Below are 72089 nucleotides of genomic sequence, written 5' to 3' on the forward strand. Positions count from 1 at the left end.
TTGTGTGTGTGGGGTGGGGGTGGGATTTGTTTGCCAGGCAAGTAGACGCCGCTTGTCTCCCCCCCCTTTCTTTTCACAGCCTCTTCACTTTATGCTACTCCTCTCCACGCCAAATTTAATGCCCTGGTAAAAAACTTCCTTTGTTTTGTCTTGTTTGAATTCCGATTTATGTTGTTTATAGTTTTGAGTCTGCTTGGAGTGCTCATTTAGTTCAAATCTTTATCAGATGGGAACGAAAGGGGGAGGGGAGGTTATGGCCGAGGTGTCGCCATCTTGGGAACTCACCCTCCAACGCTGCTTTCTTCTTCGCCAGCCTCCGTTGGCACGGATTGCTGGCATTTGGACCCCCGATTTCATCAGGGGGGGCTTTACGGAGCCGACTGCTCCTCCATAGCCCGCTCCCCCAGTCCTGGGGGGCTTCCTCAAAAGTAGCAGGGATCCCGCAAAACAGATCGTGGCTGGCAGACCGGAACCTCGGCCGGAAGTCTAATCTGGGTTTTCATTGCAAACACCCAAGGACAAGGGGAAAGCTGCAATTTATTTTATCAACAAAGCAACATAAACAAACAGCTGTTACCTAAGCTCATCCAAAATATACAGCTCGTGGCACACAAAATAGTGATGTACTTATTTTAAAGCATATATTGGCAAGAATTAGTTTGTTCATACATATATTTCTTTCAGTTAAACAGCACTATGTTTCTTCAATACATTTTCTATATACCTTAACTTTTTCCAAAAATCAGTCACGTAATATCTTATATACAGTATAATTTGTTTTACAGCTCAAAAATTAAATACAAATGATAAGCATTTGAATCTCTCATTATAATCTCTCCCACTGGGTAGAACAGGCTCCCGGTGAAAGACCCTGTTTCACTGTCTTCATCAGCCACCCAATACAGTTGCGGAGAAGGGTTTTTTTTTTGTTATTTGAGCTGAATTCTTCTGATGCTTGTCAATTATGCTGCCAGTTTCTCTGCAAACCATATATAGAAAAACTAATAAACCATATTATACACCCAAATAAAATATAAAGTCAGCATTACCTTGCCTTAGTCTTTCATACTTATTTTAAAGAATCCTTACTCTCTGCGGTATCCTCAACAAAACCCAACCGTCATTTCTATTATCTTGGCATTTCAGCGTGATACTAACCCACCTCTCTCTGTGTGTAAAGTGCTGTCAAGTCGCAGCCGACTTATGGCGACCCCTTTTTGGGGTTTTCATGTCAAGAGACTAACAGAGGTGGTTTGCCAGTGCCTTCCTCTGCACAGCAACCCTGGTATTTCTTGGTGGTCTCCCATCCAAATACTAACCAGGGCTGACCCTGCTTAGCTTCTGAGATCTGACAAGATCAGGCTAGCCTGGGCCACCCAGGTCAGGGCAACCCGCCTCTAGTCTGGTTAAATATCTTAATGATCCAAATTCTAGAACCTTCAGGAACTTTTAGAAGCTGATCATGTAAATTATGTATATTTATCCTGTTATGACTTGTGTTATAAGAAGCAGGATAAGTCATATGTCGCATTCAATCCGTTTGGAGCTAGGGAATTAAACAAGTGGATAAAGTGTGCCTCCTGCTGGCAAAGAATTTTATCCACATTCAGTTTTTCATGCTTCCTTGTTTTTAGCTGCCATATAGCAAAGTATCTAATGTCTTCATCTGAATGTATCATCATTTTAAAATACTCGACCACCAGGGCATCTAAGACGTTATTCCTTATCTGGTGTAGTGCAATGTGCAAATATGCTTTACCGGTTAAAAACTTTACATGTCAAAAGACGGGCTTCCATTTTAAATTAAAATCTTTTACAAATTGCAATTCGGTTAATATTGTTTATGTCTTGATTTGCCCTTGCAATTTTATTTATATTGGCAAGACCATTCGACCACTTAAAATTAGAATTGGCGAGTTAGTATCATGCTGAAATGCCAAGATCATACAGATGACGGTTAGGTTTCGTTGAGGATACCACAGAGAGTAAGGATCCTTTAAAATAGGTATGAAAGACTATGGCAAGGTAATGCTGACTTTATATTTTATTTAGGTGTATGATATGGTTTATTAGTTTTCCTATATATGGTTTGCAGAGAAACTGGCAGCGTAATTGACAATCAGCATAAGAATTCAGCTCAAATAACAAAAAAAAATACTTCTCTTCTCCGCAGCTGTACTGGGTGGCTGATGAAGACAGTGAAACAGGGACTTTCACCGACAGCCTGTTCTACCCAGCGGGAGAGATTATAATGAAAGAGTCAAACACTTAAAATTTGTATTTAATTTTTTAGCAGTAAAAGAAATTGAACTGTATATAAGATATTATGTGGCTGATTTTTGGGGAAAGTTAATGTATATAGAAAATGTATTGAAGAAACATAGTGCTGTTTAATTGAAAGAAATATATGTATGAACAAACTAATCCTTGCCAGTATATGCTTTAAAATAAGTACATCACTATTTTGTGTGCCACAAGCTGTATATTTTGGATGAGCAATTTATTTTATAGCATCTTGTTAGTTCAGCTGTTACAGAAAGCTGTTATAGACAGGAGCATGACATTGCACCACTGCTACTTGGAGCTCTGTAAACCAAGTTTTAAGTATTTGTGATTAATGGGAATGCTGCAATATCATGACAGCACTAGAAGAATGTATCATTTTCCATACGTACAACATTGTTTGAGCTACCCATTCCAGCAGTCTACCCTCATGACATTTTAAACTTAGAAGCAAGTTACATTCAAGGCTTTTCCACATGGGATTTTTCATTGGGTCTGACCCCGTACTGCATTAGTTTATCCCGTTTTCCACACTCATTTGTGTCTTTAGTTTTTGTTTTTTGTTTTGGCTCCCCATCCCTTTTTTCCTTTTTTTTTGAGACCACTTTTACTGTGAGCTTTTTCTGGAAGCTCATTTTGAATGGCCCTTTTTCTTGTGCATAATGTCACTTTTCTTTTTCCCACCCACTCTCACACACCTCCAGCCCACTTTTCAATGACTGGTCTGTCTTTATCATCAAACCACTCCCTCCCCCCACCTTAAAGACGTGATTTCATTTTTTTGATTTTTTAAAAAAGGCACTAAAATATTAATATATCAATATACTGCTGTAACAATAGGTCAAGCAGGTTCTCTGAATTTCCAGCTTTCGTTTTTTTTTTTAAAGTAAGTCTCTAGTGCTTTCAGAGAGATTCCTCTTTTCTTATATTTCCAGGGGATAAGGAGATAGACACTTAACTTTTTAAAAAAAATAAGTTGGGAATTCAGAGAACCTGCTTGATCTATCATTACAACAGTATATCAATACATGAATATTTTAGTTCCATTAAAAAACTGCAGTCATGTTATCAATATTAAAAAAGGTAAAGGTAAAGGTCCCCTGTGCAAGCACCAGGTCATTCTTGACCCATGGGGTGATGTCACATCCTGACGTTTAATAGGCAGACTGTTTACTGGGTGGTTTTCCAGTGCCTCCTCCAGTCACCTTTCCTTTACCCCCAGCAAGCTGGGTACTCATTTTACCGACCTCAGATGATGGAAGGCTGAGTCAACCTCAAGCCGGCTACCTTAAAAAACTGACTTCCGTCGGGATCGAACTCAGGTCGTGAGCAGAGCTTTTGACTGCAGTACTGCAGCTTACCACTCTGCGCCACGGGGCTCTTATATCAATATTAGCATGCACAAAAAATAAAAAGGTGGGGTGCTGTGACATCACTGATGATACCAATGATGACAGCAGCCTCCCTTGAAAATCCTGATTATTTAAGGCACATGCAGAAGAAAATTAACTAATTCCACAACTGTGAAAATGCAAAGAGAGAGCAGATATCTGGAGAAACCATGCCCAAACTGATTCCAGTGCTTGTGAATCGACTGCCAAGAAAATCAGGAGCAAGTCAAGCATGCAGAAAAGCCTTCAGTCTGACATCTGAGGAAAGATGGACTAGTTCAGTTTGACTGGCAGATAAGGCAGTACAGTGTTGTGTAGAGTTGTTCCAGTCTAAGCCCATTGAAATTAGGAACCTTGCAATGGAGTGATTCAGCATAGGATTGCACTGGAAATCAACAAGGACCATCTGTATTTGAATTATTCAACATGTACTGTTATTTTTTAAAGTGCTTTGGGTCCCCATTGTAGAGAAAAGTGAAGTAAAATATATTGCTAATAATTATCAGTATTATCTATGTATCTGGTGCATTTTTATCTCACTCTTCCTTCAGGGAGTTCAGGGCAGCATACATGGTTCTCCATTCCTGATTTTATCTTTACAACAAACCTATGATGCAAACGAGGCTGAGAGAGTTTGACTGGCTCAAGGTCATCCTCTGAGTGAGAATCCTAGTGTGACACTCTAACCACAACACCACATTGGATCTCTAAGTACTTTGCTGAGGCATTGCATGAAAGCAAAGAACGTAAAAGTGAGGTCAGCTAAATCACACATTTGCAAAAGGCTCTTCGTTCTTAGTTTAGTATCCACAGTTACTGAGCCATCTGCTCAGTTAAGCCACACGGCCAATTGAAGGAACGCCAGTATGACACATTGGCATCTTTGAGTCCTGTGGGTTGCTCTTATCCTTTCTAACAAACCTGTTTTCCCTGGGATATTCACTTCTTCATAATTCTTTAAAGGGTGTCTGCAGTGAGCACTGTTTTCCCCCTCGCGTAATCCAACAGTAGTGGTGAACCACTTTGGTGTAATCCTTTTATAATAGTCAGTAGCCTTTTCCCCTCTATGTTGTATATCTGCTTCAGAGAAGCCAAAATTGTTCTTCCAATTACTGTGCTTGTAAAAAGCAGGAATAAAACCCTTGATGAAATAGGATACTTTTAGTACAGGGAAAAAAACACTTTATAGCATAATGAAACATATCAAGTAAGATAAACTAGCAGAACTGATGCAGGCAAAATTCAATTAGTGCTTCCCATCAGTACAGGCTAGGGCCTACAATCTAATTAAGGAATTTAGCAGGCTTTTATCAGGTACCACCAATTTTTAAGAGTACTTAATGCTTGCCTAGGGGTTCTACTCTTTCCTTTATAGAATCATAGAATCATAGAGTTGGAAGGGACCACCAGAGTCAGCTAGTCCAACCCCCTGCACAATGCAGGAAATTCACAATTACCTCCCCCTCCACAGCCCCAGTGACCCCTACTCCATGCCCAGAAGATGGCCAAGATACTCATCATCTGCTTAAGGTCATAGAATCAGCATTGCTAGGGTTGCCAACCTCCAGGTATTTCAAGCTCTTTGCAGTGAAAGCTCTTTGCAGCGAAAGCATTCACACATGCTCCTTTGACTTGAGGAAGGCTGACACAATGAAGCAGCTACCAAAAGAAAGAAGGCATTTTTAAAGTTGCCTGTGGAAGTCATTTAGCTGAAGAAGCCACAAACGTGGTGAAAACACTGACACATTCCGGAAGGCGCTTTTCTTCCCTCCCCCTGCTTGGTAGTTGGACTGTTATTTTGTCAGCAAAATAATTTATGAGTTACCTTTGCAACCCTGATAAAATGCTAGTTGTTCAAGTTTATTGAAACAGAGGATCTGTATGGACTTATTTCTTTTGTTTTGTATCGTTGTAGGAGTAGGTTTTCTTATGCGTATAGTATGTTTATAGGTTGTATGTTGTAAGTGTTTGCACATTGTAATTGAAAATATACAATACATGTTGAGAGGTTTAGTCTAGTGCTGGTTTATTTTTGTTGCATAACCTCCAGGTACTAGCTGGAGATCTCCTGCTATTACAACTGATCTCCAGCCAATAGAGATCAGTTCACCTGGAAAAAATGGCCACTTTGGCCATTGGGCTCTATGGCATTGAAATCCCTCCCCTCTGCCCAAAAAACCTCCTGCCAGTAGCAAAGAGGGACCTGGCAACCCTAAGCATTGCTGACAGATGGCCATTTAACCTCTCTTAAAAACCTCCAGGGAAGGAGCGCTTACCACCTCCCGAGGAAGCCTGTTTCACCGAGGAACCACTCTAACTGTTAGAAAATTCTTCCTAATGTCAATCAATCAATTACTTTAACACAGTCCAAGACCAGCAGATTTCCTAATGTCTAGACGGAAACTCTTTTGATTTAATTTCAACCCGTTGGTTCTGTTCTGACCTTCTGGAGAAACAGAAAACAACTCGGCACCCTCCTCTATAAGACAGCCCTTCAAATACTTGAACATGGTTATCATATCCCCTCTCAGTTTTCTCCTCTTCAGGTTAAACATACCCAGCTCCTTCAACTTTTTCTCATAGAACTTGGTCTCCAGACCCCTCACCATCTTCGTTGCCCTCCTTTGGACATGTTCCAGCCTGTCTACATCTTTCTTAAACTGAGGTGCCCAAAATTTAGCACAATACTCTAGGTGAGGTCTAACCAGAGCAGAGTAAAGCGATACCATCACTTCGTGTAATCTGGACACTATACTTTTGTTGATACAGCCCAAGATTGCATTTGCCTTTTTAGTTACCACATCACACATCTGACTCATGTTCAGCGTTTGGTCTACTAAAACCCCAAGATCCTTCTCTCACACACTACTGCTAAGACAAGTCTCCCCCATCCTATAATTATGCATTTGATTTTTCCTACCTAAATGCAGAACTTTACATTTATCTTTGGTGAAGTGCATTTTATTGGTTTTAGCCCAATTCTCCAGCCTGTCAAGATCATCCTGTATTCTGGCTCTGTCTTCTACTGTATTTGCTACCCCTCCCAACTTAGTATCATCTGCAAATTTAATGAGCATCCCCTCTATTCCTTCATCCATATCATTTATAAAGATGTTGAACAACACAGGGCCCAGGACAGATCCCTGAGGAACTCCACTAGTCACTTCTCTCCAAGTGGACGAGGAACCATTAACAAGCACTCTTTGGGTGCAATCTGTCAACCAGTTACAGATCCACCTAACAGTAATAGGATCTAAACCACATTTTCCCAATTTGTCAAAGAGAATACTATGTGGAAACTTATCAAAAGCCTTACTGAAATCAAGATAAACAATGTCTACAGCATTCCCCTGATCCAGCAAGGAAGTAACTTTCTCAAAAAAGGAGATAAGATTAGTCTGACATGACTTGTTCTTGAGAAACCCATGCTGGCTCTTAGTGATCAGATCCATCCTCTCTAAATGCTCAAGGACTGACTGTTTGATGATTAGTTCAAAAACGTTTCCTGGTATAGAAGTCAAGCTGATGGGTTGGTAGTTACCCAGATCCTCCTTTTTCCCCTTCTTGAAGATGGGGACAACATTTGCCTGCTTTTAATCTTCCAATCTTCTGGCACCTTACCTGTTCTCCACTTGTGTTTTGGTTTTCCACAAAACCAGTCCAAAGCAGGTCTGCTCAGAAGTAAGTCTAATTTTGTTTAATGGGCTTACTTCCAGGACAGTATTTTTAGGATTGCAGCCTAAACCAACATTTTCCATTGAGCCTGGAGCAGAGGATTGACAAGATTCCTTATTAGGATAGCCAACTCCAGGTTGGGAAATATCTGGACATTTTGGAAGTAGAGCCTGAAGAGGGTGGGGTTTGTTTGGAGATTTTTTGTAATAGCTGGAGATCTCCAGCCACCACCTGGAGGTTGGCATACCTATTTCTTATGTTTTAAAGTCTGAGACAGTGGGCACATCCTGGGAGATCAGGAAGTGGGGCTTGCTTGCCCAGGGATTAGGTAAGGAGGCTGGCCAGAATGGATGTGGAGTTATACAGTTCAGTGTTTGAGCCAAAAACACAAGCTCAAGCTGAGGTAGTCTACACAATGCTTACTTCATCATTCAGATTGGGGCAGGCAACCATCCTTTTAGATCCTGTACAGTGGCATGGCAGACTATTTTGCTCAGCACGCTGGACCAGTTCTCTACCCAATAGACCAAGCTGAGCTGTTGAGGTCCTAACAGCACCTCTAGGACTAAGATTGCCTAAATAAAGCTCTTAGCTTCCTTCTTACTTTTCATTTGCCAGCACAACAACATTATAGATTATTATTTTTTTGCACTTGGGCACAAGTTGTCTGTTTCAGGCTGAGATGGTAAAGAAGCACAGGGATCAGGAAAAATAGCCCACCCCTTGCCGGTTGGTTCTGGATTCTCATTCTCAGATGTTATTTGAGATCTTAACAAAGAGACTAATGACCAAACTTTATGAGATGTGGGAAATCTGTTATAAGAAGGATCACCTGTGTCATTTTTCCTAAAGGTAAAAGCAGTCATGAATGTGCCCTAGTCCAACAAAGTTTGTGTATACCTCCTTTCCCCCTTTTTTCCTCTGGGACAAATAACCAGCTATTTAGATAGGAAATTTATAGATACAATTCCTGGGTTTTGTGTAAGCCCTGAGATAGCTCAGAAACAAGTGGGGACCTTCAATATTCATGGGAGAGATCCCATCCTCTCTCCCCTGCCCTGCTTGCCTGCTGGGCAAACCACTTTCTGGGCAGTCTATCTACCAGCAAATATGCTGGCAATACTGTTACCCCCTCCCATCTCCTAGCTGCCCACCTATCTGGCTTATGCACTCACTGGTTCCCGGTGGTGGTGGTGGGGGTGTTAGCAGCTCCTTCCTCCCTCCCTGCATTGCCATCCCTCCACAGCTTACACACTGGTGGTAAGGGAGCAGCTGTGGTGGCTCCTGCTCCTCTTCCTGCCTGTCCATCCATCCTTCTCTCCCACTCCACGTTGGTGATGTAGAGGAGGCAATGGCTACTGGCCTCTCTCCCCTGGCTGATTGCTGCTTTGCCACCTCATTAATGCAGGGCTGTGCTGGCTCTTAATCCCCCACCTATCTTTCTGCCCGGCTGAAGGTGTGGGGGTAGGGGCCACAGTTCCTTCCTCACCCACCCACATTGTGCCCCACCATGGGAACTGGTGAATGGGTGGGTGACCCAAGCTGGCAGGTGGCTTACACTGAGGCAGTTGGGATGGGCACAGGTGGAAGTGCTTTCCCACCCATCCATCTGCCTGCCCACTGCTTTGTAGTGGTGAGTGAGTGGCAGCTCCTGGTCTCCCTCTCCTGCCTGCCCATCTATCTGGCTGAATGGGGGGGGGGGGGGACAACAGCAGCTCCTGTTCCTCCCAACCCTACCAAAGCATTGTCACCTTGTTGTTGTTGTTGTCTCTCACTGCTCCTCCTGGTCTGTTGTTCTCTAGAGGAGAAGTGGGGGTGGACTACATCAGAGTGTGCAGGGTTACCTGGGTCCTCCTCCTCTCCCCATGGATGGTAAGTCCTCTGTTTTGGAGAGAGTTGTATACCCCCATCATATTATTAAACTTTTTAGATTTTTTCTGGAAACTTGGGAGATCCCCCAAGTTTGTAAAAAAATCTCATTTTCCTCTACATGGCCCCAATCCACATATTTAAGTATTTGCAGATGGGGCTATGTTGACTAAAAGATTTATTGATATCATACTAAAATTCTATAGCTGTAGCAGTGAATAAACTCACTGTAACAGCAGAAAAGTAGAGGAAGGAGATGAATCTGTATTTTCCAAAGAACATTAACGTTTGGAGCCAGAAACCTGAAAACAAATCACACTCCTTTAATAATCTGGGCAAGCTGAGTAGTTAGTGTTTGGTTTTAGCAGTACTTCACCCTACTCCTTGGCCAGGTACTTCCCTCATCAATATAGCCCCTAACCTCCCCTTCCTGATTTCCCACTGGCAATGAGTCTTCAGTAACGGTTTCAAGTTTTTTTTTTACTGTCACATCATCTGTATTTCTCTTTTGGGTCTGAATATGTTATCTAGTTGACTTGGAGATTTTTATGCTGATTAGTGGATTTCTTGTGCATTGATAGATTTTCCCCCATCTCTTCAAATCGATATGTGGCAGAGGCTTAACACATATCTATTGCGTTAGATAGATGGGCACAGTTCTCCAATGTGCTCTAATTGCCTCACATAACTCAAATGGTGAGATATGAAAGGGTGTTTAGATGACAGGTAGGTCAAGTGCAGAAACTACATATGTTGCTAATGTATTATGGTTCACTGACACATTTCTCAAAGTTGTGTTGTACCTCAATGATTACATTTGATAAAATGCATGTTTTGTTACAAACAGTTTATGGACAAATGGTTTAGGAACCATTATGAATCAACATAACCCAAAATCCTCATTAGCTGAGCCAAAAGAAGAACTGCAGATAATATGTTAAATTCAAAATGAGTAGCATGTTTAATAATTTTTTTCACTTATCCAGTTACTCAGAGAACATTAGCCACTCACAGAAAGGTGGAGTTTCTCCTCTGTTTAAATCTCAAATTGTTGTCAACAAGCCTCCAACAAGTGAATCTATGGTAAAAAGAAATTAAGTTCATAGAATGTTAAGAGAGAATTGGTATAAAATGTGTTTTAGATGATATATAACACCTAATGACATAGCAAAGGCTAACAAAGATTTTAATGTTGGACATGCCAAAATACAGATGCAACCTTTTATCATATACAGTGGACTTGCAGAAAGTCAAGAAAAAATTGAATAAGGATACATGATGCAAAGCAAAAAATATTGAAAATTAAGTTTGTGCTAGATTCAAAAAGCATGTTATTAAACATTTTACCAAACAATATGCCAAAAATATATAATGAATTATATAGGTATATGGTGACAATGGCAAGAGTAGTCTATGCAAGAAAGTGTAAAACAGAGGAATACCCAGATGTAACTGAATGGGCAAACAAGTTAGCAGAATATGCAACTGTGGCTAAATTAACATCTTTAGTGCACATCGACATAGAAAGGGGCTGCGAAGGAAAGCAGTGAGGTAGGCAGTGTGAGGAAAGATGTTTAACTCCCTGTGACAGAAAACCTAAAACCCTACTAGAGCATTTGGGGTCTTGGACCCCTGGGGTTTCTTTTCTAAAAGGAAAAGCTCACATTGACCGGTTGAAATGTGGAAAGGCCCCCGGTATTGATGGTATCCCTCTGGAGTTTATTAAGGAAAACACTGAGTGGTGGATTCCTTTTTTGGCCTCCCTGTTCACCTTTATAGATAGGAATGGACAGATCCCGGAGGACTGGGGAACAGTGATAGTAGTGCCCTTTTTTAAAAAAGGCAGTAGAAAACAGCCAGCAAACTATAGACCTATCAGCTTAATAAATATTATAGCCAAATTGTATGCGAGGCACCTGTTAGATAAGCTCAAAACCTGGCTTGATTTAGAGTACATTTTAGCAGTAGAACAGGCTGGGTTTAGAGAAGGTAGGTCTACCTTGGACCATTGTATGACCCTTCAGCACCTGATAGGAAAATATAGCTCCAAGGAAACATCCTCTTTGTACGCTGCATTTATTGATCTGAAAGCCGCATTCGATTCCATTTCATGCCCAAAAATGTGGGCTAAATTGGAAAATTTGACCATCGATAGAAGGCTATATCTGCTCATTCATGCCCTTCACAAAAGTACATCACTCATGGTCAGGTGCAATAGGAAGGGCCAATTAACAGAGAACATCAGTACTTCCAAAGGGGTGAGACAGGGTTGTTTATTTAGCACCAACATTATTCTCCTTTTATATAAATGATATGGTTAATGAACTAAAGGAGTTGAATTTCCATCCTCCTAAAATAGCACATCTACATGTCCTGGTATTATTATATGCAGACAATGTTGTTATTCTTTCATGAACACGGGTGGGGCTCAGAAGGGCACTAACCAGATTTGCAGAGTACTGCAAAAACCAAGAACTCTCTATTAACTACCAGAAAACGAAAATAATGTCGTTTGGCAGGGGACGAGTCGCTAGGAAATGGGCAATCAATGGACACAGAGTAGAGCAGGTAACAAACTTCAAGTATCTTGGCAAGATGCTACAATCAAATGGTTTGAGCCATGCTCATAATAACTATGTTGCTGAAGTAGGCAAACAGATCAGCATCAATAGCATGCCTATTATTTTGGGTGCAGTGGAACACAGGGAGGATGGTGCTGCTGCACTCGTCTTGTTAGTGGCTTCCTAGAGGCACCTGGTTGGCCACTGTGTGAACAGACTGCTGGACTTGATGGGCCTTGGTCTGATCCAGCAGGGCCTTTCTTATGTTTTTATGTTCTTATCAAGTATTTTGAAGTTTTATCGCACTAAGGGGGGATTTAATGTTTCCGCTGCTCTTAAACTGTATCAGGCAAAAACAGTGGCACAGCTGCTATATGGGTCCTTTCTGGGGCCAGCATCTTCCTGCTTTGCCCCTTTAGAGCGTATGCAATCCAAATTTTTAAGGGCTCTTTTACAGGTACCTAATTGTGTTTCCAACTCCATGGTGAGGCTGGAGACTGGACAAATAAGGATTGAGGCCAGTATTGCACTAACCTCAATATACTCTTGGCTTAAAATGAACCTCTTACCCTGTGGTTTGCTCCCACTGATTTTAGTGGACAAGTTCACATCAAGTTGGCTTAGTGCCATTAGAAGCAGATTAAAAGTTCTTGGCTTTTCACCACAAATTTGTTGGCATTGGGCTATGAAACAGCTAGACAAGCAGTTAAACAAAGAATAATAGATACAGAAAGACAAATGGATTTAGGTTGTGTGCCTCTATTTAGAGCTCCAGTTAACACGAAATATAGAGCCTGCCCCGCAGAATATCTGTCGAGACTAGAAGCAATCGACATCAGGAGTGCCTTCACTGTAGCACGCTGTTTGGCCCTGCCCTCGGCTCTCTTGGAGGGGAAGTTTCTAAAGATCCCCTATTTACACAGGCTCTTTCCAGGTGGCTCTGGTGAAGTGGAGACAGTGGAACACATCCTTTTCAGGTGTAGCTTTTATAATGGGGTGCGTGGATTGATTTTGGGCCCATTTCTCGAGAAAAGTACAGGTTATTCTGAGGCAGATACAGCAAATTTACTTCTTAGCGATGAATCCCCAGACATAACGTATCAGGTGGCCAGGTTCTGTAGACTGGTATGTAATATAACGAAGGCCAAAGTAATACATACTTCTGTTTTAGCTCTTAATGGGTAAACATGATCTTACTAATTATTATATTAGAGACCAACAATTGTATCCGTTTATTACTATTGAATTTTAACCATATGCATTTGTCTTTCATCTTGTTATTCTCTGGCTACCAGAACTATGGCCATTGTTGTACTTTGAATTCTCTTGGGAGTGATCAATTGACTGTAATAAAGCACCAAGGACCCCTGGGGTTTACATTAGAATAATTTCCATTCCACATTGGGTCATCCTCACAAACCTTTTTAGATGATAAGAGAACTGACTAGAACAAGATCCACTGTTTGTCTTGGAAGTCAGAATCACTAACAACCACTGTGTGGGGTTGGGGCTATCATTTTAGTAATTTTCTAATTGGTATGATTTCAGAGAAGGGGATTTGCATTGGATTGGCTCAACCAGATAGATTATCAATCACAGAGGGAGGTGGCTTAGGTCAGATTCCATTTACCGCAAATACCTGGACATTTGAGATTTCCCCTTGTCTTCAGTGGAAACTGGAGTTCATAGGAGGTTGGGTAGGAGCTAAGGACTCCTCCATCTCATTGCAGCTTACCATAGAGGCATTACCCAATCTCTATTTTTATCTGTGAAATATTGAAGGGTATGTCAATTCAAGTCATGCTAATGTTCTTTGGAGCCCCGTGGCGCTGAGTGGTAAGCTGCAGTACTGCAGTCCAAGCTCTGCTCACGACCTGAGTTTGATCCCGACGGAAGTCGGTTTCAGGTAGCCGGCTCAAGGTTGACTCAGGCTTCCATCCTTCTGAGGTCGGTAAAATGAGGACCCAGCTTGCTGGGGGTAAAGGGAAGATGACTGGGGAAGGCACTGGCAAACCACCCCATAAAACAAAGTCTGCCTAGGAAACGTCGGGATGTGATGTCACCCCATGGGTCAGGAATGATCCAGTGCTTGGACAGGGGAACTTTACCTTTACCTTTTAATGTTCTTTGGAATGAAAAACTTGGGACTTCCTAGCCATTACACATACTGACTAGATTAGTGCAACCAGAAAACACTCTCTATATTTTTGATGATTAGATTTCAGTGTTAATTACATTTCACCCTGTACTTCCTCCATCTCATGTTTTCTCAAGCGGTAATATGGGAGAAGGGAAAAAGAGGCAGCAGAGTATGAATGGAGCATTTCAAACTGTTTGTAGAAGGTTTGAAATTTTGGATCCAAGTCTGACTTGAATCAGCTCAATTTGTTTTAGTCCAATTGAGATACTAAGTAAAGCTTCATGTATAGCCTTAACTAAGATATTTTTATGAAAATGCCCTTGTACTGTGGAGACCATTTCTGTTTGCCAAGCAAATATGCACTGGCTGTTTCTTACTGTAAGTATTAGTTACAATGTGTTGTAGTATTTTGCTTAATTATAAGTCCTTTAGCAAGGCTTATTTAAGATTAGTTTCTTCTGTATTTTGAACATTTAATAGCATTTATGCAGATATTATATCTGGGACATAGGGGATTGTTATGTTGATTTTTCCCTTCCTTTCTTCTTTTCCTGTGGCTGTTTGTAATATAATTAATTATGAGGTTTTAACTCACATAGGCTTGTAAATGCTTTATAAAACATTTGATACCCAAATGACTCAATTCAGAAATATCTGAACTGAGGACAGTATTCTGCCTCTCCAAAGATATGTATCTGAATTAGTTCCTTACTAAAGAAGAAAGTAGGAATTATCCCAAAGTCCAGCCAATCTCCATCAGTGACCAGCCAGGGACTTGGAGAAGCTTGAGAATGGAGCAAGACAGAAAAAGCCATGCTTCTGTTGCCCTGAATATGCCTTTGATTCTCTTTCACATCATGATAAATCATTTTTAATGTCTGGAGATGCGTTCATTCTTACAGGTGTGTTAATGGTCACAGAATTCAAATTAGTAATTGAATACAGAATTGGAGTGAGGACATGTGGGAGCAAACTGTGACCACCATCAATCTCTGGCTGAAAATCTGGCCAACTGTACATGAGCATATGTTATGCAGCACTGAACACCTGTCTAAAGAGAAGTCAAGATTGGACTTGCACACAAGTCTGAAAATTGAGTTGTAAATAAAGGGTGAGTTCCGGTTCCAGTCGAACTGAGAGCAACCATCCAACTATCCCAGTTCTTATGGCTGTGACTTTAATGCACGAATAGGGCTGGAGGACAATATTCTCTTTCAAAATCTTATAGGGAATTTTGATGAATCCTTTCTGAGCTCCCTATGGTACACTAGAACTTCTAGGGACTCGGTAATTAACTCTGCCAGCTTAAGCCTGGCTCAGTTTGCTATCCAGAGAAACCTAATAATAGTAAATGGGCAATTGCGAGTCAACCCTAATGGAGACTTTACTTTTTTTTACCCAAAATGGTGCCAGTGTTATCAATTATTTTCTGGTTTCACTAGATCTCCTACCTTTAATCAGTTATATGGAAGCCTGTGATTACATGGGCAGTGACCATCTCCCTATTTCTCTTTCAGCCAACCTAACATGTGTTCAACAACTGACATCGTCCCACCATCAAACATTGCATCAATCCCAAAAAGCCCTAGCACATGTTTACTGGAGTCCTGATCTTGACTCCTTGGTGTGTTGCAGAATGCAACTTTTGGAGGTGACTTCGTTGAGAGTTGCCCTCCTTGGGCAAGAGTCTGCAGCTACTGTCCTAAATGTTTTCTTTAGATTAATTGATTTATTTAAACACTTATTTACTAAGAAAATTACTTCAAACCCACATGCCTTATCCAAACAAAATTCTTGGTTTAACCATGAGTGCAGACTCCTCAAATGAGCAATATCCAGGAAAGACAGAGAATTCAAAAGGAATAATACTATTTCAGTATTGAAGGAGCTGCTAACCATTAAAAAGAACTACAAGGATTTGGTAAATCGGAGGAAAAAAGAGGCCTTATATAAAAATTGGAGGAGCTTGATTACAGCTATAAACAACAACGATAATTCAACCTTCTGGCGGACCATGAATTCTCTAAGTAATGGCTATGTCTGAGTCCCTGCATGTATCCCGTCATCGGTCTGGGTAGCTTACTTCAACAGACTTTTCTCCTATTGTCTGGACAACCAAGGACTTATACCTGTAGCACCTCCTATTTTGCTGAATTCCTGGCTGGATGTGTCTCCTAATGAAATTAAACCGCCCATTGACCACTTACGCTCAGGGAAAGCCCCAGGTCCTGATCTAATCCCCTATGAACTCTTTAAAGTTAATAGTAAATGGTGGGCCGACATTCTTGCTCCTGTATTTACACAAATTAATGCATCAGGAGCCATTCCAAAATCTTGGAGACATACTATTATCATTCCAATCTTCAAAAAGGGTCAGCGCTCTGACCCAAGCTGTTATCGCCCAATCAGCCTTTTGTCTTGCTTTGGCAAATTGTATTCCTCCTACTTATTAAAGAGGCTGTTGGATTGGGTTGAGAGTAATGACATCCTTGGCTGGGAGCAGATTGGCTTCAGAAGGGGTTGGTCTGTTACAGACCATTGTTTAGTGCTCTCTCACTTAGCCAAGAAATATTCCTCCCCTCAAAATGGCACCCTTTATGCGGGTTTTATGGATTTTAAGGGAGCCTGTGATGCCATCCCAAGGGAGAGGCTATGTTTGAAACTATCAAATTTGAGCATGGATAGGAGGTTACTATGGCTCGTTCAATAATTTTATACTGACCTCACAGCTCAGGTTTGCTGTGGCAACCAAGAAGAACTAACTGAGCCCTTTGAACTGGCCAAGGGAGTTAGACAAGGTTGCCTCCTTGCTCCTCCTTGTTTAATCTATATCTGAATGATATGGCAACCAATTTCTCAGAGTCTTGTCATCTCCCAAAGCTTTCAAGTCGTCCCACCCCAATTCTACTCTATGCTGATGATGCAGTTCTTCTGCCCACAGAATAATTGTTTTTAAAAGATCCTTACAAACCTTTTCTGAGTACTGCTCTAGGGAAGATCCTAAAATAAACCATCACAAATCTAAGATTAGGAACGTGTCCAGAGGAGGTCAGCAAAGATGGTGAGGGGTCTGGAGACCAAATCATATGAGGAAAGGTTGAAGGAGCTGGGTATGTTTAACCTGAAGAGGAGAAGACTGAGAGGGGATATGATAACCATCTTCAAGTTCTTGAAGGGCTGTCATATAGAGGAGGGTGCCGAGTTGTTTTCTGTTGCCCCAGAAGATTGGACCAGAAACAACGGGTTGAAATTAAATCAAAAGAGTTTCCATCTAGACATTAGGAAGAATTTTCTAACAGTTAGAGTGGTTCCTCAGTGGAACAGGCTTCCTCGGGAGGTGGTAAGCTCTCCTTCACTGGAGGTTTCTAAGCAGAGGTTAGATGACCATCTGTCAGCAATGCTGATTCTATAATCTTAAGCAGATGATGAGAGGGAACGCATCTTGGTCATCTTCTGGGCATGTAGTGGGGGTAACTGGGGGTGAAGGTAGTTGTGAATTTCCTACATTGTGCAGGGGGTTGGACTAGATGACCCTTGTGGTCCCTTCCAACTCTATGATTCTATGATTCTATTCTATGATCCACTAAGAGGAGAAAAATGCCTCCTTTTCGCTGGGTATTAAATGGCTTTGAGGGTGACCAAGTCAAGGAGTTTGTTTATCTTGGCATTCTTTTCCCCCATAACCTAAATTGGAATGCTCATCAAAAAGCAGTATCCAACAAAGTTAAACCCGGGGCTGGAGCTATTGTCAAATTTTTCCATACCAAAGGAGGCAAATGTATCCCAGGGGCTATTCAGGTTTTCAATTTAAAAATCATTCCAGTTGCTCTTTTTGGTGTTGCCATTTGGGTAACTGTTGTCAATGAATCTATAGATCATCCATTGCTTCAGTTTTTACGAAAACTCTTAAATGCCTCTTAATGTGTTGCTGGCGTAACCCTTCGCTCCAAGTTTGGTCAAATGTTGATCAAAGCTAGGGCATGGTTGGCCACCTTTAAGTTACAACTTAAGCTCCACTTTAGCACTGAGGGGCTTCTAGCTTGTCTGAAGCATGACCTTTTTAAATCCTCATGGCAAAAAATCTTAGATGAGAAATTGTCATTGTTGGGCTACTCACAGGATATATTATTAGATCTTGGGAAAACTGAAGCTTTCACCAAAATTAAAAAGCGTATTAAAGAGCTTGATTACAACAGCACTACTTTTCGTGCTCGCCGCGTTTGTTCATCTCAGTTTTTTGGAATACCACCACCATGCAGTTTGCCCGCCTATACTTTTTATTTGACAACTCCTCATCTTTCTAGAGCCTTCTGTTTAGCTAGACTGAATGGTAACCCCGGCCTGAGCAGCTGGGAGAGAGACAGAGGAGGAGCTTAGAGACAGCAGTAGCTGGAGTGGCCGAAGGTAATTGCTGTGCTGTTGATTGGTGAGGGGTGGGGCTGAGAGTATTTAAACAGGCCCTGCTTGCCAGATGCTGGTCTGAGCAGCTGGGAGAGAGACAGAGGAGGAGCTTAGAGACAGGTCAGTGAAAGTTTTATTTTAAAGTTTGTGTTTTCCTCAGTGGCTGGGGGGCAGTAGTTAAGGTTGCTGTGTGTATGAGTGAGTGAGTGCCTGAAGCCTGCTGAAGCAGGGTTTCTGACTGGTTCTCTTTGTTGTTTTATCTAGCAGTAGCTGGAGTGGCCAAAGGTAATTGCTCTACTGTTGATTGGTGAGGAGTGGGGTTGAGAGTATTTAAACAGGCTCTGCTTGCCAGATGCTGGCCTGAGCAGCTGGGAGAGAGACAGAGGAGGAGCTCAGAGACAGCTGTAGTGGCCGAAGGTAATTGCTGTGCTGTTGATTGGTGAGGGGTGGGGCTGAGAGTATTTAAACAGGCTCTGTTTGCTAGAGGCGCGAGCACAAGGGCTCTTGCCCTGTGGCTCTTAGCCTGGGGGTCTGGCCTGGGGGCCCTGTAAACCACTGACAAGTTTCTATATTTTTTATGTGCTGAGTGTTTTGCTTCTTCAAGGAGGGAGCCTTGAAAGGAGGTTTGTCAGGGGAACTATCAGAGTAGCCTAGGAAAGAAACTTCAGCAATGGAACACAGCACTGTGGCTAGTGAGGGAGCTGAGGCAGTAACATGCAAGGTCTGTGGCATGTTTGTCTTTTTACCTGAGGGTAAGATTAATTACATTTGCAGCAATTTGCAGTAAGTTGCACTAAGTTGGTAGCCTTCTGGAGGAGAAGATACAGGGTCTTGAGGCATGCTTGTGCACACTCCATTTTTTAAAGGTAGGTGATGAGTTCATGGACAGAACTCATGAAGCTCTCTTTAGCAAGCAACAGGAGCAGTAAAGTAAGGAATCTGAACAAATGGAGGTACAAACAACACAGGAGGAGGATGCTTGGAAGAATGTGGCCCACAGTAGTAGGAAAATCAGGACACATACTGATCTTCTGTTGCTCAGCAATCGGTTCCAGGATCTCATAACAGATACTGATTCTGGACCACTGGAAAAAGGGCTATCCCCCAAATGCATGAAAGAAATTTCTCAGGCTCCTGTGCATGAGAGGACTCAATCTTCTGCTCCACAATTTAGGAAGAGGCGTGTTCTCGTAATTGGGAATTCCCTATTGAGAGGGGTAGAGTCTAAAGTATGCCGACCTGACTTGTTGTCTCGAGAGGTCTGCTGTTTACCGGGTGCACGCATCCAAGATGTGACAGAAAGGGTAGGAAGACTCAACAAACCCACAGATTGTTATCCTTTCTTGCTTGTTCATGTGGAAACAAATGATATTGCCCGGCACTGCCAAGAAAGTATTAAAAGAAACCACATGGCTCTGGGTGGGAATGTGAAGGACCTGGGGGTGCAGGTTGTGTTTTCATCAGTTCTGCCTGTGGAAGGTTGTGGCTTAGGAAGGGAAAGACATATACTACAAATTAATGACTGGCTGCGTAGGTGGTGTTGCCAAGAAACTTTTGGATTTCTGGAACATGGCTTACGCTTTCGAGAAGAAGCTCTTCTGTTGGGGGATGGTTTATAGCTCATGAGGGTAGGAAAAATGTGTTTGATGAGAGCCTTGCAAATCTTATTAGGAGAGCTTTAAACTAAATCCTATGGGGGAGCGAGACAACAACTTAAAGCCTTGTATGCTGACAATACCTGGAGACAAGAACAATAAAGTTTTGCAGGGAGTGGCATGTATGCAAGGAAGCATAAACTCACAGGTAAGTACAGAAACAAAAACCACAGGGCACATAAACCATGGATTCCGATGTCTGTATACTAATGCACAGAGTATGGGAAACAAGCAGGAAGAATTTGAAGCCCTAATAAAGGAAGGGGATTTTGATCGAATAGGCATTATTGAAACATGGTGGGATGTCACTCATGATTAGAATATTAAGATTGAGGGGTACAACTAGTTTAAAATGGATAGACAGATAAAGAAGGGGGGAGGAGTGGTACTGTATGTCAAAGATTTGTACACTTGTGAAGAAGTACATGAATCTGAGCATGGTAGTGCAATTGAGACTCTATGGGTAAACATAAAAGGAATAAGAAATAGTAGTGATGTAGTGGTGGAGGTCTGCTATCGACCACCAAACCAGGCAGAGGACTTGGATGGGAAGGTCCTAGACCTGATCACAAAGTTCTCAAAGAGATGGGACATGGTGGTAATGGGAGATTTTAATTACCCGAATATCTGTTGGAAGTCCAACGCTGCTAAAAATGCAAGATCTAATAAATTCCTGACTTGTCTTGCTGACAACTTCCTATTCCAGAAAGTAGACAGGGAAACAAGGGGGTCTGCTATTTTCGACTTGATTCTCAACAACAGGGAAGAACTGGTCAATGAGGTTAAAGTAGTAGGCATCCTGGGTAGCAGTGACCACGTACTCTTGGAATTTACAATCTTGGGGAAAGGAAAACATGTATGTAGTCAGACATATAGGTTGGACTTTAAAAGAGCAAATTTTAACGAACTTAAACTTATGCTAGGTAGAATCCCATGGTCAGAAATACTTAAAGAAAAGGGAGTTCAAGAAAGGTGGGAGTTTCTTAAAAATTAAATACTGAAGGTGCAATCACAAACCATTCCTTTGAGAAGGAAAAATGGGAGGCGCCTAAAGAGGCCAGAGTGGCTCCATAAACAGCTTTTTAAAGATTTGAGGAGTAAAAAAGACTCCTTTAGGAAGTAGAAGGAGGGCCTTATAAACAAAGAGGAATATAAACAAATAACTAGTGCTTGAAGGGAGAGCGTTAGGAAAGCTAAAGCTCAGTATGAGATTAGGCTAGCGAGGGATGCTAAACATAATAAAAAAGGGTTCTTTTCCTATGTACAGAGTAAAAGTAAGGACAAGATAAGCCCATTGTGTGGACCAGAAAGTGAAATTGTAACAGGAGATGAAGAGATGGCAGAACTCCTCAGTTTTTCCGCAGTCTTTTCTCATGAGGGAAGTGTTGCTCAACATGGCATAAACAGAACATGTGATGAGGGAAGGGATTTGCAGCCTATAATTGGCATTGGGGTAGTGCACAAACACCTTGTTTTTTTTAATGAAACAAAATCCTCTGGGCCAGCTGAATTGCATCCAAGGGTACTCAAAGAACTTGCAGATGTAATTTCTGAACCTCCTTCCATTATTTTGGAAAAGTCTTGGCAAACAGGTGAGGTGCCAGAAAATTGGAGGGGGGAAATGTTGTCCCCATCTTCAAGAAGGGGAAAAAGGAAGATCTGGGTAACTACCGACCCATCAGCTTGACTTCTATACCAGAAAAAGTTTTCGAAGAAATCATCAGTCAGTCAGTCCTTGAGCATTTAGAAAGGATGGATCTCATCACTAAGAGCCAGCACGGGTTTCTCAAGAATAAGTCATGTCAGACTAATCTTATCTCCTTTTTTGAGAAAGTTACTACCTTGCTGGATCAGGGGAATGCTGTAGACATAGTTTATCTAGATTTCAGTAAGGCTTTTGATAAGGTTCCACATAGTATTCTAGTTGACAAATTGGGGAAATGTGGTTTAGATTGTATTATTGTTAGGTGGATCTGCAACTGATTGACAGATCGTACCCAAAGAGTGCTAGTTAATGGTTCCTCTTCCACGTGGAGAGGAGTAACTAGTGGAGTGCCTCAGGGATCTGTGCTGGGCCCTGTGTTGTTCAACATCTTTATACATGATTGGATGAAGGAATAGAGGGGATGCTCATTAAATTTGCAGATGATACTAAATTAGGAGGGGTAGCAAATACAGTAGAAGACAGCCAGGATACAGGATGTTCTTGACAGGCTGGAGAAGTGGGCTAGAACTAATAAAATGCACTTCAACAAAGACAAATGTAAAGTTCTGCATTTAGGTAGGAAAAATCAAATGCATAGGATGAGGGAGACTTGTCTGAGCAGTAGTGTGTGCGAAAAGGATCTTGGGGTCTTAGTAGACTGAACACTGAACATGAATCAGCAATGTGATGTGGTAGCTAAAAAGGCAAATGCAATCTTGGGCTGCATCAACAGAAGTATAGTGTCCAGATCACACAAAGTGATGATATCGCTTTACTCTGCTCTGGTTAGACCTCACCTGGAGTACTGTGTTCAGTTTTGGGCACCACAATTTAAGAAAGATGTAGACAAGCTGGAACGTGTCCAAAGGAGGGCAACAAAGATGGTGAGGGGTCTGGAGACCAAGTCATGTGAGGAAAGGCTGAAGGAGCTGGGTATGTTTAGCCTGAAGAGGAGAAGACTGAGAGGGGATATGATAACCATGTTCAAGTATTGGAGGGGCTGTCATATAGATCGGACCAGAACCAACGGGTTGAAATTAAATCAAAAGAGTTTCCATCTAGACATTAGGAAGAATTTTCTAACAGATCAGTTTCTCAGTGAAACAGGCTTCCTCAGGAGGTGGTACGCTCTCCTTCAATGGAGGTTTTTAAGAAGAAGTTAGATGGCCATCTGTCAGCAATGCTGATTCTGTGACCTTAGGCAGATGATGAGAGGGAGGGCACCTATGCCATCTTCTGGTCACTAGGGGTGTGGGGGGGAGGTAGTTGTGAATTCCCTGCATTGTGCTTGATGACCCTGGTTGTCCCTTCCAACTCTATGATTCTGTAGTTATGCAGGGAAGAATTTTGAATATACCATACCGAGACTGGACCTGTCCTTGCTCTTCATTAGCTCATACCCTTTTGGAATGCCACTCTTATGAGGAACTTCGATCACGTTAAATCTCTCACCTTCAACATATAAATCTAATGCCTCTGTGCCTGATGTAATGCCTTTTTTATTAAGTGACAAGGATCCCAAGGCTACATTGTCAGTGGCAAGATTTATTTCAGTACTTATATCCCTCAAACATTAGATTTACGCTGCTCAAGATCAATGGATCAAGGAGATTCTAAGGGATAAAGGAAGGAAAATTTAGATGATTTTGCCGCTTTGTTCTCTATGGTCAATCTACCTTTCCCTAACTCTTGACAAAAGCAGGTAAACACAGTGCTCACATGGTCTTCCAAGGCTGTCATTTTTTTATCAGTAGCAGTTGCAAGGGTTATGGGTAAGCTATCAAGTACTTTCTCCAGCACTACCTCTGCCAGAATTCTTTATGCTACTTGTGAAGCCTGTGCCTGCCCCGTAGGGTTGTCAGTGCTGCCGAGAGTAGGAGTTGGCGGGTCCATGGTGGCGGCGGGGGGTCACTTACAAACGACAGTCCTTAGGTTTGCCCCTTTTACAGCACCTTGGCTCTCCTCTCTGCCTTCCAGAGAAGCAGGCAGCCTCCCCCAGGAGTACATGACCAGCCTCAGAATGGGGGCAGCCTCTTCCAATCTGCCAGCTTTCTCTCTCTCTCCACCTTAGTTGGAACAGGCTGCCACTTCCTCTCTGGCTTAGATCATTTGTCCTCCTTATATGGGGTTAGCTTCACCCCATTTCCTCATTCCTCCCTGGGACCGAGGAGATTAAGCTGCGGCCATTCTCTTCATGGCCGGCCTCTCCCTGAGTCCTCCCACCCCCACCTCCTGGGTCTACGAGACCCATTTTATCTCCCCATGCCGAGTTGTCCAGCAGGCAAAGGGCCAGCCACACCTGTCTCCGCCGTGCTCCCTTCCTCCTCGACCCAACACTCAGATGTTGGGGAGGTTCGGATGTGGAGGGCCACTTCCCAATCTTGTCGCAAACTCTGACTTCGCCCGGCCTTCTTCGTCGCTGGTAGCAGGACTTCTTGGGGTCTCGCCTCCTTCCCCTGCCTCCTTCGCTTCCTGCCGCACCAGCTAAGAGTCATCCATCTCCGCCTGCCCTCCTGGGCCGTTGGGCTCCATTTCTGTTCTTCCCAGCCCTCCCTGTTTGCCGGTAAGTTTCCCCCCGGTGTGTGTGGAGTGCGGGGGAGGGGGCAACCCCCCAGCGCCAGACAAATCCTGCATCTCAGGACACCCCCCTCTTGAGGGGTCTTCTTCTCAGTTGTGTTGATCCTCGAACATTCGAGATAGGAAATCTGCATCGAGGTGCTGGAACCCTGGTCGGTGTTGCACCTAGAACCTGAAAGGGAGCAGAGAAAGAGATCATGTCATCACCCTATCATTATGGTCCTTCATCCTATTTATCCACTGTAGAGGAGCGTGGTCAGTGACTAGATTGAAAGGGTTGTTTGATAGGTAATACTTGAGGGCTCCCACAGCCCTCTTGAGGGATAGGGCTTCCCATTCCAGGGTGGCATACTTCATTTCCGGCGGTTGTAGTTTTCTGTTTTTAAGAACAGAATTGGGCATTCTTCACCTTTCACATTTTGTGTGAGGACTGCTCCAAGTCCTGTTTACATTGGTGTAAACAGTGAAGGGTAGGTCAAAGTCAGGATTATGCAGGATAGGACCCCGGGAAAGCTCTTTCCGTAGATCCAGGAAGGCACGCCGTCCTTCTTCAGTCCACTGGATGTGATTAGGTTGTCTTATGTAAAAGGACAGTTAATGGTGCAGCCCTGGTGGCAAAATGATTGATAAACTGTCCATAGTACCCTATGAGCCCTTAAAATTGGGGTAGTTGTTTGTTTTTGTGAGGCTCAGGGGCCTGTGCTATTGTTGCCACTTTTTCAGGTAGGGGTTTTATCTGTCCATAACCCACTAGATAGCCGAGGTATTTCAATGCACAGAACCCGAGCCGACTTTTCTTCGCGTTGATTTTAAGGCCAGCGTCATGGAGGGAGCGTAATACTAGGGTTAAATGCCATTGGTGAGCCTCCCAGTCCTTACTAAATATAACAATATTGTCTATGTATGCCAGAGCAAATCCATGGCATTAAGCCAAGACCCAATCTATGAGCCTCTGAAAGGTGGCTGCTGCTCCGTGTAACCCAAAAGGCATATTTGTAAACTTGTATAAACCCAATGGGGTGGCAAAGGCCGTTTTGCTTTTATCTGGGGGGTTCATGGGGACCTGCCTATCGGCTTTGGCGAGGTCTAAAGCCGATAGATACTGGGCTTTCCCCAATTGATCTATTAGCAGATCAGCCTGGGGCATGGGGTAAGCTTCGAACTGGGCCATGCAGTTGACTTCTCGATAGTCTACACAAAATCACACACTACCATTGGGCTTGGGCACCAACACGATTTGGCTGTGCCACGGGCTGTTGGAGGGCTCGATGACTCCTAGTTGCAACATTTTTTGTACCTCCTGTTCTACCTCTTCCCACCGCTTCCGTGGTATTGGCCTCCAAACAGCCCGTGCTTCCTGCCTTTCAGGTGCTCATATTTCATGTTCCACTAAGGAGGTCCATCCAGGGGTCTGGCTAAAGACTGGTGGTAAGCTATGGAGGATCTTTATTATCTGTTTTATTTGGTTATCAGAAAGCCCTTCATCTATTTGGGGTTGTTTGTTTTCAGCTCCGGGGACGTTCCAGGGTAGATTACCATCTGGTAAGTCCAATGGATCTTCTAGCAAACAGGTTTTGGGGGTGTGCTCGTGCCATAGTTTCAAGTCATTGATGTGTAACCTTTTCTTCTGATTGTTTCTCCTCCCACACTGGACCTCATAGGACAAGGGTCCTAGGACTCGTGTCACCTCAAAAGGCCCTTGCCAGGGATTGCTTTGATTCATCCCCAGAACTCTCGAGTGAACCAATACGTTATCTCCCGAATGAAGTTCTCTGTGCTGTGCTGACCGGTCATATCTCTCCTTCTGTCGAGATTGAGCGTAGGCCAAATTGCTTAGAGCCACTTGTTGTGCCACTTGGAGCCGGTCTTGTAGTTGGTGCATGTATTCTTGTAGTTGGTGCATGGGTTCCTGGGCCACTGAGTTTGGTCCAGGAGTCCATTGATTCTCCACCACAGCTAATATCCTGCGAGTCTTCCTTCCAAAGACCAGCTCGAAAGGGGTGTACTTGGTAGAGGCCTATGGCATTTCCCTGACTGCGAAGAACATGGGGTCGAGAAATAGATCCCATTGTTGTGGTTTGTCTGAAGCTAACTTCTTCCACATTGACATCCTCAACCAAGCCATCAGTTTGTGGGTGTGCCACCATGGTGAACAGCTGCCGAACTCCTAAAGTTTGGCATAGTTGTCGAGTAACGGTGGCCGTGAAAGCCATCCCCCTGTCAGACAACATCTCTTTAGGCAGCCCAAAGTGGGCAAAGAAGTGTGTGAGAGCGTGACAAATGCCTGCTGCCTGTAGGGTGTGGGTAGGGATAGCCTCCGGATAGTGGGTGGCATAGTCCACTATCACTAGAATGTAGCTAAACCCTCAGGCAGTGCACTGTAGGGGTCCCACAAAATCGAGGGCGATCCTTTCAAAAAGCATACCTATGAGGGGTAGGGGGGCCAGCAGCGCCCTTGGAGGCCCCAGGGTGATACCTTTTGGCACTGTGGGCAGGTCCTACACAACCTTTTTACCTCCTTTGAAATGGACAGCCAAACGAATCGAGCCATTAGTCATGCCAGAGTCCCTGCCACCCCCTGATGTCCTGCCCTGGGATGTGTGTGCCCTAACTCCAAGAGCCTTGGCCTCTACTCTTGGGGTATTAACAGCTACTTCACTTCTTGGCCCCACTCGGCTACCACCCAGTATCACAACCCTTGTTCTTGATGAATCTGGGGGAACCTCCCCGACTACCTCCCATCTAGAACCGCACCATCCCTCCTAGCTATCAGCCGCCTCAAAGCCGTAAGGGATTGGTCTACCTCCTGAGCCTGCTGGAACTTGGTGTCATCTTCTTTCTTCATGATGTCCCATTCATCTGGCTCCTCAGCTTCTTTCTCCTGGTTGTCTCTTGTGGATGGTCCGGGATCTTCGGTGGCCAAAGTGGTATCCTTTCTCCCTGCTAGGCTCGCTGGGTTATTAGCTGAGGTAGGCAAGGCATATCTTGGCCTAGCAATATAGGGAACGCCAGTTGCTCCACCCTGGCCACTTGTAATGTCAAGGTCTGGCTTCCTACCTTTAAGGTTATGGCTTCTCTGCCTTCCAGAGAAGCAGGCAGCCTCCCCCAGGAATACGTGACCAGCCTCAGAATGGGGCAGAGTGAAAGAGTTCAGCGTCACTCTCCACCTTTCCCCAGCAGCCTCTTCCAATCTGCCAGCTTTCTCTCTCTCTCCACCTTAGTTGGAACAGGCTGCCACTTCCTCTCCGGCTTAGGTTATTTGTCCTCCTTATATGGGGTTAGCTCCACCCCATTTCATCACTCCTTCCCTCCAATCCCGTTGAGGCCAAGGAGATTAAGCTGCGGCCATTCTCTTCATGGCCAGCCTCTCCCTGAGTCCTCCCACCCCCCCACCTCCTAGGTCTACGAGACCCATTTTACCTCCCCATGCCGAGTTGTCCAGCAGGCAAAGGGCCAGCCGCACCTGTCTCCACAGTGCTCCCTTCCTCCCCGACCCAACACTCAGCTGTTGGGGAGGTTCGGATGCGGGGGCCGCTTCCCTGCCGTGGAGTCTTGTCGCTAACTCTGACTTCGCCCGGCCTTCTTCCTCGCCAGTAGCAGGGCTTCTCAGGGTCTTGCCTCCTTCCCCTGCCTCCTTCGCTTCCTGCCACACCAGCTGGGAGTCTTCCGTCTCCGCCTGCCCTCCATGGCCGACGGGCTCCATCTCTGTTCTTCCTGGCCCTGCCTGTTTGCAGGTAAGTTTCCACTTGGCGTGTGTGGAGTGCAGGGGAGGTGGCGACCCCCCAGCGCCAGCCAAGTCCCACGTCTCGGGACTTCATATTGGAAATCTAGCTCACTTCCAAACATTACTGAGTTGATTAATAAATTGTTTGATTTTGCATTGATGGCTAAACTACCACATTTGATTAGAATGAATTTAATGGATGAATTTAAGACAAAATGGCAACACTTATATGATTATTATTCACGTGTTATAAACACTCTAGAGAATAATTATTAAGATTGTCAGCTCCTAAGCTCATTCGGCCCCCAACCTCAGGAATGGGCTGTATATGGCTTGGACCATCACATCTTAATGACCACCTGCTCCCATATGAATGTAGCCAAACATTACAGTCATCTTTGGGGGGCTTGCATGTGGTACCACCATCATCTGAAGTTTGAAGGGTGGCAACCCTAGAAAGGGTCTTCTTGGTAGTGGAACCAAAACTATGGAATTCCCTCCCTTGGGAGATTAGTCTGTCCCCTTCTATCATTATCTTCCACAGTGTTGAACACATTTTGACCCTCCTTCCTGTTTCTATTTTTAATTTATATTATGCATACATGCATACATTAATGCATACACACACATATATACACACATATGTGTGTGTGTTGAAGTTGGTTTTAATGGGTTTTTAAAAAAACTATTCACTGCCTCTCTCACCCTTATTGGGTGGAGAGGCAGGATTGAAATGCCTTAAATCAGTATAACCAAATACTGGAAACAGAATTGTCTGCTGTTTCTGCAAGGGAGCCTTAGAATCCTACCCAGTGCACACAAATGCTGGGTCCAAATATGCTTGCGGACCACTCAAAACATTCTACTACCGTGAAAATGTATTCAGATAATTCCCCAAGCATGTATAGTCACTGTTTGATGACATAAAGATCTGCAAAAATAAAAAAGAGGTGTCACATATCTTGCATTTGTATACTTGAGATCATCAAGAGAACCCAGTCATTTTGGAAATAATCTTTGAGAATAGTTTCACCGGGCAGCATCTGGAGTGGTTATTACTCCTCCTATCTCTCTTTCTCAGTAATGCCTTGCAGCTGATGATTCATGATACTTAGGCTAGGTTATGTTCCTCCCTTGCTTCTATCTTGCCTGCCTGAAATAGCATCCTATTAAGCAAAGTATTGACTATTAAATTGCTCTCCTGGTTTGTAAGCCATTGCATTATAACCCTCCCACTTCTCATTCTATGCATTTATTTTAATTGTGAATTCCATCATGGGTGAAATGTTATGACTTTTAATGTCTCTACATGTTGTGATAAACCCAGCCGTTACTGAACAATTTGTTCCAAGGAAGGGGAAAATCTATTTTGTATTCAGAAAAAAATGGATGGATTAAAGGCTCCTTTGTTTTTCTGAAAGACCTTATCATACAAGTGAAAACAACAGTTCAATGAGTAGATATAAAAACATTTTAAACAAGATACCAAATCTCACTATTTTCTGAGTCTGGAGAAACCCAGTAATTATATAGCACTAAAGAGTAATAATAAAGATTTATTGTACTTCTTTCAAAAGGGTGATAGTTCTGTATTCAAATTTCTGGCTTCTAGGTTACAACAGCACAGGATTTAGTAGGTTGTACTATTTTTAATATCCCACTTATTATTGAACTACTGTCATTGTTTGTGATGCTTGGGCCTCTCCTTATAGTTCATCTGTTCCTGTAATGTGGATTTCTTTTTAGTATTTGTGAATGCTGCAGCAATTATTATTTGTTGTTCTACATCTCAGATCCTCCTTTGAATCACCCAGAAAATGTAGGCTTCTCCAGAGTTGGCCATAGCCTCCATATCAATGCCTAAAGACTGTTTTTTTTTGTGATATTGAAAGCGATCATTTAGAGGTATAAGGGTCAGCAAGTAGACTAGCTATAAGGCTATTTGATGGAGTTGAAAGTGGAGGTGCAACCAAAATCTAATGGCCGAAACCCGTGCTCTAGATTCCAAGAGATGGAGTCCCAACTTGGCACATAATGTAAGGTATCCAACTGAATTTGGGATACCAAGTATATGCCATAAGAAAACTGAATTAAACCATCCAACCTCCTTATTGAAAGCCTGAATCCACACAGGGATTCCATACAGTAGATGGGATATAACAGTGGCCTGTAATCTATTTAAAAGAGTTGTTGGTTATATATGTATATTATATATGTTGATTATATACGTATATATAAAGAAAAATATGTATATATGGGGGCATCATTTTGTACTTTTGCCCCCATTCAAAAAATGCAGATTTGACCATGTAAGAAAAAAAAACCAGTTTTTGTTTTTTTTAGCAAACTCCTTTTCTCCTCAATTTAAACGTAACTATAATAAAATAAAACAATCACTATGTTAATCTGTGCCAGATTAGACATTATTTTGTGTTTGTATTGTTTCCTTTATTGTGTGGGGCTTTCTGTGCTTAAGCTTTGCAGGTAAAAAGTAAAAAAGAAGTGCAGTTTTTCAGAAGATGCTGGTCTGGGGGGAAATTTACATTTTGAATTTCTTCCTGCCTTGAACTGGAGCCTTTAGGTCAGGGGTGGGGAACCTTTTTTCTGCCAAGGGCCATTTGGATATTTATAACATCATTCGCTGGCCGTGCATTCTGGCCCTGCCCCCTTTAACCCCTCGATTGACGTCACTTCCGCCCCCAGCCCTCTTGTAATACAGAGGAAAATATTTCTTTCCCAGGTGGGAAAGGGTTAATACAGTTTCTTGGGCGGTCATAACAGCTCCATAGCTAATGACTCTTCTCCAAGGGGGAAAGAAGGTTCCTTTTCTCGGCAAAACAAACTCACATCTGCCTTGAATAGAGGCTGTTCCTGTCCGTAGGAGGGGGCGGATCGCCAGTCTTAGATCTTTCCGAGCCAGAGATCTGCCAGGACGCATAATGGGCCAGACCAAATGATTTCGCGGGCCTTATACGGCCCCCGGGCCTGACGTTCCCCACCCCTGCTTTAGGTAAAATCAGTTTTTCCCAGATCATTTCCAGCATGTATTGGTGCTTCTATATATAACCTTCACCAGATAATCATGGGAAACCATACTCGTTTTTAATGAATTTAATGGATGCTCTCAAGGTAATAGTTCTGGTAGGGTACTATGAAAAGCCAGCTGCACTTTGGGTCAAATGTTAGCTTTATACCCAATCCCATTACCAAGGTGCTCCTAAAATATATTTGGAGACTTGCTACATATTGCACAGAATATGGGAAGCTAATAGAAGGATCTAGAAATGTATCCTTTCAGATAGCATATCGGGGAAGCCTTAGTTTTGAATGCTCCTGCATTGCCTGTAGTAAAGTAGCAATTCAGGATAGGACTATGCTTAACCTTCCTCCCTGATGTGCTAGCTGACCATATGCAGGTAGATATTCTTTTTAATGTGTAAGAACATGGCATCCATCCTAGAATTGGTGTGATCTCAATCTGCCACTCACTGTGCATAAAGATCATCAGTTAGGGGCAATAATGCTAACTTAATTACTATGATGCTTACTACCTGTAAATATTTTGGGGTTTTTTAAAGATTATTTTTCCTGGTTTTTTGGGGGGAAATTCCTTGTAAAACTCTAAAAAAAAAAACCTCACCTCTTTAATTTTAATAAAGACTGGAAAGTAAATCAGGTAAGTAAAGCCTTATTTGTATGAAGCTATCAGAATGTATTTCTTTGCTTCTGTCTGATGCTGTCCCACTGGGATTTTGGACTCTGCATCCCATTTTATTGCTGAGGATGAGAAATATAAAAATCCATACAGTATATGGCTGCTAGGTACACTTTGGAAAATGTAATTACTGGCTTCATCCATTTTATTTTATGGTATTGAGCTTAAAGAAGCCAGAAAGATAAGATTAGATATTTACTCAGATATAGCTTGGATAAGATGAAATGCATGTTGGTCTAATTACCTACTGCAGGCTCAAACTAAAAAACAGATTTTTTGCTGAGTTCTTGATCTCTATACAAATCCACATAATAAATCTTCTAGCTGAATATATACAAATTGATCAGTTTGATTCGAGGCTTTAAAAATCAATAGTGTCTTTGAATTTCATAATGTCAGGTTATTTTACTCTGCAAACACTTACCGCTTATGCTGATGCTTTCCCCAAGCATTCTTATTTCCAGCATTATATGGGAAAAGTAGATAGAGCGTCTTATTCTCTCTATTCTTCCCTAGGACCTTATCAGAGCCAAACAGGAAGCAGATGTCCCCTGACAACTGAATACATACACACAAAGCTGCCTTTTTCTGAGTCAGGCCATTGGCCCATATAATTCAACAGTACTTTGAACTGCTGAACTCTCCAGGGTCTGTGGTAGAGGACTTTCCCATCTCTGCTGCCTATGTTCTTTTAACTGATGATACCAGGGATTGAATCTTGGACTTTGTGTATGCAAAGCATGTGCTGTACCACTGATTGATAGACCTTCCCATAGACACCATTTTCTGGCAGGCCAAGCGAGTCATTAATTATTATTGGGTTTCAAATCATGAAGACATCTTTTCATGACAATTAAATTCTGAAATGAGGGGTGCCAGTACTCAAGTCTGTCAGTCATGTTTTCTGCCCTGGAAGTCATAAACCCTGATAGACAGAGGGAGATTATTAAGTAATGAAATACATATATGTGCTCAAAGCCCCTAAATCTTTTATTATTTCACGAATTGCAGACCCTACTACTGAAAACCAGATCTGAGGCAAACACTAGTAATCCTTTGCTTGCACCCCAGCATAAATTTATGTCTGTGCATATTCTTCCACAGATATTGTCCAGTTTTAAGCCACTCAGTTTTATTTATGTAAAATATTTCTGTGCAACCATTTAACCAGTACAGGGTTCCCAAGTTGGTGAACATCGGACCATTAAAACCATTTCAAACAGTTCAGAACATTAAAACCCACTTTTAAAATACAAATAAATATAACTTATTTAAAAAAGACAAATAAAACATATAAACACATAAACATACAAACAGAGAGGAGAGCTAATAAGAGTTAATGACAAAAACCAAACAAAAAAAGTCTTCATCTGCTTGCAGAAGACAATAATAAAGGGAGACAGACAAACTTCCCAGAGGAGGCAGTTCCAAAGTTTCAGCACCAAGAATGAGAAGGGCCTTTCTTGGATTACCACCCATCTAGCCTCAGATGTCAGACCCACTCCAGTCAACATTCTGGCTGCAATATTCTGTACCAACTTTGGCTTATGAACTGTCTTCAAGGGTAGAACATAAGAAAGGCCATACTGGATCAGACCAAGGCCCATAAAGTCCAGCAGTTTGTTCACACAGTGGCCAACCAGCTGCTTCTAGGAAGCCCACAATCAAGACGACTGCAGCAGCATTATCCTGCCTGTGTTCCAAAGCACCTAATATAATACACATGCTTCTCTGATCCTGGAGAGAATAGGTATGCATCATGACTAGTATCCATTTTTACTAGTAGCCAGGAAAAGCCCTCTCCTTCATGAACATGTCTACTCCCCTCTTAAAGTCTTCCAAGTTGGTAGCCATCACCACATCCTGGGGCAAGGAGTTCCACAATTTAACTATGTGTTGTATGAAGAAATACTTCCTTTTATCTGTTTTGAATCTCTTGTCCTCAAGTTTCAGCATATGAACTGTGTTCTAGCATTATGAGAGAGGGAGAAAAAGCTTCTCCCTCTCCACGCTCTCCTAAGGTAGTGCAAAAAAAAAAAATCAGTAAATTTTCCTTTCCTTTTATTTCAAGCTCATCCAACCAAAGATCTTGAGTGCAACATACATGAGACAAAAAACAAAATTTACAACATCATAGAGAATTAAAATATTTAAAAGATACATAAGATAAAAACAAAATTTGCAACATCATAGAGTGATAAAATATTATAAACAATATGGCTTTAAAATCTTGGGATTCATAAATTATTTTAAAATTTCAAATATAAGAATAAATAAATATCTTTCTAGGGAGCAATATAGTCAATACATAGATAATATTTCTGTTTAGCATGTTGTGTCCGTGAAAATCATACAGGTCACACACACGTATGCACACACACACACATTTCGTTGCCTGAAAGCACAAACAGTACATACAGACACACAGTCACACACTCACATACACACACTCCATTGTTTGAAAGCGCAGACGCTGCAGACACACACACACACACACACATCTGATTAAACTGTGTTTTACCCAAGGACAGAAACCACCCTCCCTCCTTTCCCGTTCGTGCACACAAAATAACTCTCTGATCCCATATAGATTGCTTTGTTCCTTCAATATAGCAAAAGACCGATTAGGCGCGTGCGCAAAACAAAAGTACCGAGTTTGTATCTTTAATATGCAATGATGCTACTGAAGACTTGTATGGTCGAATGTATCTTTTAATGGAATGTAACCGCCTTCATGGTATAAGAAGTACTGCTTCTCCTTTGCTTGGGTGTTGCAGGCTCCAGACTCTGTTTGGTTTGGAGTCTGTGCACCCGGTTCTCTGCTTTGGCCAAATAAAAGAGCTGTAGTTCATCCAACCTCCTCCTATTGTCTTTATTGGACTTTATAGATAATTGGGTCACAACATGCACATGGTTAAACTTTATCGTGACTTTAAAGCCAGGACTATTGCCAGATATTTGGTGACACCTCTTGTTATTTCTGGGTCCATGTCTCCCATCAGTAACGAAACTACCCAGGGGTTAGCAAGAAGATGGTGTTTTGATAGGGTAGGAGCAATCCAGAGAAAACCCAGTGAATTTCAGGTTTGGGTTTATTGGGCCTGATTTTTTTGGGTAAACCCAGAATATGCTGAATACCCATACCGGTAAAGGGGTATTTTGGCTTTATTTCTAGGTTTACAAAAAAAAATAATAATAAAGAAAGAAAGAGAGTCCATTATAGTCTATGAGGATTTTTTCGAAGCTCCTGTGGGGCATTTTTGGAGGTAGAGTCACCAATTTAACAACGTAGCTGCAAGGGACTCTCCTTAGATGGACACTGAAGTTTGGTGAACTTTGGGACAGGGGGTCCAATTTTATGGGTCAGCAAAGGGGTTACCCCGTTCTCCAGGCATTTGTGAGCCAAGCTGTCCCTCAGTTTTCAGGTTCAGAAGTTCAGCGTTGTCGAGGACTGGCAGAATGAGTACCTCAAATTCTGGGGGCTCCCTTCATATCTGGGATGCATAAGCTGATGTCCATGCAAATTAGCTTCCAGACTGAGGAAAAAGGCTTAAATACAAGAAAAATAAGGCACGGAAAACATTTCCTTTGGTGGAAAATGATATCCTGTGAATAGTCCTTTATTACTGTAATCAAAAGTCTGATTTCAAGAAACAGTCAAAGTATGGGGAGACGAAGCCTCTATTTGGGGCAACCTTCAGTTTGAGAGCAGGTTTTCAGGGGGGTGGTGATATTGGAGCCAGCCGAAGTCATGACCAAGGCAGCTCTTGTGAAGGAGACTGCTCATCAGCGTGGGTGAGGAGTCTTCTTCTGAAGCCTGGTGGTCAGCAGCTGTAGAAGCAGGCATTTTTTAGTTGGAGGGTATATCCCTCTGGACGGGACTGGGTAGGCCCTGTCTTTTAAAATGACCCTTCCAGACTAGTTGGGTCTGACCAAGCTGGCTCCGATTACAAGACCCCTACCTCAAAAGGGCTTCAACTATGGGGCCCTATCAAACCAGTCGAAAGCACAGAGCTGTGCATCTGAGCAAAGGCAAATAGCCAAACCCCCCAAAAGCCAAATATTCAGCTTTTTTGAGAAACTCCTTTTTGGCTTCAAGCAGATTCCCAGGTTTTGATATTCAGTCTACCCAAAACATGAATATTGCTGAAACGGCTAATTTCAGGTTTATTTTCAGTTTGGGTATATCAATATGCAGAACAGTACACTTTCCATACCATGCATAATTTTATAAACCTCTATCATGTCTCCCCTTAACAGCCTTCTTTCCAAGCTAAACAACCCTCAGCGTTTTAACAGCTCTTCATAGGGCAGTTGCTCTAGTCTCTTGATCATTTTGGTTGCTTTTTTCTGCACCATCTCAAGCTCTGCAGTATCCTTTTTTTAAGGTGTGCTGACCAGAATTGTACACAGTATTCCAAGTGTGGTCTCACCATGGATTTGTACAAAGGCCATATGATAGCACATGAAGCTGCTTTATACTGAATCAGACCCTTGGTCCATCAAAGTCAGTATTGTCTACTCAGACCAGCAGCGGCTCTCCAGGGTCTCAGGTCTTTCACATCACCTACTTGCCTTTAACTGGAGATGCCATGGATTGAATCTGGGGACCTTATGCATACCAAGCAGATGTTCTACCACTGAGCCACAGCCCCTCCACAGCAGTTTTATTCTCTATTCCTTGTCTAATTATGACCAGCATGGAATTTGCCTTTTTCACAGCAGCCGCACACTGCGTTGACATCTTCAATGAGCTTTCCACTACCACCCCAAGATCCCTTTCTTGGTCTGTCGCTGCCAGCACAGATCCCATCAGTGTGTATGCGAAGTTGGGATTTTTTGCCCCAATATGCATCATTTTACACTTGCTCACATTGAATCTCATTTGCCATTTTAATGCCCATTCCACCAGTTTGAAGAAATCCTTTTGGAGCTCTTTACAGTCCAATTTTGTTTTAACCACCCTAAATAATTTGGTGTTATCTTTGAATATGGCCACCTCACTGTTCACCCCCAACTCCAGGTCATCGATGAATGGGTTGAAGAGCACCAGTCCCTACACAGATTCCTGAGGGACCCCACTGCTCACATCCCTCCATTGTGAGAACTGACCATTTACTCCTACTCTCTGCTTCCTATTTTTCAGCCATCTCTCAATCCATTAAGAGACAATCCATAAGAGGATGTGTCCTCTTATCCCATTCCTATGAAGTTTGCTTAGCAGTCTTTGGTGGTGGATTTTGTCAAAAGTCTTTTGGAAATCCAAATACACAATGTCCTCATGCTCATTTCTGTCCACATGCTTATTGACACTTTCAAAAAACTCTAAAAGGTTAGTGAGACAGGACCTACCTTTACAGAAGCCATGTTGGGTTTTGATCAGAAGGGCTTGCCCCTCTATATGCTTGACAATTCTAGCTTTAATAATGCTTTCCATCAATTTACCTGGAGCAGACGTTAAGCTAACTGGCCTGTAATTTCCTGCCCCCCCCCGGAACTCTTTTTATAAATGGGTGGTCATATACATTGGCCATTTGGTACAGAGGCTGATCTAAGGGATATGTTACATATCATTGTTAGAAGTTCAGCAGTTTCTCATTTGCATTCTTGAAGAACTCTAGGATGAATACCTTCTGGTCCCGGTGATTTGTTAGTTTTCAGTTTGTCTAGACTTCCTGCCTTGTTAACACTATTTGCCCCAGTTCCTCAGTCTCCCCTCCCCAAAACCTCTGTTCAGGAGAAGGAATGTCCCCTATATCTTCAACAGTGAAGACAGATTAGAAGAATACATTTAGTTTCTTAGCAATTGCTTTATCCTCCCTTATTATTCCTTTACTCCCATTGCCATCCAATGGTCCAACCACTTCCCTAGCTGGTTTCCTAATCCTAATGTACTTAAAGAATTTCTTATTGTTGGTCTTGATATGTTTAGCAATATGTCCCTCCAAATCTTTTTTTGTTGTATCTCAGTTTGTTTGCTTGCATTTCCTTTGTGAAAGTTTGTGTTTGCTTTTGTTTGCCTCATTTGGGCAATCCTGCCAGTTTCTGAAGGAAGCCTTGTTTTCTTGAATAGCCTCCTTCACCTTACCCATTAGCCAGGATGGTGACCTCTTGGACTTAATACCACCTTTCCTGACCTGCGATATACAATCGAGATGAGCCAATAGTATTGTGGACTTGAGTAATCCCCAAGTCTTTTCCAGAGTGTTAACCCTCCTAACTGTTCTTTTCAACCTCCTCTTTACCAGGTTTCTCATTTTAGAGAAGTGTCCTCTTTTAAAGTCAAAGGTAATTGTGTGAGATTTCCCAGGCACTTTCCCACATACATATAAATTAAATTTGATGCCATTGTGGTCACTATTGCCAGTTGGCTCAACTACATCCTCATCCCACACTAAGTCGCTGGCAGCACCACAGAGTATTAAGTCCAGGATCGCCTCTGGTTGGGTCCATGACCAACTGTTTGAGGGCACAGTCATTGAGGATGTCTAGAAATTTTATCTCTTTGGCTTGACTGGAGCATGCATTTATCCAGTCAATATGAGGATAGTTAAAGTCTCCCATTATTACTACTTCATCACCTTTGGATACTTCCCTGATTTCATTCTCCATTTCTAGATCACCTTGAGCCTTTTGGTCAGGGTGACAATAAAACATCCCCAGTATTAAATTACTTTTGGGGCCCGGAATCTTCACCCACAAGGATTCTATGGACGAGTCTGCCCTTTTTATGGTTTCTAGTTTATTAGACACTATGCCTTCCTTGATATAAATAGCAACACCCCTTCCAATATGCCCTTCCCTTTCATTTCTATAGAGTTTGTACCCAGGGATGACCATATCCCACTGGTTCTCTCCCCTCCACCAAGTTTCTGGAATGTTCACTATATCTATGTTTTCCCTTAAAACCATGCATTCAAACTCCCCCATTTTTGCTTGGAGGCTTCTAGCATTAGCATAGAAACACCTCCACACTGTCTCTCTCTTTTGGCTTGGCTGGCATGTGCCCTTGGGCATCCTTAAGTGGCTATCCTGATTAACTTCACCATCCCCTTTCATGTCTACCCCATTTTCATGTGGGCAATCAGAAGCAATTTTCCCTTTGTCCATTTGCATTGATTCTGCCCAAACCAGATGCTTCTCAGCTTCTGTTGGCTTTCCCCCAGGTTCAGTTTTAAAGCTGCTCTGCCACCTTTTTATGTTACCTGCCAGCAGTCTGGTTCCATCCTGGTTCAAGTGGAGCCCATCTCTTTTGTATAGGCCCGGTTTGTCCCAAAATGTTGCCCAGTTCCTAACAAATCTAAGCCCTCCTCCCTACACCACCGTCTAATCTACGCATTGAGACTACAATGCCCTGCATAAAGGGCATTCTTACCAAGACATGCAACATGGTGTCAAGATCTTTCCTAACCAGGAAGGGCTACAGGAATTTATTTATAACAGAAAGTCAGTGTGAGGGTTTAGGCAGGTAAATTTGTATTTCAGAAAGGTATTAAGATATTCCAAAAACACCAAGAGAGTAGGCACTTCACAATAAAATATATTTACATAAGAGAGGTTTGGTTCTTCTAGATGTTATGGCTAAATTTAATTCAGGGCGCTAGATCTTTGTTTTCACTGAGAGGGTTGTTTTTATTTGTCAGCTGCTTGTTTAGATTTCACTTGAGTTTACTTTAAAACACACTCCAGTTTCAGTTTCGGGAGTAAGGAGCTACACAACACTCTTCACCAGTTTAACACCTAAACTGAACTGGGATTACTCAGGAGTCTAGAGACTAATTCTCCTCAACCTTAATTAGGGATCACTCAATAGCCCTGAGATAACTTCCCTCTCTCTGGTTTTTGAGAACTCTCTTTTCCCTCAAACTCCCAATGCCAAAACCCAGATGCATCCCATTCACCGAGAGCCAACATCCTTATGACCCACAAAAAAAAATCAAAAATCACATAAGATTGGAAGAGACCACAAAGGCCATCCAGTCCAACCCCCTGCCATGCAGGATCCCACAATCAAAGCACTCCCATCAGATGGCCATCCAACCTCTGCTTAAAGACCTCCAAAGACAGGGACTCCACCCCACCCCGAGGCAGCGCATTCCACCATCAAACCACCCTCAGCATCAGAAAGTTCTTCCTAATGTTTAGGTGGAATCGCTTTTCTCTTAGTTTAAATTCATTACTCCGTGTCCTAGTCTCTGAAGCAGCAGAGAACAAGCTAGTTCTCTCATTAACATGGCATTTCTTCAAATATTTAAACATGGCTATCATGTCTCCCCTCAACCTCTTCTCCGGACTAAACCCAGCTCCATAAGTCTCTCCTCATAGGGCATAGATTCCAGACCTTTGACCATTCTGGTCACTCTCCTCTGGAAACGCTCCAACTTGTCAGCATCCTTCTTTAATTGTGGAGCCCAAAACTGGACAGTATTCCAAGTGAGGTTTGACCAATGCAGAATACAGTGGTAGTATTACTTCCCTTGATCTAGACACAATACTCCTATTGATGCAGCCCAGAATTGCATTGGCCTTCTTAGCCGCCATATCACACTGTTGACTCATATTCAGTTTGTGGTCCACTAAGACTCCCAAATCTCTTTCACATGTACTGTTGTCAAGCCATCTCCCATCCTGTACCTGTGCCTTCTGCCTAGATGAAGTACCTTACACTTCTCCCCATTGAAATCCATTTTATTGCTTCTGGCCCAGCTCTCCAGTCTATCAAGGTCATTTTGAACTCTGACCCTGTCCTCTTGGGCATTAACTAGCCCTTCCAACTGGGTGTCATCTGCAAATTTGATTATCATGTTCTCTATTCCATCATCCAAGTCGTTTAAAAATATTATAGAATCATAGAATTATAGAATCATAGAGTTGGAAGGGACCACCAGGGTCATCAAGTCCAACCTCCTGCACAATGCAGGACATTCACAACTACCTCCCCCCCACACACCCCTAGTGACCAGAAGATGGCCAAGATGCCCTCCTTCTTATCATCTGCCTAAGGTCACAGAATCAGCATTGCTGACAGTTTGCCATCTAACCTCTTAAAATCCTCCAGGGAAGGAAAGCTCACCACCTTCAGAGGAAGCCTGTTCCACTGAGGAACTGCTCTAACTGTTAGAAAATTCTTCCTAATGTCTAGACGGAAAGTTTTTTTTATTTAATTTCAACCCATTGGTTCTGGTCCGACCTTCTTGGGCAACAGAAAACAACTCGGCACCCTCCTCTATATGACAGCCCCTCAAGTACTTGAACATGGTTATCATATCCCCTCTCAGTCTTCTCCTCTGCAGGCTAAACATATCCAGCTCCTTCAACCTTTCCCCATCTTCGTTGCCCTCCTCTGGACACGTTCCAGCTTGTCTCTGTGTGTTAAGTGCCATCAAGTCGCCTCCAACTCATGGCGACCCCATGAATGAAAGTCCTTCAAAATGTCCTATCTTTGACAGCCTTGCTCAGATCTTGCAAATTGAAGGCTGTGGCTTCCTTTATTGAGGAAGACTCTTGTTGGGTCTTCCTCTTTTCCTGCTGCCCTCACCTTTTCCTAGCATGACTGTCTTTTCCAGTGACTCTTGTCGTCTCATGATGTGACCAAAATACGACAGCCTCAGTTTAGTCATTTTAGCTTCTAGGGTCAGTTCAGGCTTGATTTGATCTATAACCTACTGATTTGTTTTTTTGGCAGTCCACGGAATCCATAACACTCTCCTCCAACACCACATTTCAAAGGAATCTATTTTCTTCCTATCAGCTTTCTTCACTGTCCAGCTTTCACACCCATATATAGTAATAGGGAATACAATGGCATGAATTAATCTAGTCTTGGTGGCCAGTGACACATCCTTACATTTCAAAATATTTTCTAGCTCCTTCATGGCTGCCCTTCCCAGTCTCAATCTCCTTCTGATTTCTTGGCTGCAGTCTCCCTTCTGGTTGATGGTGGAGCCAATGCAATACCATTACTGGTGCTTTACAGAAACAGGTTTATCAGGAGACAGTCTGGATTCACTGTTGCAACTTGGTGGCAGTGGTTGTGTCACTGTTACTGTTTTCATTTTGGTCTCAGTTGCTTTGCCAATGCTATCTGGCTCCAGTGTGCAGCAATCTTACCTTGGGATAGCATGACTAAAAAGACTTCTCTCTGTTTTGCTTTCGAGAGTCAGTTTTCTTTATGTTTCTAAATTGATTTTTTCCCTCTTCAGAATAATCATGCATATTGCATCCCTGGTCCTGATCAGAATGCCAAGCTGGTTATTCAATTGTAAGGTTTGGCTTCCCCTGTATAAATCACCTGAAGTCTGGCCTTATGTCAGCAGAACTCTTCAAGTGAATTATGTTCTTCCACTCAATCAAGGATCATCTATATCATATTACACAGTTAAGAAGCTCTCTTTGCAGTATGGCTCAGCAAAAAGGCTGCTGATCAGCAACATTATCATAACTCTCCAGTGGCATGAACAAACCAGATACATACATTATCACTCTGCATAACAATTGTAATGCTTTTAATGTAATGTTGATCATCTCCTAAGCACTGGATGCTGTCCATTTTCATAGTTTACTCATGCTCATACACATCTTCCATAATACAAAAAGGAGAAAGAATGCACTACGCCCCAGAAAATAAGGCAACGAAATGATCTCAGTCAACCCTCAAGCCATGCAGAAATAGCCAGGGGACTTCAAAAACAGGTTGAATGAATTAACAGTGCCATCCTAAGCAGAGTTACAGCTTTCTAAACTCATTGAGTTCAATGGATGTATAAAGATGTAACTCTGCTTAGGATGGCAACGTAAGCAGAGGATCCCTACTCACCGGGATCCGTGGTTTGCGGAGCCGCGCCGGGTGCGAGGCCCGGCTGACCATCTGGCCGGGGGTGGGGGAGCGTGTGGGCGGACGAAGTCACGCCCGCGCTCCCTTCCCAACTCCCGGCGGTGGGAGGGGGCACCCCTGTGCTGCCGAACAGGCGACCGGCAGCGTGGGGGGGGCATGGCGCCACTCTCTGTCCTCCGCGGTGGGGGGATTGGAGGGAGGCGATGCGTCGCTCCGCCGGCGCGCGCCATTTCACGCGCCCGCCCCCCTTTTGAATGGGCCAATCATGGCCCCGGATCCTCGTGCGTCACCCTGGCCAGCACTAACGGACAGAGTTTCCAGTCTGGTCCGCCGGCCAGGTATTTATAGGGAGGTGCCGCTCGTGGACGGCCCCTGTTCCCTGCAGACTTTGTTGCAGCTCAAGGCTGACTTGGCGGTTCCCAGGGGACTTGTTGCTGTTCCTGGCTGGCTTGTTTGGCGGCGAGATCTTGAGCCGCTCTCATCCATGGCAGTAGGGTCGGCGGCTGCCATAGCGGAGGCTGAACCACTGGGCAGGATTACTGGAGCAGCGTTTGAGGATGGTACTGCCCCCCTCTCCCATTTTGTTTACTGCTGGCCGGCGTTTTTGGGTTTTGTTTTTCAGTGCCCGGGGCAGTAGGCGTCTGGGCTGTGGGCCATGCCGCCTAAGCAAGGCAAAGTCGGGGCCCGGACGACGCAGCGGAATGCGGCGCCAGGGAGAGACGGGCGGCAGACCGCTGGGGTGGGGGCGGCCAAGCCGGCCACCAGTTCCACCAGGGGTCAGCGTGCAGCGCCAGGAAAGGGTGGGCGGCAGCCCGCGAGGGCAGCCAGGCCAGCCGCCAGTTCCACCGGGGGGCGGCGTTCGACTGCCGTGGCGGCCGGTCGGAGGAAGAACCCCGCGGCACGGGTTTGGCTTACAACCTCGGGGGGAGGAGATGAGTCTTCCATTGCAGGGCTGGCGAAGTTTGTGAAGAAGTTGGCCGAGGATGTGGCGGGCTTGCAGGCTGTTGCCCCATTGTGCTATGAGGCAGATTTTTTATAAGTTTCAGTCTTGAAAAAGAACATTATCCTGTACAGTTGGTCACCATCATGCACTTGAACACTCTGAGTGCAATTTCAACATTCGGGAATACAGATTTCAAATTGTCCGAAATTACTTTTCTGTACAGTGCAGAGAGAGTTTTCATCAAGAGCCATGTAGTGCTTGAGATGCTCACATTCATTTAAAAGGTCATCATAATTCAGGTCTTTGTGATACATATTAGCCAGATGTTCACACTTTTTCTTTAGTGCATCAGAAGCAATGGTTTTCAATTCACTGAAGAAAGAAAACAGATTTTCAATCTGTGAATAAGCCTGTGCACGTTTTGTCAGTTCAAAGATTAGAGTGTCCAGAATAGGGAGGAAAGTTTCCACCCTGAACTTTTCGGTTTTACTGAGAAGTACCTCTTCTGATCCATCATATCTACTAAGACGCACACTTCATTTTCATAGACTAAAAAAGATTCATGGCAACAAGGATGTTCACATCCTTTGATTGCAGGACCTTGCTTTTTTTGTTCATTCTTTCTAGCATGTCATTCCAAAGAATTGTGAGAAAAATTGTTTCCAGGTTTTCCAATTTTTTGCTCAGTCCTTCTGCCTCTTGCCTTGTATTCACTTGCTGTTCATTGTCAGCTGATAGAGAATCCAGTGCATGCATGTTTTATTTTCTCAAAACTCCCATACAGAGCATGAACAGCATCAAAATGTGCTGACCATTGTGTGTCAGACAGACGCTTGACCACAAAATCTTTTCCGACAGATGATGTCAATACATTCCAGCGATGAGTAGAACCAGCAAAAAATGAATACAGATGCAGAACAAAGTCAAAGAATTTTACAGTCTGTAGACAACACTCTGCTGCTTTTACTCCCACCAAGTTCAGGCAGTGTCCAGCACAGGGGACATAGATGGCAAACTCATTGAGTTGATGAATCCATGTTTGCAATCCAGTATATCGTCCAGACATATTTGAGGCATTATCGTATGACTGACCATGGCAGTTTGATAGTGGAATGTTGTTCTCATTAAGAAAATCCACAACGGTGTCTATTAGATCCTTTGCTCCATGAGAAAAGATGGGGATGAACATCAAGAAATGTTCCACAGGCTCACAGCCTTTAATGTATCAGGCAGTAAATGTTAGTTGATCTCTGTGTGAGATGTCTGGAGTGGAATCTACACTTATTGAATAATACTTTGACTCTTTTACTTCTTCAAGAACAGTACAAAGAACCTGTTGTCCCATTAATTCAATAAATTCCACACAAATATTTGCAGATAAATATGACAGATTCCCTTTTCCAGGATTTCCATACATTTTGAGATGTTCTTCCAAGAAAGGGTCAAAATCACTCAGCAGCTCTAGTATTCCTAAATAGTTGCCATTTTTTGCTGACCAAATAATCTGATTTTCTCCACAAAATGGCAAACCTCTGGAGGCAAGAAAAAGAATTACAGAAACCACATGTGTCAACACTTTATGCCAATATTCCTGCTCTGAGCGATGTTGCTCAAGTAATAAAGAACTGACACTTCCAGTTTCTTTATGCCTAATCAAATATGCTGTCATGCACTTTCGATGTTCTTCTCCATTTTCATGTTCTACAATAACATTGCTGTGCTTCCAGTCATTGAACCCTGATGTAGGAAAGGGAGATTCTTTCTTGGACAATAGACGAAATACAAAGCAGTACAAATGACCTTGGGATGGTGAATAGAGTAGCCATTCACGTTTTACACACTCGCCATTCCGCAGTTCACGTTTGAACACATCGTTTGATAAATATCTTGCCTTCATATTCTCTACTCCAGCTGTTCTATACTCTCTGCGTGAGTTTGAAAGGTTGCTATCATGATTCTGACATGATGAGGGCCCACTACGAATCCAGTAATCTATTGTGTTAGTATCATTAATGTTCCATAGCCCCGGATCTGTGTCTTGGATTGCAAATTCCTTTACTGTTACAGATTTGGGTATTTCCCCTTGTAAAATGTCACCACCAGCAGCAACAGGCAATGATGCTATGTCTGCTGAAACGGGATGATTGGTAGCAGGAACGGATGTAGATGTGGATGCTATATCTGAAGGAATGGTATGAGTGGCTGTTGTTGCACCTGTGTTGAGCCACAATGTTAATTTTGGAAGTTTTCCTATTTTCTCCCTCTCCTCTGCAGCTCTCTTCCTCTTCTGTGCTCCACTCAAAACATTACGTTTCATTTCTACTGAAAGGGTTATTCACCTGGAAATATATATCTTAAATATTTAGTATTTAGTCCCACACCAGTCCAATGTAGGGTTATATTATATAAGTGTGCTTGCAACAAGACCTAACTATTTAAACATTCTGCTTCCATAATGAATTTGTCATTCCTTTAATTGTTCGAACAGTCTTTATTCTTAACACAAACTCTCTACTGTGTGCTGATTCACAAAACTGCTGGACAAGACCTTGATCTAGCTTACTGGCATAGCTAGGGTGTCTGGCACTGATCTAGCCTCATCTATGTATAGGTCTACCAGACTACAGTCAATAATTTTCTCAACTTGCACAATTAAAAAGCTTATCCATTAATATATTCACAAACTATCAATACCTGGTTATAAGTACTGCATCATAAATTCATAATTGGAAATAACCACTACATGATTACCGTACAAGTGTTCAATGTTGTGATTGAATCTCAGGTTCAATCACTAATAATCTATGCATAGCCCTATACCTGGGTTCATACATAATGTATAAATATATCCAGTAATCAAGTCATTGCTATTAATAGTACTACAGTAGGTCTAATGTTAGTAATGTCAACTGAGTTTATGTGATGTAACATATACGCTAAATTACGTTATACAGCCCGAGATCCATACACATAGGCCTACATGCAAGTGAGGTGGCACTGTGGCAGAGGTGACAGCAATACTAACCCAGGGATACTAAATCAGAGAAAAATCAAAATGTCCATTTGTAACACAATAACATTGCAGCAAATATTATTTTATAGTTTAGTATAGTCTAGACTACTGTGTAGTAGTATTTATTTATAGAAAGTCACTTAACATACACAGATTAGCATAGGGTCCTATAGGGCTGTTGATTCGGTTCGGCCCGAATAGAAAAACAGCTGAATTTCTCTCAATTCGGCGGTTTTTCAGTTCGGACGAACCGAACTCAAAAAGGGGGGGAACCGGGGAGCCGAATTGGCTGAGTTTGGGGTGTTCCCGAATAAATTCGGCCAATTCAGTCCCTTTCCCCCACCCCATGCGCCTTCAGGGAGCTTCCCTGGAGAGGCGCGGGGTGCCCTTTAAAGAGATCTGCGCTTCCCGGCCGTGAGGCACAGATCTATTTAAAGCCACCCGCCCCCCAGTCCTGCCGGGAGTCCCTTCAGGGCTGGGGAGGGGTCTTTAAATAGATCTGTGTCTCCCGGCCGGGAGGCACAGATCTGTTTGAAGACCCCCCCAGCCCTGCCGGGACTCCCGGCAGGGCTGGAAGGGTGGGTGTGGGGGTGTGGGGGGAGTCTTGGGGGGTGGTCTGGTCTTGCCAGCCCTGCCGGGAGCTTCCCTGGAGGCACGCGGCGGGCCCTTTAAATAGATCTGCGCCTCCCGGCTGGACTCCCGGCAGGGCTGGAAGGGGGTGTGTGGGGGTGTGTGGGGAGTCTTGGGGGGTGGTTTGGTCTTGCCAGCCCTGCCAGGAGTCCCGGCAGGGCTGGGGGGGTGTCTTCAAACAGATCTGTGCCTCCCGGCCGGGAGGCACAGATCTATTTAAAGGGCCCGCCGCACGCCTCCAGGGAAGCTCCTTGGAGGCGCGCGGCGGGTCTTCAAACAGATCTGTACCTCCCGGCCGGGAGGTGCAGATCTGTTTGAAGACCCCCCCCAGCCCTGCCGGGACTCCCGGCAGGGCTGGAAGGGGGTGTGTGGGGGGGTGTGGGGAGTCTTGGGGAGTAGTCTGGTCTTGCCAGCCCTGCCGGGAGTCCCAGCAGGGCTGGGGGGGGGTCTTTAAATAGATTTGTACCTCCCGGCCGGGAGGCGCAGATCTGTTTGAAGACCCCCCCAGCCCTGCCGGGACTCCCGGCTGGGAGGCGCAGATCTGTTTAAAGGGCCCCCGCGCGCCTTCAGGGAATCCCCTGAAGGTGCGCGGTGGCCCGAATTTCCCCCGAACTCCGGATCCCCCCGAATATCCAGGGATCCGAAGCAGGGGAGTTCGGACTTCGGCACGGTCCGAATTAAAACGGGCCGAATTCAGCCGAATCTGAACTATACCGAATTTTTTTCCCCAACAGCCCTAGGGTCCTATGCTCGTGGGGCCCCCGGGGCAAGTGCCCATCGGGCCCATGGGTTAAGATGGCCCTGCACTGTAGATGAGGTGACTTTTTTTTTAAATAAATTTTATTGATTTTTTTAAAACTATAAATTCTCCATAATTTTGACAGCAATGTAAAAATAATATCACAATCACAATTATATTGATTGTTGTCTTAATTACCATTAAACACAAAAGTATAACGACTTCCCCATCACCTCCATCTACCTCTTAATAAAGTATTATTATCCTTCGTTAGCATGTACTGATCCTAGCATTAATTTCATTCTAAAGTTGCATATTTTATAAAGTTTTACATTCTGGATCAGAATAAAAAGTAACCTTCTATTATTCCCAGATCTTGTACATTATCACAATGATTCCTTCAATTCTCCCCTTTTCCCTAGTTTCTCCAACTCCACCAGTTCTAACATTAAAATAATTTAATCCCTTTATTCTGAAACCTTTGTCCCTTTCCATTTGGCTGCATCAAATTGCAGCCATTATAACATAAATTTAATCATACTAAACAACATTCTTTCCAGTATTTTGGGGATATTTCCTGTATAATCAATCTTAATTCAGTGTAAATCATATCCCAGATCCATATCAAAAGTCTACCCATTCCAGTATACCTTTATATCAATTGATAATCTATATTAGGAGGACTTATTTATATAATCCAAAAGTGATGTCTTAATCTTAATTCCACTACTTCATTAATAGCCATGCCACCCATCCACACTGTCAAAACCTTCCAATCCAGCAATCATATTTAAGTCAATCCTTTAACCATGGTCTAATACTTCCTTCTGTAACTGAAATAAGCCAGTCAGGTATGGGAACAGGATTTTTTTGTTCTCTCTCATTTCCTCAGACAAGGTGCGTATCCAAAAATAATTCTTTCTGGGCTTCATCTTCATCGTGGCTTCAATCTGTATTCCTTGACCTGCTCTCTTCTTCCTTATATCCACACGTCCTTCCATGACTTTTTTAGATGAAAAGTCCATTTCATGTATGTCTGATCTCTTTGTCGCCGGCTGGTTACTTTCTTGAACTTCTGTCTTCTTCTTTATATCCTTGTGTTCTTCCGTAACGTTTTGGGCAGAAGGATCCATTGCTTGTATGTCTGTATTTGTAGTCATCATTTGAATTTTCAAGGCTTTTATGTCTTCTGTAACCAGATTCAACTTCTGATTACATACCTGTGATGATTGGTCAAGAATCATCATCATTGAAATCAATTGAGCCATCTGTGTTGAAATCTGTTGTAATTGTTTAATTGTCGCCTCAGAATGTTTAGCAAGCATATCCTGTACTTTTTTTTCCATGGTTGAATTCTGTAAAATTCCCTTTGATTTCATAAGAGCAGGGCTATATATTTAGCCAGATCAGGGAGAGGTTCCAGAATATGTAGCTTAATTAAATTTGATGTTCATCTGGCAGGAGACCACTCCAGGTGATAAGTAATAGTGGGTAGTTCAATGATCAGCTTAATAATTTTTTCGGATTGAAAAGAGCCAAATTTGGCTTTAAAAAAGCTTAATAAAGTTTTGAAATACCAGCGAGTTTTACTGGACGCTCTAGGTCGGATCTACCAGGAAGTATTCCGGAAGTTGAGTTTGCCGTGGACCTTCTACCGCCTCATCTCGATGGTTGTTTCCTTCAGGGATTGTTTCTGTGTTACTCAAGTGCGACGTGTATTCGGTCCTACGACTTGCTTCCTGTTGTGACTCAGATGATAGAGAGGGTGGTATAGAGGGACTTCCGGTCTGATGAATCCCTTGCTGCTAACGTGGCAGGAAATTCTTTTTCACCAGAGAATCAGGAAGAGATTCACCCTCCCCTTCCCTCAAAGTTGCTTCTCATTGGTGGAAATTTTAGTCCATCATCTAAGCGTCCTTCCAACTCTTTGTTTTGGTTTAAGCTGATCTATTTGATAAGGCTCCTGCTGCTAATCCTGATGGAATTTACGAATCAAACTTTCCCGATTGAGATAAGGGAGAAGCAGAGGTACTGGGAATATCTTCATCTACCCCCCGGTTATTCGGTAATGCCAGTAAAAGACGAAGGGTTCTTTGTACTCACTTGGGCATCGAGAGGTGAGGTTCTTTTCTTAAAATAGTCCTTATGTTGGTGTTAAGATGGTGGAGGGTAGAGCCTTATGCCAAAGTTGCGTTTTGGCGATTCCTTTCCCTAATTGCCCTCGCAGGACCGGCGTCCAAAGCTCTGGGGGACTTATAAAAAGCTCCCTCAGAGTCTTTGGGAGGTCAAACTGCGTTTGCGGGCTGCAGGGAATTCCTGCTGTCCGACCCACTTGCAAGGGTCGGATTGGGGTGCATATATCACCCCTAAATTAACGCAAACTTGGATTTCCCCCAGGACAGCCTGAGGGAACGTCGTACTCGTCCCAGCACACCACCGGAAGTTGAGGTGACTTTTGTTAGGTAAACTCCAGATCACTGGTGTGTGATCGTCCTTCCAGAAACTGTGAAATTGTACCATGCCTGTTGGGATAATATTATGCTTCCACCCTTTTTTTCAGCCAGTTAAATCCACTACAGGATACAATAGAAGTACATTGCTATCAGGAGGTATGTGAGAAATGCAGTTTTGAATTCATGGAGCCACTGGGGGGGAGGTTAGGCTTGCTAACTCCAGGTTGGGAAACGACTGGAGATTTGAGGTAGAGGCTGGGGAGGACAGGGACCTTAGTGGGGTACAATACCATAGAGTCCACCCTCCAAAGCAGCCATTTTCTTCAGGGGAATCGGTCTCTGTAGTCTGAACATGAGCTGTAATTCCAGGGGATCCACAGGTCTCACCTGGAGGCTGGCATCCTTAACGCCAGCACAGATGCACTTCCTCAGTAGTGTTGTAGCAGCTGTAAGGGAATGGCACAAACACTTGTCATTATTTATTTTATTTGCTTCATTTATACCCTACATTTCTCCACAGTGGGGATCCAAAGCAGCTGACATTATTGTCCTTTCCTCCATTTTATCCTCACAACTATCTTGCAAGGCAGGTTAGGCTGAGAATATCTGATCCAAGGTCACCCAGCAAGTTTCCATGGTACAGTGGGGATTCAAACCTGGATCTTAGATCTTAGTCTGACACTGTAATCACTCTAATCTAAGCCTGACACTCTAATCACCATTATTATAGCATGCAGTTTATTGTGGTTTTTAAAATAAGGATTCCAAATTCCTTACTAATGGGAATTCCAATGGCTATGTATTGATGCATAAATATTCAGTCCTTTGTATGGTAATTAATACCATTGAAATTGATTGTATTTTTAAAGCTTATTGTGTTCTTTTCTCCAAAAGACATAGTACAGTGTGGTGGGAATATGGCCCACTCAATTGAGACCTTGCTAGACATCACTTCCTCATCCTCAAGTTCAACATCAACATTCTTAGGAGATAAGTGAACTGCCTTTTAATCTGGGTATGTTGAGAAGGGCCTTAAAAAGCCCAAGTAGCAAAAATTAACATTAGGATACTTTAAACCCACACACCTTCTTCTGTTCCTCCAACACCATCACCATCTGAGGCAGGCCACAAACACTCTGTCCTGGACACTCTTTATCCCTTAAAGACTGATGAAGATAAGGAGGAGGAGGAGGAGGAGAGTTGGTTTTTATATTCCGACCTTCTCTACCACTTAAGGCAGAATCAAACCGGCTTACAACCACCTTCCCTTCCCCTCCCCACAACAGGCACCCTGTAAGGTAGGTGAGGCTGAGAGAGCATGACTTGCCCAAGGTCCCCCAGCTGGCTTCGTGTGGAGGAGTGGGGAAACAAATCCAGTTCACCAGATTAGCCTCCGCTGCTCATGTGTAGGAGTGGGGAATCAAACCTGGTTCTCCAGATCAAACTCCACCGCTCCAAACCACCGCTCTTAACCACTATACCACACTGGCTCTATTTCAGTTATGTAAAATACATATTTCAGTTATGTAAAATACAGTTATGTAAAATACATGGAAGTTGATTTCCCTGCATTCTTGTGCACAGTGACTTACACAGGGTTGAGGATCACACACGGGACATTCCCAAAGGAGTGTGCCCTTTATATTTCTGCTGATCAGAATTCTTTTCACTGTTCTAATGCTCTCTCAGTCTACATGACATGGGAGTTGTTTTTTATTGATTATGCTGACACCAGCAATAAAGAGAGAATAGTTTTACATCTCCAATGAGGATGTGTTTTATGATTCATCACTTACAATCTGACTACAAACTATTTTATCTCTTGTGTTTCTCCATAAAAGTGAAAACATAATACAACCAGACATCAGATCTCATAAAGGTCTCGTTATTTTACATTCTCTGTCCTTTTTTCTTCTTAGAAATGTGCATCCGTTAATATTTTTGGATGGATTGTATAATGTTTTTATCAGGAAAAAATCAATTAGCCTAATTTAAGCAGACACAATACAGTCTCCTTTTTGAGTGTTGGATATCTGGAAATGTCACAACTTCTTCACAACTTGCTTTGGAAACTTCAAGTGGTCCAGAATGTGGTGGTGAGGGTCTTACGGGGACCCCATGGAAGACACATATACAACCAGCGCTCCACCAGCTGCATTGGCTCCAGACTGAGTACCAGATCAGGTTCAAGGATCTGGTACTAACTTTTAAAGCCCTGAATGGTCTGGGACCATCATACTTAAGGGACCGCCTTTCCTGATACACTCCCCAAAGAGCATTACACTCAACTTGGAACAACCTGCTGATGGTCCCTGGCCCAAAAAGCATCTGGCTGTCTTCAACCAGAGCTAGGGCCTTCTTGGCTCTGGCCCCAGCCTGGTGAAACACTCTGTCAAGTGAGACCTAGGCCCTGTGGGACCTGAAGCACATCTGCAGGGCCTGACAGACTGAGATGTTCCTCGGGACCTACGATTGAGGGTAGTGATGGCTTCCATCTTGCTGGCCTCCCTCCCTCCTTCTCTCCCCCCTTCCCTTTTTATTGTTTACCTATATCCTACTTATTTAGTCCCATCCCTTGCTATTGAGACAGCAAGGTAGACTTCCCCTGACTATGGAAGATCCACTGATTTAGCAATTGGTAATAATCTCTTCTTTCTGTAAATGTATTGAAATGTATTAGGACAGCAAGGGAATAGCTTGTTGCTGGGCAGGATATCTCTCTGTGTGTATGTCTGTGTGCTAAGGAAGTGGGTTAAGAGTCATGGAGAGTCAGAGTGAACTATAAACAATGATAGGAGAAACTGGATAGAACTGGGTGAAACTGTTACTCTACTGCCGCCTCTATGTCTGTAGTGCTATCAGCCTACCCTGAATGTTGATGGGTTGTCACATCTTGAATTTGGATAAATATCTCTCCCTCAGTACAATCGGGGCTCAGAGATTTCTGCCCATTAGGGCCTCTGAGTCAGCAGCTGCAAATAAACTGTTTTCTTGAAATAATGATCTCTGGTCTCTCTCTCCCCCCACGAACCCCCGTTTACCACATCACTATTAATATTATTTTATTGTTTTGTTCTTGCTATTCCCCTCTGAATCGATTCCCCCTTTTGTTTATTTTAGGGTTGCCAACCTCCAGGTGGCACCTGGAGATCTCCTGCTATTATAATTGATCTCCAGACACACCAGAGCAGTTCTGGAGAAAATGGTGTTACAGGGAATAATGGGGTCTTCAATATTTAGTGGGGGAATTAGTCAATTGGAGAGCACTAACGAGAGCACTAACGAGAGGCTTTGATGGGGTCTTTTTCCTGTGTATATACAAGGATGAGCAAACCAGCAAGGAACAAACACTAAGAGAAGCCAGTTCAAAGTTTATTTGGGGGATATAAAAGGGGTACAAACCACACAAAATGCAATGAAACGCAACACACACACACAAGAGAATCCTATAGGGATAGTACAAAGAACTCAATAGCTACCTATCCGATGCGGTCTTCAGCGAGAGAGGCTGCTTATGAGGAGGGGGGCTGCTCCACGAACCAGCATGTTACAGCCAGGAAGCCAGGAAGAGAACCACAGGGTGTTCTGATGGATCCAAAATGAGAAGCAACTGGCATATGCCAGGGTGCTGTGTTTTATAGCTACATTCTGCCCTGGGGCAGGCTGACTCACTGGGCATGTGTGCAGTGGGGCACAAAAGGTAAAAGGGCTTCATGAGTGGGGAAAGACTGGGGGGTGAAAAGGTGGGAGCTAAGGTGGTCAGAATATGAGAGGATTATTGATGACTGTCAAGTACCAATTGATTGCAATATTGACAGCTGGCAGGAACTGGGAGGAGAGAGGGGAAGGAGAATGAATGGGAAGATAGGATTAGCCTGTACTCAGACTATCCCAGAGAAAGAATGCAAGGTGTGGAAGGGTCTGAGTCTGAAGTCATTGTTCTGAGTCTGAAGTCATTAGGCAGATCTTGATATGCTGGCCACCTTCCTGGTTATACAAAAGTGTCCTGGAAGGCAACCTTTCCAGGGGTGAGTTACATGCAGGAGGATGCAGGAGGAGAGTCCAAAGGTCATTGTTCTGCTATGCAACCACATTCAAGATGGAGTTCAGGCCACTTCCTTTTTCTGGGTCCAAGTGCTGCTTGCCATCTGCAGGGTCCTGCTGGCACCGTACAGCGGGGTCCAGTGGGGTGTCTGATGTGCTCCTATGAAGTGGAGTGTGGTGCGGTGTGTCTCTCTGCATCCCATTAGGTCAGATAGCTTGGCCAGGTGTGCCAATAGTCCATATATGAAGGGGTACCATCACAGTGGCTGCTTTGAATGGTGGATTGTATGGAATTATACCATGCTGAGGTCCCTCCCCAAACCCCACTCCTTTTCTTACTCTCTCCTCCATGCCTATCATTTACTCTCTCTTTCTGCCCCCCCCAGCTATCACTTTCTCTTTCTGCCCCCATCATTCTCCTGGCCTCTTATCTGCTTTGTCTCCCCTTCCCACAGCTACAGCAGTGGGGGTGGTGCTCCCAGCCTCCCACATACTTCCTCCTCCACCCGACAGCAGCTGTGGTGGCAGCAGCTTTCCCAGAATCACAATGGATCTTCCAACTACAGATATTAGTTTCCCTTAGGGTTGCCAGCTCCAGGTTGGGAAATTCCTAGAGATTTTGGGGTAGAACCTTGGGAGGGTGAGGTTTAGGGAAGCAAGGGTATAATGCAATACAGTCAACCTCCAAAGAAGCCATTTTCTCCAGGGGAACTGATCTCTATCATCTGGAAAACAGTTGTAATTCCAGGTGATCTGCAGCCCTCTTCTGAAGGTTGGCAAACCTAGTTCCCCTGAAGGAAATGGCTGATTTACAGGGTTGAGTCTATGGCATTATACCCCTCTGAGGTCCTTACCCTCCCTAGGGTGCCCCCCCCTCAAATTTCCAGGAATGTCCCAACCTTCAGTTGGCAATCCTATCGCCTTCCCACCCAAAAGCTAACCTATCTTTATCTGCCCCTCTATCTTAGGTTTTCCATCTTCTTCCCCCATCCTGCAGCCTCTGCCTTGGAAAACTATAGTCTTTCTTCACAGTGGGGATCAAAGCAGCTTACATTAATCTCCTCTCCTCTTTTTTATCTGCACAACAACCCTTTGAGGTAGGTTAGACTGAATGTATGTGACTGGTTAAAATTACCCAGTGAGTATGATCAGCAAGATGGGGACTTAAACCTGGGCACAAACTCTATGGTAGAGCCTGTTTCTACCATAGAGTTTTGCCCAAATACCAGAGTGTATCCTTCAATGCCACCAACATGATGAGGCTTAGGCCTCATTTTAAGCCCAGTAAGTCACCTGGCAGCCAGCTGGATGGTGCTCGGGGGAGGGGGGTCAAATTGGGGGATCAGTGGTGGTTTGGCAACCCTAGTCCTCCCTCAAAGGCCTGGAAAGGCCTCTGCTCCTTCCCCCTTGCTTTTACTGACAGAACCAAACTTTGGAACACTGTGGTTCCCTAGAATGGCCACTGAGGGAATCCACCGCTTATAGCTACAGGCATTCCTTTTATCATTTTTGAGTTTTTTTAAACTACACAATGTATTTTTTTTAGATTTCAGATTTTTCTACAAACCTGGGGACGCTTTTAGGTTTGTAGAAAGATCTGTCTTGCCCGTTCATGGCTCCAATCACCGGATTTAAGTATCCAAAAATTTGGCTGACTTCGCTATTAGGATATAAGATAATGTCCTTTTCTCAGTTTCACAGATTTCACACAGCTGTGGCTTGTGTTATTTTTGTATTTCCATGCATTGTGAAAATATGTTAGTATATCCAGCTAAATCTTTATATGGTTTAATACAGAAGTGGGGAACATCTGGCCCGCGGTCCGTATAAGGGCTGCGAAATCATTTGGTCTGGCCCTTCATAGGTCCTCGCAGATCTCTAGCTTAGAAGGATCTAAGACTGGTGATCCATCCCCTCCTGCAGACAGGAATAGCCTCTATTCAAGGTGGATGTGAGGGTTTTTTTGCCGAGAAAAGGAACTTTTTTCCTCCTTGCAGAACAGTTGTTAGCTATGGAGCTGCTAAGACCGCCCAAGAAACTGTGTTAACTCTTTTGCACCCAGGCCACAGAGAAATGTATCCCTTCTGTACTACAAGAGGGCTGGGAGCAGAAGTGGCAACAATGGAGGGGTTAAAGGGGGTAGGGCTATAATGCATGGGTGCGAGTTCTTAGCCAATGTGTCCTCATTTCATCCCTGCAGGTGGAGGTAGCAGGAGCTGGCTGTAGAATCCAGCACTGACCATGTGCAGCAGGAACAACTCTGGTGTGGGCTGGATGGCATGCAACCGACCATCCTGTGCCACCAGGTAGGCGAGTACACCACCGGTTGGATGCCTGCCTGCTTGCCTGCATGGGGGGGGGGTCATCTGGGCCAGCTGCCTGCTTGGGGCTTGGTTGGTACCCCCTCTCCCTTCTGGTTCTTTCCCCTCTAAGTCCTGCAAAAGACGTATAGGGTGGGAAAGTGCTGGATTAGGGCGTTATTGGACTGGGCTCCTTCACCTACAAGCCCTGAGTGGCTTGTCGCTCACTCCATCTTGTGTTTGCTTCCCTGCCTGAATCATTCGGGCCCAGCTGGGGACAGCAGAGCTCAAAAGTGAGTCGCACTACATGGCAGACACTCGGAGCTGTCTCAGGTCGTGCCTCTTGGCTAAATGTTTGACCAAATATAGCAGGCTAATTTTTAAATTGATAATTTTGTATGGCCCGCGAATGATGTTATAAATGTCCAAATGTCCCTTGGCAGAAAAAAAAGTTCCCCACCCCTGGTTTAATATCTCTTACAGTTGTGAATAAAAAAATCATTTTTATTGGACATATATATTCCTTTTTTAATTGAAAACACGAATTTTACATTTAGCTTTTGATTTCAAAGGTTGACAAAGCACGAGAATTTCAGACTTGTGGAACAATCTTCTGGTTAAACATTATTAGTAACAGATTGAGGAGATGTTCTTTGGTTGTTCTAATGTTTTGGGGCTGAAGACCCTAAGAAGATCATGTTTTGAACTACAATAAACCATATCAGCATCATCCCAGGAAGTAATATAAATTGCCACACTTTAATACCTCACAAAATAAAATGTTCTGCAAAACAACAACTTATTTTTGATTGCAAATAAACTTTTTACACACACACAAGAAGAATCTCTAATACAATGTGTCAAACCTCTAGAGATTCCTCTGTATATCCTCAATATAGGGGTACAAACACATAGGAGTACTAAAGAATACATACAATATTTAATTAATATTCATGTTGCACATAAATGGGCACGTTAGAGAAAAATGTTGAAATACAATGATGAATGGAATGGAGAGTTAAGATGCAACTGAGGGCCAAAGTATATGTGATGGCAACCTTGTGGGCACTCTGAGGATGCTGCAACAGCTGCAAGGGGGGGATTTCAGCACTTGATAAAGGCAAGAGGGAAGGGACAGAGTGCCACAGCTCACCATACCGAAGTCCCAATCAGGATTGGCCCCTCACTACATTTTTAATGACTGTAAAATGGTGGTGGTGGTGGTGGCCACACTGTCACATCCATTTTGGTCTGGAGCATGGTTTGTTTGTTTAACAGAGACATATGATTTTTAAAAAAATCTTTTAATTTTTGTGCACAGTAGAGAGACTATTTTTGTCCAATCTATTTTTTGGCAAATTAAAAAAAATATATTCTAGGACATCTGTCCTGGGTCGGCAGCTGGCACAATTGCCAAGGCCACGCTCCATAAAGTGGTGGAGAATGTGGGCACTACACCTCTGAAGCGACCACTGCCACAGTTACCAGCACCCCCAAGGTGGAGGGCAGATCGGCCCCTGTTACGCCCACCACTCTTATGCCCTCCTCTGGCTGCCCCTTTTCGGGGCCTTGGGAAATTGGTAATGGAGCCTGCCTTGCAGGGAGGAGCCGCATTGTCTGCAGGGGACTCCAACCCCTCTGGAGCGTGGGATATGGCACAGTTTGGTCGGTGACTAACCGAACAGCAGGGCCGTCTGATGCAGGATATGGCCTGCCAAAACCAGGAAGCCCAGCGAGTTCTAATTCATGATTTGGCCCAACAGCATCAGGAAGCGCATGCAGCACTGATCCAGGACGTATGCAAGGCCATGGGAGAAGGACAAACTGACAGTGGTTCCAGTGGGCTGGGCCATGGGGGGGTAAGTGGGCAAATGCCCCCAGTACCTCTCATGAAGCTAGGGCCTGAGGATGCAGTGTACGGCTTCCTGGAAGGTTTTGAACAGACGGCCGAAGCTGTGGATTGGCCAAGAGACCGGTAGTCTTTTATTATTGGACCTTATTTAACCAGTGAGGCCCAGGCGGCCCTGCAGGCCCTGCCTAAGAAAGACGGCGCTGATTATGACCAACTTAAAGCTGCTATATTAGAATGGTATGAGATTTCCCCAGATTCCTATTGGCTAAAGTTTAGGGCTATGACTTGGAAGAGGGGGCAGCAGCTTAGAGCATTCATAACCGCGTTAAAACACATGGCTTACCGGTGGTTGAAACCTACAACAGTGGAGAGCAAGGCCATAGTGGATCAAGTTGTCCTGGACCAACTCCTCCAGGTGCCCCCCCCAGGCAAAGGAGTGGCTGAATTATAACAAGCCGGCCACGCTAAGTGATGCTACCAAGCTGATGGAAAATGCCCTTTTGTCTGAATCCCATGAAGTGACCCCCAAAGGCATGAAAGGAGGACTCCGGGCCAAGGGACCCAGAGAAGACCTTAAGGGCAACTGGGCCCGGCCCCTTCCTAGGATCCCGACGCTTGGGAGTCCCCTGACCTAGATGGATTCTGCCAAGCTTTCCGACCCGTGTTGATGGATCCAAGGCACCTGGCCCAACCCTGGAGCCCCGAGGGGAAGCAAGCAGGCAAGGATCCAAGATGATCGGCCCCTGTTTTACTTGTGGTCAGTGGGGGCATTTCTGAAAGGACTGCCCTCTTATGGAATGCGACTTGGGGAGGGAGGAGACCATGCAAGTGATGGACCCAGATGCACAGCCCCCGGCCCTCTTGACTCCAGTGGAATTACAAGGCCAGATAATAGCAGCTTTAGTGGACAGCGGGTCTTCTATCTCTATGGCTTTCACATCATTACTACCAACCGAACTGCCAACCATACGGAGAGTAAAGGTGGCCTGCTTCCACCGGCATGTGGAAGAATATCCGGTGGTCAAGGTCGAGATAGCATGGGCTGAGAAAATCTACATGCTAGAGGTGGCCCGAGTCCACGTCTTACCGTATCCAATGTTGATCAGGTGGGACGTGCCCTGTTTCTAGGACATGCTACATACCCTGTCAACCACTGACGGCCAGGGTCAGTGTGGGCCAGTCCTATCGAGGCGGCTGATGGGGAGCAGCCCAGACCCTCCAGAGAGTCTGCCGTCTGATGAGCTGAATCCTCAGAGGGATGGGAAGCCAAAGCAAGAGAACAGTGGGCCTGCGAGCCCTCCTTCCTACAGGCCCGGGCAGAAGATGATTCTCTGGCAGCATGTTGAAACCTGGTGGCAGTGAGTAATGGGGTGGTCTTAGACAACTGGCGGATGGTGAGGCTTCTCCGCATAGTACAGGCCGGTTGACTGGGTGCCTCGACAGGGTGGTTAAGCAGCTGCTGGTTCCCTCGCAGTATTGCGAACAGGTGGTACAGCTAAGCCATGATCATTCATGGGCCTGGAATCAAGGAGTGAAAAATACCCTGGCCCAAATCGAGGCTTGGTTTTTTTGGCCGGCCGTCTCAGGCAACGTGAAACAGTTCTGTAAGACATGCCCCCAATGCCAAAAGCTCGGGGGGAGAGGCCCCCCCAAAGTCCCATTAAATCCACTGCGCATAATCCAGACCCCTTTCGAGAGGGTGGCAATGGATTTTATGGGGCCATTGCCTCGTACCCTTCGAGGGTTCTGCTTCTTGCTGATCTTAGTGGATTATGCGACTCGGTATCCGGAGGCCATACCCTTGCAAACCATACAGGCATCGGGGGTCTGTCGCACTTTGATCCACTTCTTTTTCCATGTCAGATTGCCCCGAGAAATACTGACAGACCAGGGTACATCGTTCACAGCTTCCATTACACGTCAGTTGCGTAAAACCCTGGGAATACGTCAGATATTTAACTCAGTAGCGCACCCCCAAACTGATGGCCTGGTAGAGAGCTTCCATCAGACCTTGAAGGCCATGCTGCACAAACTAGTGGGGGATAGACCCAACCAGTGGGACTTGACCCTCGACCCCATCTTGTTTGCCGTATGGGAGACGCCCCAGGCATCTACAGGTTATGTGCCTTTCGAGTTACTATATGGGCGCCGCCCCCACAGGATTCTGGAAATAGTCGAGGAACAGTGGGTTCCCCAGGAAGGAGCCCCAGGGATCGAGTGTACATGAAACAGCTGCAGGATAGGCTACAAGTGGCTCGGGAGTTGGCCGCCCACAATCTGGAGCATGCTCAACAGATCCATGGGCAGCAGTCCAACAGGAGGTAGACCAGATGTTGTCCATGGGCATGATAGAGCCCTCACATAGTGCCTGGCATAGCCCGATAGTGTTGGTGCCCCAAAAGGACGGGAGTGTGCTGTTCTGCGTCGACTACCGAGAAGTCAATAAAATCACCCAGTTCAACGCCTACCCCATGCCTCGGGCTGATCTCTTAATCGACCAGCTGGGGGCCGCCCAATATCTATCAGCCATAGATCTTACCAAAGGCTACTGGCAAATTCCCATGCGCCCGGAGGATGAGGAAAAAACGGTGTTTGTAACTCCCACCAGCCTCTACCAGTTTAAGGTCATGACCTTCAGGTTGCATGGGGCAGCAGCCTTTCAGAGGGTAGTGGACTGAGCCCTAGCCCAATGCCATGGATTCTCTTTAGCCTACATTGACATTATTATCTTTAGTCCTGATTGGGAATCGCATTTAAACCATATCAGGCAAGTCGTCACAGCACTGCACCAGACTGGCCTTAGAGCTAACCCCACCAAGAGATGACTAGGGTTTCGTGAGCTCCAGTATCTTGGGTATGTGGTAGGTCAGGGCCAGTTACGTCCCCTGCCTGAGAAGATAACTAGATTAGAAGAAGCCCCCTAACCCAAGACCAAACGACAGCTGCGACACTTCCTAGGCCTGGTGGGATAGTATAGCTGCTTCATCCCTCATTTCACCACAAGGGCCAGTCCCCTGACAGACTGCCTTTGGAAGACCAGGCCAAACGTCATCCAGTGGGGAGAGGCTCAAGAACGAGCTTTCTGTGACCTTCAAGAGGCCCTATGGAAGAGCCCGGTCTTGCGTAACCCAGACGTCGACCGGCCATTCATCGTGCAAATGGATGCCTCAGCCTCTGGCCTAGGGGCTGTCCTGGCACAGGACTTTGAGGGGGTCGAACATCCCATCATGTACCTCAGTCACAAGCTACAGCCCACAGAGCAGAAGTACGCCACAGTAGAACGTGAGGCCTTAGCCGGCAGTGGGGGCACTACAATATTACCTGGTGAATAACCCCTTTACACTGGTGACAGACCATGCTCCGCTCTTACGGATGGCGCGAATGAAAGAGCACAATGCGAGAGTATTAAGATGGTATATTTCTTTACTCCCATTTAGCTTCACTGTCTGCCATCGTCCAGGGGCGCGGTTGATCACAGCCAATTACATGTCCCATCTCTTCGAGGAGGTCGATGGATCCACCAACTATCTTCTAAAGGGGGTGTGTGTCCTGGGTCGGCAGCTGGCACTCCCCCTACCCCAAGTTCCCCCCCGACTGCACTTACCTCACAGCCGACCCACACTGCTCCAATCCGTGGCAGCCGGGACTGGGGGTGGCTGGAGAAGGACACCGATGGCCCAGGAGATGGGGTGTGGCCTCACAGCTTTCCCCCGAAGGCGCGTGCCCTAGACCAAGGGCCACCTCCCGAGCACCCCGATGTAGGCACCGGGACCCCTTGCTGCTGCATGGGCGAGGTCAGGGAAGGCAGCCCCAGAGAGAGGAAACTGCCACCGCCCAGAAGGCGGGTGGGCAGAATGCCGCCAACGGGAGACAGTTGGCCAGTGAGGAAGCAAGGCGGAGAGGCAGGGAGGACCAATCCAGCCGACACGATGGCTGAGGGGCAGGGCCGCGCCCCCGCGGTAAGCCCAAAAGCCGCCCAGCTGACAGGCGGGTGGGTGAGGGTGGGGTGGAGATTGGCCCCAAGGCCACAGGACTCCCTGAACGGAGAAATAGGGGGTGGAGCCCGTCCCAACAGGCCTATATGGGCTTGGGGGGAGAAGCCAGGGAGGAGCGGAGTAACCAGGGGGCAGGGCTAGAATGAGGTGAGTGGGATAAAAGGCGGGAGAAGCTGAGGCCGAGGAGGAGAAGCTTGGCAGCAGCGAACTAGACTCTGTGAGGCAACAGAGGGCAAACTGGCTGCTACCGATGGGGAGGACAGCTCAGACTCCCCGTTGGACTGGTCTGAGGCCGAGGAAGCTCTCCTTGACCACACAAGAGTGGAGCATGTGGGCCCAGGACCAACAACCGCCAAGGCCATGCTCCACAACATCTGTACCCCATTTTGATACTATTTTTACACTGTAAACCATTTTGTACCATTGTAACATACTTTTACATGTTTTGTACTTTTACACTATTTTTTTGTAAATTGTGATCGTATTTGTACTTGAATTATTAAACTATTTGTGTTTAAGGTAAAAATCTAGCTCTGTTTTAACAGCAATACTTGCATCCAGCTTTGCTAATATGGTTTAAAAGAAAGATGACTGCAGTTTAATCCTGTGAGAAACTTTTTTAAAAAAAAAAACAGCCCTTGAACTCCAGATCCGAGTCACAGTTAATCAAAGGCCAGTCCCTGCTCCAAAAAGCTTACAGTATTTAAATTTAGATGGGAAGGAAACAATAGAAGAACAGAAGAGATCCCCTTTCCATCTTTTGTCTGGGAAAAATGAGTTTCACCTAGTACTGCAGTACAGCACGAACATGCTATTTATTTTTAAAATTAAATCCACATAAAGTAAAGGATGATTCTGTGTAAACGGTATCTAGCTTTGCATATATTGTACATTCAGAAATGGGTTTATCCAATTCATAACTCAGTATTTAAATTTTCCAGCTTTCTTTCTTACAAGTAAATCACTCAGGATCATAACTTAATTAAAATAAACTGTTTAATAGGAAAGGATCATACTGATAATACTAACTTGCTATTAAAATCACCCCTGGCATGTATTGCTCCAAAAGCTGAAGATTAGTTTGTAATTACTGGAGACTTTACAGGGGCTGTGGGATGGATTTCCTAGGCCTTGTCCTATTTCCTAGGCCTTGTCCTGTACTGTGCAGGGGGACCAAGAGTTTTCAGTAGCTGTAATACTTTCTGATTTAAGTATTATTTATTTACTTCAATTATAAACCACTTTTTTCCCTAATGGGGACCCAAAGCAGCTGACATCATTCTCCTCTACTCAGTTTTATCCTCACAACAAACCTTTGCAGTAGATTAGGCTGAGAGAGTGACTAGCCCAAGATTACAATAATAGAATCATAGATTTGGAGGGGCCACCAGGGTCATCTAGTCCAACCCCCTGCACAATGCAGGAAATTCACAACTACTTCCCCCCCACACACACACACTGCCCAGAAGATGGCCAAAATGCCCTCCCTCTCATGAACTGCCTAAGTTCATAAAATCAGCATTGCTGACAGATGGCCATCTAGACTCTGCTTAAAAACCTCCAGAGAAGGAGAGTTTATTAACTCCCGAGGAAGCTTGTTTCACCGAGGAACCGCTCTAACTGTTAGAAAGTTCTTCCTAATGTCTAGATGGAAACTCTTCTGATTTAATTTCAACCTGTTGGTTCTGGTCCGACCTTCTTGGGCAACAGAAAACAACTCGGCACCATCCTCTATATGACAGCTCTTCAAGTACTTGAAGATGGTTATCATATCCCCTATCAGTCTTCTCCTTTTCATGCTAAACATACCCAGCTCCTTCAACCTTTCCTCGTAGGACTTAGTCTCCAGACCCCTCACCATCTTTGTTGCCCTCCTCTGGACACGTTCCAGCTTATCTACACCTTTCTTAAATTGTGGTGCCCAAAACTGAGCACAGTACTCTAGGTGAGGTCTAACCAGAGCAGAGTAAAGCAATACCATCACTTCGCGTGATGTGGACACTATACGTCTGTTAATGCAGCCCAAGGTTGCATTTGCCTTTTTAGCTACCGCATCACACTGCTTTACTCATGTTCAGTGTTTGATCTACTAAGACCCCAAGATCCTTTTTGCACACACTACTGTGGCCAGTTATTTCATAGTCCACTTCCCTCTGTCAATTACAATTCTTTGAAATGGGTCCGTGCAATTCAACCATCTTTTATGGTTTCATATTTTCAACTGCTGTGGTGTGGGGTGAATCATGGATCCACAGTCTTTATGTGTTCACTTCTATAGAAGGGCATTATTAAATAGATCATAATAGAGCTAGCACTCCAGAAATCTACTAGATATATATTAATATTTCACTCCTTTTTATTATTAGATGAAGACAGTCCTAGATTAAGCAGGTTGCCTCAGTGGGGCATTGATCATCATGTGTCAAGGTTCAGTTTGCCTCAGTGGTTATATTAAGATTAGAGAAACTGATGGAGGATTTAAGCAAGAGCCAGCTAGCTGAATTTGTTATTATGTTGTTATTTAAACCCTGAAGTTCTCAGGAGAAAAAGACATTCTCAGTAATGCAGCCTAAATTGTTCAGATGTAGTAACAGGTTATTGTGTAGCTTGGAGCCTTTGATAAAACAGAAATTTATCCCCTTAAGTATCATGTCATGATTCATTGAAGAACAATGGCAGTTTGCAAGCATTTTTTTGAACGGAATATGAATGCCTTACTTGACTGTAGTGAGCATATGTTCTTAGGATACAATTATTTCCCTATAGTCTACGTCTATAGTAATCTGTATTGGTAAAATGACCTGTGGGTTCTCCCCCTGCCCCCATTAGATGTTCAGTTAAACTGGGAATAAAAAATGATTACTGTTTTTTTTTTTTTTAAATGCATGGCTCTGCTAGAGTTTTTCTTCTCAAGATCTCTGTTGAAAGGTTCCAAGTCCTATATCTGGTATAACAGTCATGCAACCACAGGCAGCATAATAATGTGGTTGTGGTGTAATGGACAGAGCAATTGATTTAGATTAGCAAAACCCAGATTCAAATCCCCATCTAGCCACATTCTGAATAGCCAGGTTCAGCATACCAACAGGGTTATTGTAATGATAAAAGGGGAGTAGGATGAATGCATACGCTGTTTCTTGGGTGAGGAGAGCTAGATTAAGTGGGGGTAATTGCTGGCTCCAACCTCTGCTGTAAGCTGTTGAGGGCTGGGACTGAGAGCTCTTCATTAGAAGGCTCTTCTTGCCAGAGGTGTGAGCCTTTGGTGCAAGCCAAAGGGTGAGAGCACAAGGGCTCTTGCCCTGGGACTCGTAGCCTGGGGGGTTAGACTGGGAGACCTGTAAACAGCTGACAAGTTTCTATATTTTTTTTAATGTGTTGAGTGTTTTTGCTTCCTCAAGAAGGGAGACTTGAGAGGCAGGTTTTCAGGGGAACTATCAGAGTAGCACAGGAAAGAAGCTGGACAACTTCAGCAATAGATCACAGCAGTGTGGCTAGTGAGGGAGCTGAGGCTATAACATGCAAGGTTTGTGGCATGTTTGTCTTTTTACCTGAGGGTAACAATAATTACACTTGCAGCAAGTGTAAGTTGGTAGCCCTGCTGGAGGAGAAGATACAGAGACTTGAGGCACACTTGTCCACATTCTATTTTATAAAGGAAGGGGAAGAGTTCATGGATAGAACTCATGAAACACTCTTTAGGGAGCAACAGGAGGAGGAGAGTAAGGAATATGAACAAATGGAGGTGCAAGCAACACAGGAGGAGGGTGCATGTAAGAATGTGACCCACAGGAGCAGGAAAATCAGGACTCATGCTGATCCTCCGTTGTTCAGCAGTTGGTTCCAGGATCTCCCCATAGATACTGATTCTGGACCACTGGAACAAGGGCTACCCCCCAAAGAGTGAAAAAAAATTCTCAGGCTTCTGCACATGAAAATACTCTACCACTCCCCAAATTAGCAAGAGGCATGTTCTGGTAATTGGGGATTCTCTACTGAGAGGGGTAGAGTCTAAAGTATGCCGACCAGACTTGTTGTCTCAAGAGGTCTGCTATCTACCAGGTGCACACATCCAGGATGTGACTGAAAGAGTAGGAAGACTCATCAAGCCCACAGATTATTACCCTATCATGCTCATTCATGTGGGAACCAATGATATTGTCCGACATAACCCAGAACGTATCAAAAGAGACTATGCAGCTCTGGGTAAGAAGGTGAAAGACCTGGGGGTGCAGGTTGTGTTTTCATTGGTTCGGCCCATTGAAGGTTGTGGCTTAGGAAGGGAAAGAAGAATATTGTAAATTCATGATTAGATGCGTAGATGGTGTCATCAAGAAAGGTTTGGATTTCTGGACCATGGCTTACGCTTTCGAGAAGAAGCTCTTCTATCAGGAAATGGTTTGCACCTCACAAGGGTAGGAAAAATGTGTTTGGTGAGAGCCTCACAAACCTCATTAGGCGGTATTGTCGAAGAACCGATGAACTCATTAGGAGGGCTTTAAACTAAATCCTATTGGGGAGCGAGACAACACCTTAATGCCTAGTACACTGACAATAACTAGAGATGAGAACAATAAAGATTTGCAGGGAGTAGCATGTATGCCAGGAAACATAAACTCATGGATAAGTACAGAAACAAAAACCTCAAGGTACATAAATCATGGATTCCAATGTTTATACACTAATATGCAGAGTATGGGAAACAAGCAGGAAGAACTTGAAGCTCTTATACAGGAAGGGGATTTTGACCTAATAAGCATTACTGAAACTTGGTGGGATGTCACTCACAATTGGAATATTAAGATTAAGGGGTACAACTTGTTTAAAAGGGATAGACAGATAAGGAAGGAGAGAGGAGTAGCATTATATGTCAAAGATGTGTATACTTGTGAAGAAATACATGAATCTGAAAATGGAAGTCCAGTCGAGAGTCTGTGGGTAAAAATAAAAGGAGTAATAAATAATCATGATATTATGGTGGGGGTCTGCTATCGACCACCAAACCAGGCAGAGAACTTGGATGAGACACTCCTAGACCAGATTACAAAGTTCTCAAAGAAACAGGACATGGTGGTCATGGGAGATTTTAATTATCGGGATATCTGTTGGAAGTCCAATTCTGCTAAAAATGCAAGATCCAATAAATTCCTGACTTGTCTTGCTGCCAACATTCTAGTCCAGAAAGTGGACAGAGAAACAAGGGGATCTGCTATCTTAGACTTGATTCTCACCAACAGGGAAGAACTGGTTGATGAGGTTAAAGTAGTAGGCACCCTGGGTAATAGTGACAATGTAATCTTGGAATTTACAATCTTGGGGAAAGGAAAAACTGTACGTAGTCAAACATATAGATTGGACTTAAGGAAAGCAAATTTTAACAAGCTTAAACTTATGCTGGGTTATCCCATGCTCAGAAATACTTAAGGAGAAGGGAGTTCAAGAAGGATGGGAGTTTCTTAAAAATGAAATACAATACCGAAGGCACAATCACAAACCATTCCTAGGAGAAGGAAAAATGGGAGGAGCCTAAAGAGGCCAGGGTGGCTCCATAAACAGCTTTTTAAAGAGTTGAGAAATAAAAAAGACTCCTTTAACAAGTGGAAGGAGGGCCTTATAACCAAAGAGGAATATAAACAAATAGCTAGTGCTTGTAGGGAGAGTGTTAGGAAAGCTAAAGCTCAGTATGAGCTTAGGCTAGTGAGAGATGCTAAACACAACAAAAAAGAGTTCTTTTCCTATGTACAGAGTAAGAATAAGAACAAGATAAGCCCATTGTGGGGACCGAAAAGTGAAATTGTAATGGGAGATGAAGTGAGGGCAGAACTCTTCAATTCCTACTTTTCCTCAGTCTTTTTTGTGAGGGAAGCAGTGCTCAACATGGCATAAACAGAACCCATGATGAGGGAAGGGATTTGCAGCTGAGGATTGGGGTAGTGCAGAAACACCTAGTTTCTTTAAATGAAATGAAGTCCTCAGGACGAGATGAATTGCATCCAAGGGTACTTAAAGAACTTGCAGATGTAATTCCTGAGCCTCTTACCATTATGTTTGAGAATTTTTGGAGAAAAGGAGAGGTGCCAGAAGACTGGAGGCAGGCAAATGTAGTCCCCATCTTCAAGAAGGGGAAAAAGGAGGATCTGGGTAACTACCAACCCATGAGCTAGACCAGTGGTCGGCAAACTGCGGCTCGCGAGCCGCATGTGGCTCTCTGGCCCCTTGAGTGCGGCTCTGGAAACCCAAACGTTTCTGAGGAGGAGGAAGAGGCGCGCCCCCCCCCCACCAAAGGTCGACCACGAAACCTCTCCTCACTGCCCCATTTCGGATTTATTCTCCCCCACGAGAGGGGCAGTGTGTGAGGTAAAGCGCCCTCCTCCCCTCCCCCTCCCCCTCCCCCCTTTCCCTCCACTCACAGCGTGGCCGGGTTTTGCACCCGGCGCTCGAGGGCCGGCGGTGCCAAGGCGGGCGGCGGCAGCCAATCAGCAGGCGGGATTTTTCGCGCTGGTTTTGGCTGGCGGAGGAGGACGAGGCCCTGAGGAGGGGCGGAAGAGCGGATGGCAGGACGGCCGGGGAGGGAAGGAAGGAAGGAGCCCAGGCTGTGGCAAGGAGGAGGAGGAGGTCGGGGCCCGGGGGGGAAGCCATGTTTGATTCATGCACATTTTCCCCATTCAGATTTTCAAAACTCTGCATGGGGGTTATTGGCCATTTATGAATGGGAGGTTTTGCCTTGGATTTGCCACTCAGATGCACATTTTCCCCATCCAGATTCTCAAAACTCTGCATGGGGGGTTATTGGCCATTTATGAATGGGACCACTGAGCTAGACTTCCATACCAGGAAACGTTTTTGAACAAATAATCAAACAGTCAGTCCTTGAGCATTTAGAAAGGATGGATCTGATTACTAAGAGTCAGCACGGGTTTCTCAAGAACAAGTCAGGTCAGACTAATCTTATCTCCTTTTTTGATAAAGTTACTACCTTGCTGGATCAGGAGAGTGCTGTAGACATAGTTTATCTAGATTTCAGTAAGGCTTTTGATAAGGTTCCCCATAATATTCTTGTTGACAAATTTGGAAAATGTGGTTTAGATCCTGTTACTGTTAGGTGGATCTTTAATAAGGTGACAGATCGCACCCAAAGAGTGCTAGTTAATGGTTCCTCATCCACTTGGAGAATAGTTGCTAGTGGAGTGCCTCAGGGATCTGTCCTGGGTCCTGTATTGTTTAATATCTTTACAAATGATTTGGATGAAGGAATAGAGAGGATGCTTATTAAATTTGCAGATGATACTAAATTGGAAGGGGTAGCAAATACAGTAGAAGACAGAGCCAGGATATAGGATGATCTTGTCAGGCTGGAGAATTGGGCTAAAACCAATAAAATGCATTTCAACAAAGATAAATGTAAAGTTCTGCATTTAGGTAGGAAAAATCAAATGCATAATTATAGAATGGGGGAGATTTGTCTGAGCAGTAGTGTGTGCGAAAAGGATCTTGGGGTCTTAGTAGACCAAACACTGAACATGAGTCAGCAGTGTGATGAAGTAGCTAAAAAAGCAAATGTGATCTTGGGCTGCATTAACAGGAGTATAGTGTCCAGATCATGTGAAGTGATGGTATTGCTTTACTCTGCTCTGGTTAGACCTCACCTAGAGTATTGTGTTCAGTTTTGGGCACCACAATTTAAGAAAGATGTAGATTAGCTGGAACGTGTCCAGAGGAGGGCAACAAAGATAGTGAGGGGTCTGGAGACCAAGTCCCATGAGGAAAGGTTGAAGGAGCTGGGTATGTTTAGCCTAAAAAAGAGAAGACTGAGAGGGAATATGATAACCATCTTCAAGTACTTGAAAGGCTATCATATAGAGGAGGGTGCCAAGTTGTTTTCTGTTACCCCAGAAGGTCGGACCAAAACCAGTGGGTTAAAATTAAATCAGAAGAATTTCCATCTAGACATTAGGAAGAATTTTCTAACAGTTAGAGCGGTTCCTCAGTGTTACAGGCTTCCTCAGGAGGTGGTAAGCTCTCCTTCCCTGGAGGTTTTTAAACAGAGGCTAGATGGCCATCTGTCAGCAATGCTGATTCTATGAACTTGGGCAGTTCATGAGAGGGGGGCATCTTAGCCATCTTCTGGGCACTGGGGGTGTATGGGGGAGGTAGTTTTGAGTTTTCTGCATTGTGCAGGGGGTTGGACTAGATGACCCTGGTGGTCCCTTCCAACTCTATGATTCTATGATTGTTTATGATTCTAAATGGCCATCTTCAGCTCCTTGGAGGAAAAGATGAGATAGGAATGAGATAATTTTCTATTAACCTAGATTAGTAATTGAAAATAGTACTTTAGTGGTACACTTTCATCCCTTTATTCTACCATGAACTGTATCATGGTACAGGCAGAAGAGATACCATCCAAACTTTATAGGAAGAGGAAGTTAATAGATTAGTCATTCCTCACTGGGTGACCATGGGCACCATGGTGCTTACTGCTGTGTTTCTTGGTGCTCAATTACCACTTCCCCAGAGCAAGGAAAGCACCAATCCTGGCTTTCCTCCATTTCATTAGAACAGGAGGTTTTTCAGAAGATCTCATGAAGCATCACTTTTGTGTTTGCAGGGAACATGAAATTGGAAACATCATAGGAGGATGCTTGGGTTAAAACCACCCAAAATGTTGTTATAGGTCCCGCTTCCATGGCAGCCTCTCAGTTTTACCACCCATCTCCACTACCTGTTCTCAAAACTTCAAAGATGCTGATAATTTCAGCAAGGTTGGGGACTCCTGAGAAACCTGTCACTTAGGAGAAAGCCCCCAAATTGTCTCATCTACCTTTTAAAATGCTGCTACAAATTGTGGCATCAAGCCTCAGCTGGCCAATTCTTTCTTGCTTTCCTCCATTTGTTTGCTTAAGTAATTCTAAAGAGAGTGTGTACTTTTTTTCAGACATATATCAGTTTTTCCCTGACATGCAGATTTTTTACTTTATATTAGAAGGCTTCATTTACATCTATACAGTAAATGAGTGCAAGAATTCCAGAATCACTTTTATGTTTGGCACTGTTTGGCCCTCTGTAGTTATAAGTTCTTTTCAAATGCCATATCAAAATGGTTTAAAAAGATTGTGTGTTTCATTTTAAGGGGTCTCTTGGTAGAGCTGGGAGAAAATGAACTTTGTTTCCTTGTCTTTGTCATTCCCTATAGCCTGAGCTATTAATAACTTTGGAAGAAAGATTGTTCAGAGCCCTTACCCAGCTTCCTTAGCTTTAATTTAGCTGACAGTATGCTAGAAGTACTGCAGTGTATATAGGTCATGAAGAAAAGATTGTTCAGGTGAAAGGAAACATTTAAAAAATAAAGAACCACATTACAGAGAAATCTGAGTAATGTTGGACTTGTCTGGCTGAAATATTTGTGATCCCTGGTGAAATTTAAACATATATACAATTATTAATAAGTTTCATCTTACAGAAAAATAAGTTTCATACCCAATTCATAGAAAGAATTCCCTGTTGAAATGTTCTCCTGTTCCTAGGAAACGTAAATGTGCTTATAAAATGGTGGATCTAAAAATAAAAAGACTAAGCTTAAAATCTGCAGGTAA

This window comes from Euleptes europaea, chromosome 4 (genome assembly GCF_029931775.1).
Source record: "Euleptes europaea isolate rEulEur1 chromosome 4, rEulEur1.hap1, whole genome shotgun sequence".
Taxonomy (NCBI): Eukaryota; Metazoa; Chordata; class Lepidosauria; order Squamata; family Sphaerodactylidae; genus Euleptes; species Euleptes europaea.